General features: G+C 44.3%; 5 protein-coding genes across 7 annotated transcripts in view; 2 read left to right on the plus strand and 3 right to left on the minus strand.

Annotated features, from left to right (window-relative positions):
* Window positions 1-1,361: 1,361 nt before the first annotated feature.
* Window positions 1,362-30,448, minus strand: LOC307079533 (solute carrier family 2, facilitated glucose transporter member 11-like; the record flags this gene model as incomplete). The annotated part of the gene is made up of 12 exons (XM_079741938.1): window positions 1,362-1,574; window positions 2,274-2,401; window positions 3,204-3,279; window positions 3,924-4,025; window positions 4,573-4,683; window positions 6,944-7,131; window positions 19,948-20,096; window positions 25,876-26,005; window positions 26,283-26,407; window positions 29,714-29,874; window positions 30,101-30,199; window positions 30,425-30,448. 12 exons carry the CDS (start codon window positions 30,446-30,448, stop codon window positions 1,362-1,364), a joined length of 1,506 nt encoding a protein of 501 aa, XP_079598064.1.
* An 8,505-nt stretch (window positions 30,449-38,953) lies between these two features.
* tgfa (transforming growth factor, alpha) lies at window positions 38,954-43,433 on the plus strand (the record flags this gene model as incomplete). The annotated part of the gene is made up of 6 exons (XM_079741184.1): window positions 38,954-38,993; window positions 39,487-39,699; window positions 41,559-41,673; window positions 42,818-42,967; window positions 43,182-43,285; window positions 43,426-43,433. 6 exons carry the CDS (start codon window positions 38,954-38,956, stop codon window positions 43,431-43,433), a joined length of 630 nt encoding a protein of 209 aa, XP_079597310.1.
* A 9,398-nt stretch (window positions 43,434-52,831) lies between these two features.
* On the minus strand, window positions 52,832-57,720 carry hdhd3 (haloacid dehalogenase-like hydrolase domain containing 3). The gene is made up of 3 exons (XM_079741945.1): window positions 57,447-57,720; window positions 56,651-56,985; window positions 52,832-53,544 (listed from the first exon to the last, which is right to left on the minus strand). The coding sequence occupies exons 2-3, from the start codon at window positions 56,978-56,980 to the stop codon at window positions 53,149-53,151; spliced, it is 726 nt and encodes a 241-aa protein (XP_079598071.1). The 5' UTR covers window positions 56,981-56,985; window positions 57,447-57,720; the 3' UTR covers window positions 52,832-53,148.
* Window positions 56,995-60,966, plus strand: trub2 (TruB pseudouridine (psi) synthase family member 2). 2 transcript variants are annotated; one of them, XM_079741941.1, is made up of 8 exons: window positions 56,995-57,094; window positions 58,159-58,335; window positions 58,577-58,651; window positions 58,749-58,810; window positions 58,943-59,024; window positions 59,117-59,189; window positions 59,455-59,591; window positions 60,531-60,966. In XM_079741941.1, the coding sequence occupies exons 2-8, from the start codon at window positions 58,179-58,181 to the stop codon at window positions 60,770-60,772; spliced, it is 828 nt and encodes a 275-aa protein (XP_079598067.1). In that variant the 5' UTR covers window positions 56,995-57,094; window positions 58,159-58,178; the 3' UTR covers window positions 60,773-60,966. The 2 variants fall into 2 exon arrangements, with proteins under 2 accessions (XP_079598067.1, XP_079598066.1); XM_079741940.1 differs by lacking the exon at window positions 56,995-57,094 and adding an exon at window positions 57,851-58,030.
* Window positions 60,967-61,319: 353 nt separating this feature from the next.
* rab44 (RAB44, member RAS oncogene family) overlaps window positions 61,320-71,335 on the minus strand; it is a 10,840-nt gene continuing 824 nt past the window's right edge. Inside the window, exons 2-9 of one of the 2 annotated variants that reach the window (XM_079741905.1) lie at window positions 66,996-71,335; window positions 66,823-66,857; window positions 66,499-66,633; window positions 66,335-66,416; window positions 65,007-65,121; window positions 64,280-64,378; window positions 63,953-63,992; window positions 61,320-63,814 (exon numbers count right to left, since the gene is read on the minus strand). The exon at window positions 66,996-71,335 is cut by the window's right edge and continues 582 nt beyond it. In XM_079741905.1, coding sequence (XP_079598031.1) covers window positions 63,807-63,814; window positions 63,953-63,992; window positions 64,280-64,378; window positions 65,007-65,121; window positions 66,335-66,416; window positions 66,499-66,633; window positions 66,823-66,857; window positions 66,996-71,335 — 4,854 coding nt within the window. In that variant the 3' untranslated portion in view covers window positions 61,320-63,806. Of the gene's footprint in view, window positions 63,815-63,915; window positions 63,993-64,279; window positions 64,379-65,006; window positions 65,122-66,334; window positions 66,417-66,498; window positions 66,634-66,822; window positions 66,858-66,995 lie in introns of both variants that reach the window. The other variant, XM_079741904.1, reaches the window with a different exon arrangement.

Here is a 71,335-nt window from a genome sequence, read left to right on the forward strand (position 1 = left end):
CTGAGTGTTTAAAGTGTATCGTAGTCTAACTAGCTTGTGTTAATTTAATTTAGATAATAGACGTCATCGTTCAACGCGATCGTCCGTTGCCAGGCAGCGTTCGACGCGATCATCAGTTGCCAGGCAGGTTTGGAATTTTCGACGCAGGCGGTACAATTTTCGCCCCCGGTACAATTTTGGTGTGACAGCGCCGAAAACTAACTCGCTCGTTAACTGTAGGCGGGGCACTTTCAAAAATGCATATCTCACTCAAAAAATCATGTACAGACTTTTTTCAAAGTTTGCATGCGTGTTGGAGCACCAGGGACCCATAACAACGCCCCAAATCCCAGGAAAAGTGTTGTTTTCATAATATGTCCCCTTCAATATTTCCCCCTTGACATATGTTGACTTAAACCATCCCATTTTATAAATACACTAAAATCACATGGAAATGCAAGAGCTTAACTGTGGAAATAGTAAATTAACGTGCTCCAAGGAATAACCCAGTCATCGTTTTGTGGATATACATAACATGTAATACGAGACAGAACAACCAATATTTCCTGCTTTTTATTCGGATTTCAAACAGGTGGTCTGCACCTAAACTCACGCTCACAGCATAACACGTCATAAGGTCAACAGAGCCAGTCAGTAACAACTAGCTCACCTAGCATCACAACAGGCCATACCTGTCTGACCTGACCAGCAGCTGTATCACCAGTAGGCTCCATATGTCCTTACTGAGACATTTGTGTTTGGGCCGTTCATACAGCATTAACAATTATTTTCAAAAGGGTGCGATTAAGCTTAACCTACATAAGGCTATGAAGAGCAATGTATTACAGGAATTGTATTTTCCTTTGCACGAAAACATACTTTTTTTTCGATTGGTGATCATGGTTAGTGGTTACAAGTTAATTATTTTGCTCTCTTGTCATACTCGTGACATCCACATAACACAAAGATCAAAACATTGGTGTGTGTGCCCCACCGAATACTTTCCAGGATTTGTGCTTTCGAAAATATTAATAAATGTGTCAGTTCTCAACTAACCAAACACTACTGACTAGGTAGAAAAAACATTTGGTAAACTTCAGACAAAATGGCTCAGTCATCATGGCAACGTTCATCAACAACCAGGAGTGGGCTGACTAGATCTGTCAGTGCGAGTTTCCTTCATGGGTCAGAGGAAGGGGGGTGTTGTGACACCGGGCTCATTTGTTTATGTTTCGTACTGAGACTTCATTCAGACTGTTTGGGAGGTAAATGACAGATTAATTTCGAGCACCCCCTAGATCCATCCATGTACCCCCGGGGCACTCGTACCACTTCGACAACCGCTGATGTTTACAGAAGCTAGCAGACCAAAGAAAAGTGTTCTACAGAGAGGTGGAGAGGCCCACTTCCCCAAGCTGATACTGGGCAGGAGACAAACTCTTCTCCTGCTGGCCTTTGAAGTTGAGCTTGTTGAACTCACTGGTGATTTCTGAGAGGGTCTTGCCTTTGGTCTCAGGGAGAAAGAAACCAACAAACATGGCAGATAACAGGCAGACCCCAGCGAACGGCACAAAGCAATACTGGCCCAGGGAACTCTGCGGTAGGACAGACAGAAGATAAGTATATGTGTATATGTGCGCGTGTATATATGTGTGTGTATATGTGTTGATGTGTGTATGTGTATGTGTGCATGTGTTTGTGTATATGTATGTATCTGTGTGTGTATGTCTGTTTATGTTCGTGTGTATCTGTGTGTATGCTTCTGTATATATGTATGTATGCGTGTGTATGTGCATTTGTGTATATGTGTGTATGCGTGTGTGTTCATGTGTGTGGATGCTTCTGTGTATATGTCTATGCGTGTGTGTGTATGTGTGTGTGTGTTTGTGTGCGTATGTGTGTTTGAGTGTGCTTATGTGTGTGTTTGGGTGTATGTATATGTGTGCTTGTGCGTGTGTATATGGGTTAGTACTGTATGTGTGAGTGTGTATACGTGTTTTTGAGTTTGTGTATGTATATGTGTGCTTGTGCGTGTGTATACGTGTGCATATGTGTTTATGTGTGTATATATATGTGTGTATATATCTGTATGCGTGTGTGTGTGTGTTTATGTTTGTGTGTGTGCTTGTGTATACGTGTGTTTATATGTGTTTTTATGTGTATATGTGTGTGTGTATATTTGTATATTTGTGTGTATGAGTGTATGTGTGTGTTTATATTTGTGTGTATGTGTGTGTGTGTATGCGTGTGTATGTATGTGTGTATGTATGTGTGTGTATGCCAACAGACCGTACCACTAAGAAGGGGAAGAGCATCCCGACGATGAAGAGGTTGATCCACATCATGGAGCCGGCGATCATGTAGGCGGCGGGCCGGGCCGTCTGGCTAAAGAACTCCGTTGGCAGCACGCCCGTCACCCCCGCTGGGGGGCCACACACACACACACACATCAGCACCCCGTCACCCCCGCTGGGGGGCCACACACACACACACACACATCAGCACCCCGTCAACCCCGCTGGGGGGCCACACACACACACATCAGCACCCCGTCAACCCCGCTGGGGGGCCACACACACACATCAGCACCCCGTCACCCTCCGCTGGGGGGCCACACACACACACATCAGCACCCCTAGACCCAGCGTGGTCGGGTGTACCATGGTGACGCCATTGCGGATGTTTGCCGTCTTTACTCTGAATGTGTGTTCAGCGTTTTAGTCACACGTGAGCGGGTGTCTCTCATCACATCTTCAGGGGGACGTTTTAGTGGATTGTGCTAATCTATTTAGCAGTCTCTGACCCATTGGCTTTTGTGTTAACATATCAATAGTTAGTACACATAATAGTTTGGTGGGTTTATCCCTTTGGGGCTAAATCATAATGAGTGACCCTAACTCTAATCATAAAGAATTCAAATCATGTTCCTATTTATATGCAAACATATGATCCTAACCCTTATCATAAAGAAATCAAATCCTGTTCATATTTTCATGCCACACATTCTGGACTCGATAAGACTCGAGAACAGACACGTTTTGCTACATCGCATTTATTATTCATTTTCTAAATGACTCTTATTCCTGGAGATTCAGGGTGTATTAAAATAATGTAAATGTGATAATATAGGTCAGTTGGAGAGGTGAGGGTGAATGTCATGGGATACGTTGGAAAAAGTTTCCAAAGCTACAAACAGCTCAAATGAGTAGTGAGTGTGGACCGACCTGGGCCCATGCCAAAGCTCAGTATGTAGGTGAAGATGCAGGTCATGCTCAGGTAGGGCATCCAGAAGATCACATGCTATTGAGTTCAGACACAGGAATCACAGCTTTACAACATCTAATGAATAAACAAAGCCTTTCAATGAACATAGATATATCTATATCTTATCCTGGCTATTTTTGTTGTATAGGGGGAATGGGTTAACCTAGTGATTCTAAGTGCTTTGCACTTTGTTCTTTAAACATCCTTGCTGTACTGACAGCGATATATTGTTGTTTCTCCTTCTGACAAATGTATTTATTGTAAGTCGCTTTAGATAAAGGCATCCGCTAGATGCCCTAAATGTTAAGGTAAATGTATAAAACAAAACAATTTGTTTTAGATTAATGTAAACTTTGTTTATACTATAAACCTGATGTTTCAAATATTCCCTAAAGCAACCAAACCAGGCACTGTGATGAAATACCTAGGAAACCAGAAAAATATGTTTTATGCCTTCAACATATAAAATGCTTTCTTCTGACAAATGTACTTATTGTAAATCGCTTTGGATAAAAGCGTAATGCCCTAACCTAAATGTCGAAATGTAAAAATGCCTATTCCCTGTCCATTACAAATTGTCCATCAAAGAATCTTAGTAGTGATAGAAATATCCCTGATGCTCTTGGATTACATTCATTACAAACCCAGAGAAAGGCATTCAGAGTTGTGTTGGTGGTTACCTCAAAGGACAGGGCGATGGTGAAGACCACCGCCCAGCAGGCCATCAGGATGTAGCCCCCCATCAACATGAACCTGCGCCCTTTCAGCTCTATCAGAAGGTTCTGGAAGAAAATATCACAAAGTACTATTCTTTACAATCTTTTGTTAGAATTGTATGTTACATGATCAACCTTTCACCTTTAGCAGGTACTAATCAAATAATTTAGCAGGTACAAATTATTAATATTATTAATATTCCATTATTCAGAATTGAGGGTTTAAGTTGAGATGGATAACGAGTCTAGCTCACTACTTCTCGTGTACCCATTGAAGAATACTGACACACACTATAGAGAGACACATTATACTGACACACACTATAGGGAAACACAAAAGCTCTGACACACACAATAATGAAACAATATACTGACACACTATAGGGAAACACACTATACTGACACACACTATAGTGAAATACACTATACTGACACACACTATAGGGAAACATACTATACTGACACACACTATAGTGAAACACACTATACTCACAAATACTATACTCACACACAGAATACTTACACACACTATACTGTGACACACTATAATGTCACACAGAATAAGGACACACACTATAGTGTCACATTGAAAAAGGACAAACACTATACTTACACACAGAATACAGGCAGAGAATTCACATGCGCCAGTACCAATGGTAATGTACTGGATCTTCTCTACGGAAATCCCAGCCTCTTTAAACACGTATGATGCATATAAATAGATCTGGAGGGACAATAGGACAAGTGTTCTGCAATGGTTCATGAGTTGTTCTGTGTGCTTCAGCTCAAATAACTCACCTCTTATAAGCTCAGCTGAGCATTTTCTACATAGCCCATGTAATGAGCCCTAATTCACTGCATGAATCCCATTGTACCATGCATAGAAAAACACAGCGTTTTTTGTATTGGAAAGTACAATCCATTGCAAACATAAAACCCTACAGGCTTGAGCAATAGGTCTAACCCCTAACTGCTCAACGATAATGTATCCTGAAAATATATAATATCAATTATATTATCAATTGTATGTCACTTTGGATAAAAGCATCTTAAAGCTGCTTGATATTATTATTTATAGATATATGAGACACATTGCACGCATCAAAACACAGTATCAAATATAGATGGTGAAATATCACATTTCTAACTGGCCTGGGCGTAGACAGGTCAGCACGTCACGGTCTAAAACATGATTGTGCACCTGATACCTGCGTATATGAATTATAGAAACAAACAACGCAGTGCAGATCACCTGCTGCCAGCACAGAGTCAGAGGAACCAGCCACTAAGTCCCGGGGCTCAATTGATAACCTGATAGGTAATCCTCCACCGAGCTAGTCCCCTCGGATTACGTTTCTATCAAGACACGGCTGGCCCAGAAGGGCAGCAGCACAGCACATTACAAAATGGATAAAGCACCCAAAGAAAACAGCAATATAATGGCAGTAGGTCGGGTATTAGTTGTTGGTGTTTTACAATATGGGCAGAAAACATGAAGGTCTTCCTGCCCTGACCTAGGGCCCTAACCGTCTCTAGGACCCTCACCCTCTCTAGGGCCCTGACCCTCCCTAGGGACCTCACCCTCTCTAGGGCCCTAACCGTCTCTAGGGCCCTCACCCTCTCGGGCCCTAACCATCTCTAGGACCCTCACCCTCTCTAGGGCCCTGACCCTCCCTAGGGACCTCACCCTCTCTAGGGCCCTAACCGTCTCTAGGGCCCTCACCCTCTCTAGGGCCCTGACCCTCCCTAGGGACCTCACCCTCTCTAGGGCCCTAACCGTCTCTAGGGCCCTCACCCTCTCTAGGGCCCTGACCCTCCCTAGGGACCTCACCCTCTCTAGGGCCCTAACCGTCTCTAGGGCCCTCACCCTCTCTAGGGCCCTGACCCTCCCTAGGGACCTCACCCTCTCTAGGGCCCTAACCGTCTCTAGGGCCCTCACCCTCTCGGGCCCTAACCATCTCTAGGACCCTCACCCTCTCTAGGGCCCTGACCCTCCCTAGGGACCTCACCCTCTCTAGGGCCCTAACCGTCTCTAGGGCCCTCACCCTCTCTAGGGCCCTGACCCTCCCTAGGGACCTCACCCTCTCTAGGGCCCTAACCGTCTCTAGGGCCCTCACCCTCTCTAGGGCCCTGACCCTCCCTAGGGACCTCACCCTCTCTAGGGCCCTAACCGTCTCTAGGGCCCTCACCCTCTCGGGCCCTAACCATCTCTAGGGCCCTAACCCTCTCTAGGGCCCTAACCCTCCCTAGGGACCTCACCCTCACTAGGGCCCTAACCCTCTCTAGGGCCCTAACCGTCTCTAGGGCGCTAGCCCTCCCTAGGGACCTCACCCTCTCTAGGGCCCTAGCCCTCTCTAGGGCCCTCACCCTCTCTAGGGCCCTAACCGTCTCTAGGGCCTTAACTATCTCTAGGGCCCTAAACCTCTCTAGGGCCCTAACTGTCTCTAGGGCCCTAACCGTCTCTAGGGCCCTAACCCTCTCTAGGGCTCTCCCCCTCTCTAGGGCCCTAACCATCTTTAGGGCCCTAACCGTCGCTAGGGTCCTAACTGTCTCTAGGGTCCTAACCCTCTCTAGGGCCCTAACCGTCTCTAGGGCCCTAACCGTCTCTAGGGCCTAACCGTCTCTAGGGCCCTAACCGTCTCTAGGCCCCTAACCCTCTCTAGGGCCCTCACCCTCTCTAGGGCTCTAACCGTCTCTAGGGCCCTCACCCTCTCTAGGGCCCTCACCCTCTCTAGGGCCCTCACCCTCTCTAGGGCTCTAACTGTCTCTAGGGCCCTTACCGTCTCTAGAGCCCTAACCCTATCTAGGGCCCTAACCGTCTCTAGGCCCCTAACCCTCTCTAGGGCCCTCACCCTCTCTAGGGCTCTAACTGTCTCTAGGGCCCTTACCGTCTCTAGAGCCCTAACCCTATCTAGGGCCCTAACCGTCTCTAGGCCCCTAACCCTCTCTAGGGCCCTCACCCTCTGTCCCCCCTCCCCCCTCACCGAGTCGTTCCCACACAGCTGCATGGCGCTGCTGATGACCACGACGGAGAGCAGCTGCCAGCGATGGGCGCGGTCGGCCAGCAGCTCCCAGGGCCGGCTGGGCCGCACCCCGCTGCTCTGGGCCTGCTCCTGCAGCATCTCGTCCAGCTCGCCCGCCTGCACCTCACAGCCCCGCAGCCGCGTCAGGGCTGGGGGCAGAGAAACACATACATAGAGCATAACACACACAGGGCGGGCAGAGACACACACATAGAGCATTACACAAACAGGGCGGGCAGAGTCACACACGCATAGAGCATAACACACACAGGGCGGGCAGAGACACACACATAGAGCATTACACAAACAGGGCGGGCAGAGACACACACATAGAGCATTACACAAACAGGGCGGGCAGAGTCACACACGCATAGAGCATAACACACACAGGGCGGGCAGAGACACACACACATAGAGCATTACACACACAGGGATAGGCAGAGACACACACACATAGAACAACACACACACACAGGGGCAGGCGGAGACTTACACACATAGAACATAACACACACAGGGCGGGCAGAGACACACACATAGAGCATAACACACACAGGGCGGGCAGAGACACACACATAGAGCATAACACACACAGGGCGGGCAGAGACACACACATAGAGCATTACACAAACAGGGCGGGCAGAGTCACACACGCATAGAGCATAACACACACAGGGCGGGCAGAGTCACACACGCATAGAGCATAACACACACAGGGCGGGCAGAGAAACACATACATAGAGCATAACACACACAGGGCGGGCAGAGAAACACATACATAGAGCATAACACACACAGGGCGGGCAGAGACACACACATAGAGCATTACACAAACAGGGCGGGCAGAGTCACACACGCATAGAGCATAACACACACAGGGCGGGCAGAGACACACACACATAGAGCATTACACACACAGGGATAGGCAGAGACACACACACATAGAACAACACACACACACAGGGGCAGGCGGAGACTTACACACATAGAACATAACACACACAGGGGCAGGCAGAGACACACACACATAGAGCGTCAAACACATACACGCACATGCAGCGATACATACACAGAGCATCACACACACACACAGGCAAACACAGACACACACACAGGCACACACGCACACACAGTGCATATCACAGTCACACACACACATAGCGTCACACACACACATGCACACACACACACAAAGTCACACGGTCACACATTGTCACTGAGGAAGTTCTAGATGTATGCAGGCTGACAGTAGCCTGGTCCTACCAGACTCTCGTACTTCATTTCATTTGTACAGAGAGTCTGGACCTAGGCCCCGTTTCCCGAAAGCATCGTTAGCCTAAGTGTATCGTGAAGTGCGTCGTACGAGCATCGTACAGTTTTCGCACCGTTTCCCGAAAGCATTGTTGGTAACGAACGTCGTGAAAACGCTCGTAGCTAACGAGGACTCCAAGGGTACTCGTAGGATGCTAAGAGCATCGTTAGCCTACTATAGCCTTAGTGGCGTCACCAGTGGACATTCCGTGTATTGGATGCGTTTTATTAAAACACATCCAATACCACGGAATGCCCAGCTGGGGCAATTTCGCAACCAAAAACAGTGGTTACCGCCGATATATTGCTCATAGACTACTGTTAGATTTAAACAGCAAAGATAGAGACATGTTAGAAGTCAACAACATAATGTATTGCAGCAATTTAAAATTCCAAAAATACATGCGCAGCCGAAATGTACCGATCAAACGCCACAAGGCATATAATAAAATCAAATGATTCCATTGCTCTTGTGTGGGAGGTCGCTTTCGAGCTGCACTTGCTGTCTCCCTCTGATTTTAATTCAACCATCGTTGTTAAAATGTCCTCATATTGATCAATGACAGAAGACATAGGCTACTGTAGACCTGCATCATGCTGAGACCAGCGGGTGTCGGATAATTTCTGCAGGCGTTTTTTTTTGCGATTGTTTGCATTAAGCACTATAGGGTGCTTCGGTGAGGCTGTGATGAAGTTCACTATTTATTGGACCGTGTCTAGACAGTAACGAACATCCCTGACCAAAGTTAATCGCGTTTGTAGTCTACACTCATTATTGCATGCGGGTGTCTTCATTCATAAAAAAATTAAAACATTCGGTACGCAATTATGCAAATTATTCTAAAGAGGTCAGAGACTCCGTGCGCAGCCCCGCCTTCTCCAGTGAACCAAGAAAGCCCGCGCCGTGACAAACGGGGGATTTGACCCCCTCGGTTTTACACAGGAAACTTGAGATAAGAAGGTGAAATCGCTGGGCGTTCCAACTGCGACCAAACCGGCTTGGCAATGTAAAAGACCTATAGCCTACTTCATCCTGCCCAACAATATGGGGAGGATCGGGTCAGCAATAGCCGTGTGTCAATGCCTATCCTCTGCATTTGAATTATGGAACGTTGCATTTCTACAAATATTCTAGAGAGTGCGCGCCAATCAATGAAACCTTAAGCGGAACCCGATAAAGCCTGCTCTCTTTGCTGCGCAAAGCACGTTTCAGAAATCAGCACATTAAATGCTTTTTAACCCCAATCTCCTGCGACATTCCTGCGTCTCCCCCTCCTACGGATCCCATTTCAGCACCTTGTCAGTAGACAGTTACAATCCTACGAATGTCGTAAGTGCATTGAACACGTGTTCATGTTAAGAGGAGGTCCATTGTGAGAATGATCGTACGAGCGTGGATCCATCGTTATCGGGAAACGGGGCCCTATTCAATTGAAAAACGTTACCTCACTTGAAGGCGGGTGTCTGTTGAAGTTTAAAACTATTGGATCTGCCCAGCGCCACTCTGGATCTGCCATAACCAATCGCTAACGTTTGGCCGGGAATCACGTTGCACGCAGGCTGTAAACAAACCAATCACCGTGCGTGAAGATGTCCGTCAACGAGAGCTGACTTTAACGTCATTGATCTCAGCCACTCCCTCTGTTCGCTGATTGGACGCAGAAAATATAAACAGAGAAAACCCACTATCATACCGCAGACTAGAGATGGATTTATTGATTCGTTTCCGCGAACCAGTTCGCGTGATTCAGTTCGCCAAGGGGAGTCGTTCGCGAATCGTTCGTTCGTTCAGTCGAGTTTCCGGTAGCGGTGAATCGAATCATACACTGTTCTCTGAGTCAGTCAGACTCAGCCCCTCGTTCGTTAGTTAGTTCGTTCGTTCAGTCGAGTTTCTGGTTCAGTCGAGTTTCCGGTAGAATCATGGAATGAACGGCTCAGACTCAGCGCCTCCCTCGTTCTCATTCTCATACGTCAACATTACAACTTTAACCAAACGCAGCGGGATGGGGGGTGTAGTTGATTATTGGATGTTTGACATATCAGCAAAATAATAGACTTGATTTAGCAATGATGGTGGGTGTCCCGGGTGTTTTAGGCTCCCATAAACAGAACCCTGTGCAGCCAAAGACTAAATCTAGCTGCCAAAATTAACACTGCCTTCAAAACGAGAGCTGGTTAATTGTGAAAAATGCATTAAACTGTCATCAGACAACGCAGTTATACGCTATTGTAATGACCTCGCCGGTGACAAACCAGGTCACTGAAAACCCGTAACCAACGGCAAAAAGCCACACTAACAACAACCGGTTACCTGGGCAACCCCCCAACCCGGTCCTTTCAACGTGCAAGCCCCCACCCTCCTGTTCTCCCAAGGCCCTCCCCCAGCTGACCTGATGATTCCCCCCCCACACTGATTGACAAGAAGAACATCAAATGCATGCACAGAGAACAACTGGCATAACGGACAACGAAATACAATGCAACACATAACACACAAACTCTTTAAATGTCCCAGGGTCGCTACACTATAGACTCTAGAGTTTCTGGTATAAAGGCTGGGACGAATTTCAAATGATAAATATGTACACTTTATGTTGAAAGTATACTGTCGCGATTTCCATTGAAACGAATTGCGCGGTGAGTAGTCTTCACGAGAGCTGGTAGGTTGTGGTAAAAATGTGGTATAAAGGCTGGAACGAATTTCGAATTATAAATATGTACAATGCATCGTTTAAATAGGTCCATGCAACAGATGGCCAATGTGAATAATAGATAGCTCGCTCACGAAGCCCATTTTTTTTTTCCCCATTAAACCTGTTGATTTCTGTCTCTCATTGACTAAAATTCAACGAGAGCGTCCTAGACTCAGTCCTAGAACAGCATACGATTGGCTGGCTCTCGTGAGTCGTGACGTCTCTCAGTCGGTCCCTCCTCACCACTCACAGAGTGAGTGAACGAACTGTCAGCGAGTCAGCGACTAGTGGGTCTGGGAGGAGTCGACTCTGAGAACGAACGAGACGAACGAGACGAACGAGGCGAAAGAGACGAACGAGGCGAACGAGAGAGAGGAACCAGTTCAGTTCGTTCGTCTTAACGATTCGTTCATTCGAACTGATTCGTTCGCGAACGAGTCAACACTACCGCAGACCCAGGGCCCCGTTTCCCGATAACGATGGACCCATGCTCGTACGATCATTCTCACGATGGATCGCAAGATCCATCGTCAATTTCATTGGAGAGTTTCCTGAAACTCCTCTTAACATGAACGCGCGTTCCCTGCACTCACGACGTTCGTAGGATTACAACTGTCTACTGACACGGTGCTGAAATGGGATCCGTAGGAGGGGGAGACGCAGGAATGTCGCAGGAAAATGGGGTTAAAAAGCGTTAAAATATCTCCCATCAAGGCCAACAGCAGAGTAGCCTACGAAAAGAAGACTGCAATAATATGAATGCTAAAGATATTAAAACACAATTGATCAGGCCTAGGCCGACATATGTATCAGTCCTAATCCTGAAATAATTCCATATTCACAAAAATCAAAAATAGCTTGTGTGACAACTACATTTATCTTAATGTGCTGATTTCTGAAACGTGCTCTGCACAGCAAAGAGAGCCGACTTTATCTGATTCCGCATATGGTTTCATTGATTGGCGCGCACTCTCTAGAACAGGGGTTTTCAAAGTACGAGAGAGTGAGCCCCCCCTCAGAGAACAAATTTCAGCTGAGCCCGCCCCCCAATTGTTTTTCTAAATCCCTGTGTTTTGAAAGATCTTTTAATTATTTTACACATTTTAAACATCTCTGATCATATCTTAAACATCTCTGATCATATTTTACACATTTTAAAGATCTCTGATCCTATTTTTTTTAAACATTTTTGAAACATTTTAAACATATTTTTGAAACATTCTAAACACATTTCTTAACACATTTTAACATCTTTATCCAAACATGTTTTTGCTTAACGTTTTTAAAATACATTTGAACACCTTAATCTGTAAATTGCCAGTTTAGCCTCCTTTTTAGGACACCTCAACTTTAGTGGGAGCAATGAATTTGCGTAGCTGTGTTCGAAATCGTTCCCTATCACGGATATAGTGCACTATATAGGGTGTTCGCCATTTTTTAGTGGTGTTCAAATATTCAGTGGTAAATTTCATGCACTATATAGTGGACTTAAAATATCCAAAATTTGAGTGAACATACGATGTTCCGTACATGTTACTCCCGTATACCACAATGCAATGCGGTCGTGTTATCTGGAGGAGAAGAAGAAGCTGAATAACCGCGAAAATGAATAGAAATGTCAACAATTTATTTGGGATTTAACATAGAAAATGTAATATTCAAAATTAATTAGAAAATAACTTGATCAAGGGCAAGGGCCAGTTTTCCTCGTGGGTGCCTGGTTTGTTTACATGATGTGGGCGCAGCTGTCTGCGTCACACCCTATACCCTGCGCATTTACTGACGCAAATGACGTTTAGAAATGTTCAGCGTAGTGTCCGAATTCTCTTTTGTTTGTTCCCTATATAGTGCACTATATCATAAAAACTATATAGGGAATATTGAGTGAGTGAATAGGGAACGATTTCGAACACAGCGCGTCTTCGTCTTTGCGGTTTTTTTGCGTTACTTTTTCTGGTATATTTCTTTCTCACACCGCGCCCCCCCTGAAGAACTCTGGCGCCCCCCAGGGGAGGCTCGCCTCACAGTTTGAAAAACACTGCTCTAGAATATTTGAAGACATTAAAAATCAGCATGATGCATGTCTACAGTAGCCTATGTCTTATGTCATTGATCAATATGAGGACATTTTAACCACGATGGTTGAATTAAAATCAGAGAGAGACAGCAAGTGCAGCTCGAAAGTGACCTCCCACACAAGAGCAATGGAATCATTTGATTTTATTATAGGCCTTGTGACGTGGCCTTTGATCGGTACATTTCGGCTGCGCATGTATTTTTGGAATTTTAAATTGCTGCAATAAATTATGTTGTTGTTGACTTCTAACATGTCTCTATCTTTGCTGTTTAAATCTAACAGCAGTCTATGAGTAATATATCGGCGGTAACCACTGGTTTTGGTTTCGAAATTGCGCCAGTTGGGCATTCCGTGGTATTGGATGTGTTTTAATAAAACGCATCCAATACACGGAATGTCCGCTGGTGATGCCACTGAGGCTATAGTAGGCTAACGATGCTCTTAGCATCCTACAAGTACCCCTGGAGTCCTCGTTAGCTAAGAGCGTTTTCACGACGTTCGTTACCAACGATGCTTTCGGGAAACGGTGTGAAAACTGTACGATGCTCATACTTCACAACACTTCACGATACACTTAGGCTAACGATGCTTTCGGGAAACGGGGCCCTGGTGACAGTTAGGGGAGCCCATGGGAGCCACAACTGATATATAAATAAATATAAATGTCCACGGGTGTGTGTGTGTTTTTGTGTGTGTGTGTGTGTGTCACTCTTCCTCTCTCTCTCTCTCTCTCTCTCTCTCTCTCTCTCTCTCTCTCTCTCTCTCTCTCTCTCTTTGTATCGCTGATTCTTGAGAGTTGGGACAAAACACGTTTTCAAAAACATTTTTTTTAAACGCACACTATATTAATTAGAGTTATATGTTTCTGCAGAGAAAGGTCTTAGCTATTTAACCATGTAAAGGAACAGGTTCTGAATAAAAACACACTTTTAACAAATAAACATGTTTCCCTTCAGAACTGGATTTGTGTCAACTCCATCAGACACACTAAAAAGTATAAAATTTTAATTATTCCAATCCAACAAGAATCTAAAATTCTGAAGTATGTTGTAATAGTGTTTAGTTACTCTGATATGTAGTAAAATACAATATATAAACTTAAGTTGTGATTTCACACTATTCTGAAAACCCAGATTTCTAAATATTTGCATTTTCAAACTTTTTTTTTAATTTCAATATTGTAAAAACAAATTCCTTAAATAAATAAGACACAAGAGGATGTAGATCAGATGGTCCTTTATTACAAAAACAACATAAACTGAAGGAAGAATTTTTCTTTCACCAAAAAATTAACAAAAACATACATCTGACACTGTTGACGAAGATCTGATGGTGTTGACGAAAAATGTGTGTGCATTGCTGATTATTGAACAAATTTGCTTTTTAAACACTACTACTAAAACTACTCCTTGTTATTAGAGTATTGAACTTACTGTAAAGCAAATTATAATAAACATATTGCACATACACCGTTTCAACTATCAAAAAAACAATAAAGGGTACTTTGCTGTTGGACCATGGGGATGCAGAAACTCCACTTTCACATCGTGCTGCTCAGTATCCACAGCAATGGTCTTGGCTAGCCACCAGTGGCCATCATATACTACTGCTAGCCAGTCTCCATTAAGGCTGCTAACAGTCGTAACTGTCACAGTACCCTCGGGACCTTTCAGAAGCTCCTCATCCAACTCCTCCTCCATCACATCTTCCATTTCCAGATCCTCTTCCATCTCCCCTCCCATCTCTTTTTCCATGTCCTCCAACAACATGGCCAAAGGTCTTTTCTTCGCTGCCCTCCTTGTATCACTCTGCTGTTTCTCTGGGTAGCCATGAAAATAGAAGGTAGCTGGGCAGAAGCACTGGCAAACCAACATCTTGCTGCAAAAGCAGGATAGTTGTCTGTGGTGGATCATGTTATCATGTGGGATGACCTGATGTATTTGTCTTGTTGAGGGAACCTGTTTGAGAGGATGCATGAGAAGTGTATCGTACCTTTGCATGTCTTCTTCTGCAACGTGGTACAGCTGAACGCTCTTCAGACTGTTTGAGACCTTTTCAAAGAATGTGTGTCCATCTGTCACATCATTTCCTCTCAGGACCAGGTTGTCAGCTGTTCTTTTCACTGTTCCGCCAATGCCGTCTGGTGCGCCCTTACCATGGGAAGTGGGGAAGAAGTTCCATGTTGTTCTTTTAAACCCCAGTGTAGGGGGGATACAAGACAGAAGGAAAAAATTCTTCTTGTTCTTATACTGTTTACTTGGACCATCAGACCTAAAGTGCACGGTGGTAACCTGCGGATATCTCGTTATGATATCTTTTAGGACTGGATCCATGTGTGTCCAGATTGCTGCAGCATCCTGTCTCTTTGACTCTGAAAGTGTGCAAAACCCTGCCTTTCCACCCTTAATGTAATACATTCCGGTATGTAGCATTATCTGTGGCAGATTTTGTCCAAAATGGCAGGCCTGTACTTCAGATTGATACTTGCATCTCCAGGATTCTGAAAAGTCAACGTGAACAATTGCTGTATTTTCTTCACAAGTCTCAATTGTGTTTCTGTATGCTTTTGACTGGTTTTGCACTAAACACACATGTGTTGTGGTTTCATTTCTGAGTATTTGCTCATAGAGTTTGATGAGCTCTGAAAGACTGCCACTGTGTTGGACGAGTTTAGTGTTGATGTGGATTCCATTGACTGTGTCTTCTTGAACTCTCTCCCACTGCTTCCACTGAACATGGATTTTGTCTTGCTCTTGGGTTGTAACTGTACCTTTGTTTAGACATCGTGAGCAGGTGCGAAGAAGGCAGGCCTCACTTGCTGGAGAGCAACAAACTAATTGAAAACTGTCATCCAGTTTGTTTGACTTCACAACACCAGATATTCTAAGGACCTTGAGCATTAAGTATGCATTTTCATGCTTTTGACACAGACATGTCTTTCGATCAAATGCTTTTGGTGCTGTTATATAGAATGGCTTCAGAGTACAGAAAGAAGAATAGCTCAGCTTCACAGTGGGGTTCCTAATGAGGAAATCAGTGTGGAGGTTGATCATTGAGTCTGTCAGGATCATTCTCTGCTGCTTCATCTTATTCCTAGTGATGGTGTCAGTCTTATCAGTGGTCACATGTGCAGAGTTCAGGAAGAAATCCTTAACAGTCTCTGTTATACCCTTTAGGAATGTTGGCTTTTTCATGGTCTGTTTCTTTCCTCTCATTAACTTGTAGGTTATGCCAAACTGGTGGATTTGGTGAAGGAGACGATACTTTTTTAGAATCTTGCCTGATGACACACTTAGTGCTGGTTCCTGACGCCTTGGCCCAGGAGTTTGTTGGTTTTTCTTCAGCTCTCTTCTTAGGATGTTGTGGAATAGAAGGGCTTTCTTGATTTTTGGATTCCTAATTTTGCTTCCTGATAGCATCTTCTTTGTTTCTGTGCCTGGGGAGTCAAGTGGTGTTTTAATTGTAGCCTTTCTTCCTCGAGATATTATTTTTCTCAGTTTGCTTCGTTGCTTTGTTGCCTTCTTAAGCTTCTCTTTCAAAGTTTTTATTGCTCTTGAATGCCTTTTTCTCGATTTACTTCTCTCCTTTTCCTGTCTGAGAGACTGTCTGCTGTGTCTGGCATTGTATTCTTGAATATTCTGATCTTGCGGACTATCTGGAGGGGTGTGAGCCTCCAGCACTGCATCTTCATTGGATCTTTTCTGTCTGGACCTTTTCTGTGCCTCTCTCCAATACTTTCTCCAATTCCTCTTTGCCCTGTCTCCCATCTCGTCTATTTGTATTACTTTTTTGTCTGTAACTCTCTTCTTCCACCTTTGTCTTTCCTTCTCTTGCATAGCATGTTTGCTCTCTTGGTCACTGTTTAATTTTTCCCTTCTCTTTTGTTGGTACTCTATTTCTTCTCCTTTGCTCCTCAACTGACAATTTCTGTCTAGCCATGCTTTCCTGCAATACAAATTGAAATAATGAAAATTTTACTTAAATCAGATTTCTATTTACTTGACATGATTGATTGATTGATGGATGGATGTAAAATCCTCAAGGTGCGGGATGTAGTTTCATAACCAGATGTTATGAAAATCTACACACTGGCTTCTCATCTCTCTCTCTCTATCTCTACATATATATGTAGAGATATACATATACAGTGGGGCAAAAAAGTATTTAGTCAGCCACCAATTGTGCAAGTTCTCCCACTTAAAAAGACGAGAGAGGCCTGTAATTTTCATCATAGGTAAAGCTCAGCTATGAGAGACAAAATGAAAAAAAAAAATCCAGAAAATCACATTGTCTGATTTTTTAAGAATTTATTTGCAAATTATGGTGGAAAATAAGCATTTGGTCACCTACAAACCAGCAAGATTTCTGGCTGTCACAGACCTGTAACTTCTTCTTTAAGAGGCTCCTCTGTCCTCCACTTGTTACCTGTATTAATGGCACCTGTTTGAACTCCTTATCAGTATAAAATACACCTGTCCACAACCTCAAACAGTCACACTCCAAACTCCACTATGACCAAGACCAAAGAGCTGTCAAAAGACACCAGAAACACAATTGTAGACCTGCACCAGGCTGGGAAGTCTGAATCTGCAATAGGTAAGCAGCTTGGTGTGAAGAAATCAACTGTGGGAGCAATTATTAGGAAATGGAATACATACAAGACCACTGGTAATCCTCCTCGATCTGGGGCTCCACGCAAGATCTCACCCTGTGGGGTAAAAATGATCACAAGAACGGTGAACAAAAATCCCAGAACCACACGGGGGGACCTAGTGAATGACCTCCAGAGAGCTGGGACCAAAGTATCAAAGGCTACCATCACTAACACACTACGCCGCCAGGGACTCAAATCCTGCAGTGCCAGACGTGTCCCCCTGCTAAAGCCAGTGCATGTCCGGGCCCGTTTGAAGTTTGCTAGAGAGCATTTGGATGATCCAGAACAGGATTGGGAGAATGTCATATGGTCAGATGAAACCAAAATATAACTTTTTGGTAAAAACTCAACTCGTCGTGTTTGGAGGAGAAAGAATGCTGAGTTGCATCCAAAGAACACCATACCTACAGTGAAGCATGAGGGTGGAAACATCATGCTTTGGGGCTGTTTATCTGCCATGGGACCAGGACGTCTGATCCGTGTGACGGAAAGAATGAATGGGGCCATGTATCGTGAGATTTTGAGTGAAAACCTCCTTCCATCAGCAAGGGCACTGAAGATGAAACGTGGTTGGGTCTTTCAGCATGACAATGACTCCAAACACACCGCCCGGGCAACGAAGGAGTGGCTTCGTAAGAAGCATTTCAAGGTCCTGGAGTGGCCTAGCCAGTTTCCAGATCTCAACCCCATAGAAAATCTTTGGAGGGAGTTGAAAGTCTGTGTGGCCCAAAAACATCACTGCTCTAGAGGAGATCTGCATGGAGGAATGGGCCAAAATACCAGCAGCAGTGTGTGAAAACCTTGTAAAGACTTACAGAAAATGTTTGACCTCTGTCATTGCCAACAAAGGGCATGTAACAAAGAATTGAGATGACCTTTTGTTATTGACCAAATACTTATTTTCCACCATAATTTGCAAATGAATTCTTTAAAAATCAGACAATGTGATTTTCTAGATTTTTTTTTTTCATTTTGTCTCTCATAGCTGAGGTATACCTATGATGAAAATTACAGGCCTTTCTCATCTTTTTAAGTGGGAGAACTTGCACAATTGGAGGCTGCCTAAATACTTTTTTGCCCCACTGTATATGTATATGTGCTGGGAAAGTTACACGTTTTACAATAATAAGCAGACCACTGCCTGCCCCTTCTCTACAAGTCAGATGTGTATGGTTAAATAATGTAATGCATGCTATGTATGTACATTTATGTGTAAATGTAACCCTGAAATAACATTTTAACCCTTTACTATATTCACAAATGATATATTAGCACATTAAGAGGTTTTTGGTGGATTTGTCAACTCCGTCAGACATAAAACCTGACGGAGTTGACGTCTGACGTTGACGTAAGGGCATGTATTTTCCCGCCAAAACATGTATTGTACACTGCAGCTAGCTAGTTCTTCCTCAGTTGCTAAGTGTCCCAATAACCACACTAAAATGCTTAAATTCAATCCTCTATGGTTTTAAAAAAGTATCTTAACAGAAATATGGTATTGACATGGTCCAGCTGTGACCATAGCAATATTGACATTGATTGTCTAAAATATCAAAAAATGTAAAACGTACCAGAGCATTTGTGGTAGTGTTGCATTCACCACAGACAGGGAGATGATAAAGGGTCCTCAGGGATATAACTGACCGTGCTCTTTCCTGATTTATTGTGGTTTATGAGAAATTCTGACGGAGTTGACAGAAACTGAGGACACAACTTTGATAGGCAGATTTTTATGGAAAATATTGTTTGACTTTCACTTCATGCATTGTTTTTTATATTTATACCCCTTTTTTTATTTGATATATATGTTTTCGCAACTGTAGAGCTTTTTTAAAGTTTTTTGGGATGGTCAACATTTTGACCTCTTGCTGAGGACAAGTGCAATAACATTGACCTTCTAACCACTGACCATACATTTAAACAAATTTTCCCCAAAAAGATAAAAAAGTATATTCTAAAAATCACATAGGTATATACAATTCCTTTAGATTTAACTTTGTAAGTATGTCAATCATGATGAATTTCTTTATTTTTGATATAAATTAGACTTTTCTATGTAGGACATGTTTTGTCCCGACTCTCAAGAATCAGTGGTATATGCTACCCCCAAAAAAAGAAACTGTATATAACAGAAATGAAAGAAAACAGCATGGCATTCGCCACATTCACAGCGCTTGCAACATATATATATATGTCCATATATATCCATGTATATATCCATGTGTGCTACCTTTGATGCAGGCCTCCTTGTCGCCCCGGTCGATGAGCAGATACCTAGGGCTCTCGGGGAACCAGGGCAGGGTGAGCAGCTGGATGAAGCCAGGAATGGCGTTACTCGCAAGGAGGTAGTGCCAGTATGGTTCACTGCCTAAGATCTCCCTGCCAAGGAAACAATTTGAGACCAAGACCAATGAAACATGTCCCAAACACTGCTTATGGCAATGATTTTGTGTGTGAGTGTGTTTATACATATATATGTCATTCGATTTAAAAAAATATCTAATTCAGCTCATGATATCTGTGATTAATCAGATTATAAAAATATAAATCACAATGTCAAGCACCCAAATGAGGATATTTAAATTTAAAAGACATTTCAGATTAGTAAAGGATTGAAAAAAATGAATACCCTGGTAGAAAATGCTTAAAGGAACACTCCAACCATTTGCATTAAGCTTTGCATTGTTAGAAACCCAGTCATACTTTTGAATGGTCATGCAACACTATCTCATTTTCCCGAGACGGGAGAAATCCGTATTTACCTTCCTTCTGGCAATGACGCAAAAATCGTCATTTTGCGTCATTGCCAGAAGGAAATACAAGAGGGGGGATTTCTATTGAGACTACAAGCACAAGTCCCACTCTTTCAAACCTTCCCATAGGGGGTGGGACCTAATGCGCTAACAGACTTATCAAAGATCTGTGCCAGTGCGTTACGCCTGATTTCCACTGGGGACGTACGCGCCGCGGAACGGCTGCTCCGCGGAACGGCTGCAAACTCTGCCCTGCGTCAATTTCCACCGGGCGCGTAACGCCTCGTGCCCACTGCACCGTCAGTCAAAGGACGTCGGAAGGCGTGGTTGACGGATGGGGGAGCTTTCCAGGGTCGTCAGAGCCCGAGTAGTGTCACAGTGCTTAAATTTGCATACGCGATCTGATTGGATGACGGATCCGTCGCTGGCGAAAAAGTTGAACATTTTTCAACTTTTTGACGGAGCCGAAGGCTCCAACGGAGATCACAGATCCACAATGCATTGCGCGTCCGTCCCCATTCAAAGTCAATGGGGATCAGTCAACGGACGGATGCAGTGGGCACGAGGCGTAAGTGTTTTTTTTTTTTACTAACACATTGGCTACAATAGTTTTGAGGCCCGGGGAACGTGACAATGTAGCTATCCGAAAGTAGCCGATCTTATTGGCAGATCATAGGCTACGTTACGTTAGCTTGAAGTCCGTGTAATGCTGTATAGGCCACTCAAGGCATAATTTATCTTGCTTTGCTAATGTTGTTCTCTTTCTTTCTTAGACAGTATCGACTTCCTGTGTTGTCCAGGCCATCAGAGCTAATTACCCAGCAAAAGATGGGCAGTACCGGGGTTACCAGGAGACAGTAGATGCTCAAGATGAGCTGTGACTATTTTGACTAGCAAACGCACACTACACGTTTTATTTTTGTAAATAGTTCATATTTTTTCATGAATAAAACTTCAAATTCATGTTGGTTTTTGTGATTTGTTTACTAACCCAAGTGCTGTTATACTAAAGTAGGCCTACTGTATTCAAACACTTATTTCAACAGGGGAAAAAAGGTTGAGTACAAATACTTGATATGCTGAGCTACTGTAATTAGCAATTTTTTTTTCTTTTTTTTACAAAAGTTTTTATGCTGTACAGTAATATACAAATGATGCGTTTGAAAAAACTAGGGCAGAAGTCAAAACTAGTCAACGTCAATCACAGGGATATGTTTACACAAAGTTTGCTCGCGCTAAAACTCGCCCTAGGACCATGGGTCCTTCCCCCTCCATCATCTTTCCAATGAGGGTTTATTCATATTTAAGAGGTGAACATAAAGAGGTCAAAGTTATGGATTAGCAAGCAGACTACAGCGATATATTCCACTCAGACACACACACTCGGGGGAATAAATCGTTCGCCGTTCGGGATGTGTGCGGACAGTCCCAGCACGACCATGGCAGTAATAGCTGCCCTTTGGCCCTGACATTGGTTTGCATTTCAAACCCTTCCATTCCAGAGGTGACAGGCGACAAATAGCTGAATGAACTAATGTGTGTGATGGCCGTGAGGACGCCAACTTTGGTCCGCACAGGCTCGCTTAGTTTACATACAGCGACAATAAATGATAAGCCTTCCTCTGAACATGCCTAGGCTGAACATGCGACAGCATGATGCACACGCTGAGGGATGATATTTGTCTCCATTGCATATGGCCTCTACCCTGAGCCAGAGAAAGACGCTCTCTGTGTGGAGATTATTACCAACCCACTTGGTGACGTGGACACCTTCCAGAAGCTGCGGGAGGAGCGACCGCCCACGTGAGCCCGTGCTCATGAGTAAGCGCACAGGGTGCGGTGGAGCGTAGACCCCAGGGGCCTCCGGTGCACCAACATGTCGAGCAAGAACGTCTTCACTGAGGCTGGCCCCCACCTGGAGTGTTGAGCCCCACCATGAATAAAGGATACGGAAGGGGGAGCCATGCTAGCTTCATCAAACTTGAGGTCAGATGCCACCTCTGTGCTGGTGTAGGACATCTTCAGAAAAACTGCCCTCTACTTGACAGCGAAAGCAATGGCCCCAGAGGACCATTCCAGCGACGCTGGGGAGGATAACTACGAATAACAAATGTACAGTTGTACAATTCCGAACTCCGTTATTGCTGTAAGCGCTCTGAGGAGCGTTCTGCTCCTCTCTAACAGAGGCTGTTCCAATTATTGTGAGACCTCATTGCCACCATCCAAAGTGGAGGTTCTGCTAGGCATCGTCCGGGGACTGTAGCCGGTCTCTGGGAAGTGGACCTCCCCGTCCAGATTGGCAACAAAACGGTAAACGTGAAGTTTGTGATTACTGCTAAAAAACCTTCTCCAGTGGAGCTATGCAACTAAGCATAGCTTTACAGGCCTGACACCCAACATTACCATTGATCCGGTTGCTGGTTTTCCAACAAAGAACAGTGAAGCCAGGACACCTCCTCTCCATGTCATAAAGCCCAGAGAAGAGCTGGACCTTTCCAAGTTAAGCTCTGGGACAGTCTGTGGAAGGAGCTAAAACCCAGTATGACAAGAACATCTGCAGTATGCAGCACGAGGTCGGCGACACAGTTTGGCCCCTGGTGAAAGGCATTCAAAGAGTGAAATACAAGGTACAGAAATTCCTTCCTGCTTATGAGGGGCCATATTTATTGGTGGGTGTCCTAGATGATTTAGCCTACCTAATCCAGGGAGGACCGAGAGTGAAAGTGAAGGTGGCCAACAAGCTGAAGCCATATCACTCACAGGTACCGTTGGACAGCAGTTGTACCCCCTGTATTGCGGAGGGATGGGCCCCGGTGGAGGTGTCGCCACACCTTCTGAATCCAGACCCTCTTGACGTTGGCCTCCTCAACTTGTGGGACATCTCATCAGGGACTGACAGCCTTGTTCAATGCCCAATTTCGGAAGCTGCATCCCCTGCGGTGGGGTTACAACCAGGAGGGCAGTCCTAGTGGGCCCCACAAAGGGAGTGTTGGGCCCAAAGATCCTGGACTTGTTGGACTTCCATCGGGTAATGCAGCACCCTGAAGCCAGTCGACGAGGAACCGGAGGCCTCCTGATATGCTTGGTGACTGGTATTGTTATTGAACCAGAAGATGGATCACTGCGTTCTTTGTATAAGATGGACTACAAAAACAAAAAGAGTTCCTGTGTTGTGTCCTAATTGATGTAAAAACTGAAATAATGATGTTGATTGATCTTACTGTGGAGATACATCTTTTGTTCATGTGTTCTCAGATTAATGTGAATAACACCCTTTGCATTATCATCTACTCAATTCGAAATTATATATTTGTAAAAGAAAGGAAAGACAGAAAGCATTTGACAATTGTTTGACCAGAGAGAAGTTAAAGCCAAGTGCTATGTGTACAATGTATTTCACTTTATTTAGTTTTTCACTCATTCTACTAAAGTCTTCTTATTGCATATGGTCCCCGTAGACTGTCCTATAGCTTGTTATGACTGTTTTTCGCTTTTAAGCCGGGAATCTCACACTCAAGTAGGGGATCAGATCATGTGCCAGTGTTCTTTCTGAGGGTGTGTATTGTTTTTGTATGCTGGAGTAATGTTAAGGTTCAAAGGTAAGGTGCTACTTTAGCAGAAAGGTTACGGGAGGGCAGTAGATTCGTAGAAAGGCAGGACACGTGAGGCGGAAGAAGATAAGGTTATATTAGTAAGCATGTGGAGAGGAGTGAAAGGTTTAGCCACTGTCAGGAAAAGTATTGAAGTTGGGTTTTTTTGTCACATCAGCGAAATCCTGGAAGAAATGATTATGCCTTACATTGGGAGCCTGTATCATTTGTGTGGTCAAAGGAATACAGTTAAAGATGTTGTAACAAGCACAAGCTAAATACAGATATCATGATTACAGTTTAGTAATTTCCCCACAAGAGAGAAACAGAGCATCAATCAAACATCCAAAACACCAAGTGGAAGTTCAAGCCTGCGTTGAATATTCTTTTTTGCTTCGGAAGGTTACTAGAGGTTACTAATTGAGTGAAATGACCTGAAAGTAAGTGGCAGCCATGATAACAGCTAGCCTGGCTATACCCATGCTGCCTTGCGTGCGATTTCATTTCGTGCTGCTTGGCAGCCTGGATTCCATGGATCCGATTTTCGCCTGAGATATGGAACCAATCACAGAACGGGGAGGGGCGGCAAAACGATGACGATGTCAATGCGACACACCCATCGTCTTCTTCCTCATCGAATTTCTGTCGCTCTACATACATCATCTGGTATAATTGATACGATTGGCTATGAGCTACGTACAGACTCATATGATAGACATTCATAGCGCCCAATGAACGGCTCCGGGCAATCTTAAACCACGCAAATACGAGAAAATTAATTTGTGGTTCCCAGACCTCTTCTCAATGTAAATTGAGATGAGGTCTGGCGTTAGCCAGGCTAGATAACAGCTTTTGGAATTCTTTAAATGCTAAGGAAAGGTGCTTCAAGGGATCCCTTCCTTTAACATAGGGTACTCTGGGGTATTCCAAATAAATAACATCCTATGTCCTTTCCTAATCTATTTTCCTTGACGGGAAACGTCATGAGGTGAATGAGAAGTCAAGGACGTATCTGAGATACTTTACCCTGCGCGTTCTTACAATTACAATTAGGGCATTTAGCAGACGCTTTTATCCAAACTTACATCGGTTAATATACACATTGACACACCGACGGCAGAGTCAACCATGCAAGGCGACAGCCAGCTCGTCAGGAGCAGTTAGGGTTAAGTGTCTTGCTCAGGGACACATCAAAAATCAGCTAGGAGGGGCTGGGAATCGAACTAGCGACCATTCGGTTACAAGGCAACTGCTCTACCTCCTGAGCTAAGCCGACCCCCTTCTTACTGTGTTGTTTCATGCAGGCTGTATAAACGTGGATAACCCGGTGAAAAATGCTGCCTCATTACAGAAGTTCAAATTCAAAAAAATAAAGAAAATAAAAGCTCCCTGTCACAAAAGGGAAACAAGGGAAATAGTTGTCACATTGATAATGGTTGCTAACAGTGAACCTGTCCACTCATATTTATGACATAGAACCCAATTCCTAGGATTGTAGAAAATAATTGTCGGTCACGATTGTTTCTGTGAACAGCCGAATGGTGCAGCGCTTTAAGTGTCCCTGCTGCAAGGAATTGTGGGATGTAATTTCTCCTTTTCTTTGGTAAAGGATGGCCCAGTGTGCCCTATCTTGACTTGTAATTGTTAGTCATAGTTTCATTCTCAGTAGTTTACCGGTGTTTGAACCACTTGTTAAACAAATCCTTGGTTTGAGGGCCCATGATGGCCACTTAAAAAGGCCTTTGTGTAACACCTGATTACATACATATTATCTGTTTGAAATATATATGTACTGATTATATCTGGTCTACCTACCTGAGCCCCACCACCTGCCCCAGCACCACGCCGAAAGCCGTGAAGACGGCACAGGACAGCGACACCGCCCCCCGGAGGTGCTTGGGAGCACTCTCCCCAAAGTACATGGGCTGCACGTTCATGCTGATACCTGCAGAGGGACGGTTGCCATACTTCAAAATAAGTAAACAAAGCAAGTAAGTAAAATGACAGGTACAATTATTGATTGTAAAATTGAAATTCTTATTGGGAACTGAATTTGCATCAAGCTTGAATCCAAAACATTTCACAATAATATTATGTTAAAAAAAATTACATGAACATTGTTTTTGAGGCTTTCCTCAATCTCAAAGACGTAACTCTATTTTATCATTGAGATGTGTGATGAAGGTATAAAACATGATGTGAACTTTGACCTTTGGACATACCAGCGTTTATTCCAACCAGAACACGTGAAATGATGATCATCTCAAAGGACCTGGCAGCTCGGCTTGTCAGAGCCAGCAGGGCTGCTGACATCAGGAACACGTTGTTCAGCAGCATGCACTTCTTCCTTAGGGATGGACAGGGGAACACCACAGATGACTCAGCGCTTTAATATCTCATGAGTATAGTATGGTTAGATATGGAACAAAGATTCTGCAAGACAGATATAGGTCTCATTTTTCTTGTCAGATGAGTATCAGATAGTACTATCTGATGTCCCTGAACCTTAACTTATAATGTACAGTATCTTGAGGTAACTGCTGACTGTAACTTCTTGTGTTTTGAAGTGGTATTGATGAGGTTTATATTTAAGTCCTGGCATCCATGCATCAGAAAATTGCTTTCGTTGCTAGTTTGCAACTGGCGCAGAGCGTTCTTTTCCCTCCAACGCCACGCGCCTGTAAATTAGGGAATGATCTTGCGCCCCAAGGGGCGGTTCGGCGAAAGGAGGAGACATGTTCTGGCCCAACGTTTCCTGGTGCTATTTTGCAGTTTCAGAAAACAATTGTGCCACAAACCAGGAAATACCTGGTTTAAAGTCAGTGGCGCGTTGTTCAGATGCTACTTTAAGGGCATATGCATAATGTTGCATGTGCACCTCACGCATACCCTTTGCTTCTCTCATCTACCTAGCCACACATTCTTGGTAAATTATTTGGGAAAGAACAGCTGATACAGCGGTAATGAATTGTAATTTTAAATCAATGCATCTGCAAACACCGTACAGCAAACACATATTTTCTTGACACAGACATTGTGTACAAGCCCATAACTTTTAGGATTGATGAGTATTTGATTGTGAGAAAACATTGTTTTACAGTGAGTGAGTGTTAAAAAGAATGAATGAATGCGGGCGCGCGTGTGTGCATGTGTAAAAGAATTAATGAAAGTGGGCGCATGTGCGTGCGTCCATCTGTTCAAACATACGCAACTAAACACGCAACGCATAATACAGTCCATGGCAATGGACGATAATGCATTCAATACTGGTAAGAAACAATGTTTGTTAATGTATTGCATATATCATTAAATAGAACCACAGTTACCGCATATCATATGTGTGTTCTCTCTCACCCTCTCTCCCCTCCCCCCCTCCTCCTCCCCCCTCCCCTCTCTCCCCTCCCCCCTCCTCCTCCCCCCTCCCCTCTCTCTCACCCTCTCTCCCCTCCCCCCCTCCTCCTCCCCCCTCCCCTCTCTCCCCTCCCCCTCCTCCTCCCCCCTCCCCTCTCTCTCACCCTCTCTCCCCTCCCCCCTCCCCTCTCTCTCACCCTCTCTCCCCTCCCCCCTCCTCCTCCCCCCTCCCCTCTCTCTCACCCTCTCTCCCCTCCCCCCTCCTCCTCCCCCCTCCCCTCTCTCTCACCCTCTCTCCCCTCCCCCCTCCTCCTCCCCCCTCCCCTCTCTCTCACCCTCTCTCCCGTCCCCCCTCTCCCCTCCCCCCTCCCTCAGTCCTCACTATTTGAGGACTCAGTGTTTCTGAAGTTGTGGAAGAAAACGCTATTCCATGTGTGAATTAGGCCATATTATTTGGCTATAAACTGAGCCATTTGAAGTTTGAAATTCACGTGGTCATGCATCTGTCTCATCGGAGACTGCAAACGCGCTGTCAAAATATCAACTCGTCAGATTCAAATGCGCTCATGGCTCTTAAAGGGGATGGGAGATGGCACTCTCATTGGTTTATTGCACGTTACGCCCAAAACACACCTACGGGTAATTAGGCTACTTCAGACCAATCCTTTTTAGATTTGCGCCAGGCGCAAGAGTTATTTATGCACTGGTAAAACAGCAACATCGCCATAGAACAGCCCACAAAGCTACTTGCGCTTGGTGCTTCTCACTTGCGTTTCAGACCATTAAAATAGGGCCCATAATGAGGTTTTCTAACATTAATTTGAGTTCTCCTAGATTGCCTGTCGTCCCCCAGTGGCTAAAACTTGCGTTTGGTGTTAAATGAGCACTATGTATCCTGCTCTCCTTTGAAAAAATGGAAGCTCAGGCGCGCTGATTTGGAATGTGGCCCCATATGTCGTCATAAGGGGCCAAGTTACCTCCCCTTTCTCTGCCTTGCCCGCCCAGAGAATTTGGCCCGCCAATGAGACAATAAGCTACGACCGTGCGAGTGCCACATGTGTGTGTGTGTGATTACACACACTGTAACGTAAGTGTTGTACACTTCTTTGTTATTTAGATAACCGTTCTGCTGTTGGTGTTATGGCGCATAACACGTTGGACTCTCGTCTCTGGTATTTCCCCAACGAGACTCGTAGTGGGGGTTATCGCAGCCATGGTTGAGAAGGAATTGGGGGAAAAGAACTTTGGCATTGACTCCCTGAACGACATGGAGGAGAAAGGGATTGTTGCTCGCAATTGTCTCCCGCTTCCCGCTGCCCGCTGCAGAGGGACCACCGCCTCGGCGCTGCCCACTGCCCACTGCAGGAGGCGGTGGTGCCTAAGCACTGACCGCTGCCCGCGGTCAGCGCGGTGGTCCCTCGGCAGGGAAGCTCTGGCGGGAGACAATCGCGGTCAACAATCATTGCCAACAATCCCTTTCTCATCCATGTCGTGGTTCAGTCTACTTCAGATTGATATGGACGTGGAAGAACCAGAGACGTCGGAGAACCCGACGCAGTCATTTGAGATTCATAATATCGTCTGGAGGCGGACACAGCTTTTGGCCGTGATAATATATATTATATGATATAGATATATAGTATAATATGATATTATTTAGAAATAGAGTTCCATGACTCCCGCCGGAGCACCCAGAGTGTTCTAGAATATTTACAGAACACGGCCAAAGGCTGTGTGCGCCTCGCCATTGCGATACATCCACTGTAAACAGAGCGCATGGTACCGTGGCCGCAAGCTGCCCAGGGCCACACCCCCACCCTCCTTCTTGACCCTCCTCCCTCCTCCTCATTTGCATTAAAGTTACAAATACCGAAACAGCGCATTTGGGGAAAGCTCAATGTGCGACTGGCTCATAGTGGCTGTAATTCTGCACCACGGCTGAATTTCAGGAACATCTTCAAATACTGTGTTAGGGTTACTAATATCTAGTTTAAAGCATCCATAAAGTAGCATGCCATGGGACCTTTAATAATAATAATAATAATAACTTATGACAGTTTTATTAAACACAAACTTTGTTGGACTAATGTTTTTCCCTTTCAATAAAGGGTCTACATGAGGGTTTGTTTCTTTCTGGTCGTTCAAGGGAGTCAGAAAAGTAAACATTTAACAGATGGAGTTTACACATTGATACGTATATTGTACCAATTGTTTTAAAGGTTTGAATCTAATCCAAGTTTTGAAGGTGCGTGTGCAGACATAATATCATGTTAATCTATGTCGTGGGAACATCGTATGTTACCTCCCAAAGTGGATGGTCATTGGTCCGGCGATAAGAGCGCCTGCAAGGCCACCCAGTGAGAACATGGAAACTATGATGGTCCAGACCAGCGTCACCTGATACTCCTCTAGCTGGACGTCCCAGCGCTCCCTGCATGTATCATTCACAAACCCCTGAATGAACTGGAACACACAAGTTTAGTCAATGTTGTTTCAGTCCCCGCACACACGCACGCACACTCACGCACACACATGCATGCACGCACACACACACACACGCACACACACACACACACACACACACACACACACACAAACCCACACACACACACTCACACATTCACACACACACACACACACACACTACCACACACAAAATGTGCAGAAGGATTAGATACACAAAACATACATTTGTTGGTGAATTTATGATAGCAAGGTTGTATCCATACTGGAGGGTACCCCCAATGGCAGTTGAAGTCACCATCAATGCCAACGTCCAGGAATGCCCCTGTTGGTTTGATTTTGAGGATGATTATCATTATTATTATTATTATTATTATTATTACCATTACATGATTCACTGAAAATATCTGGCAGTAAATGCATTCCTTGGAAAAATACTTTTATTACTACTACTACTATTATATCAATCAATCTAATCTAATCTAACAAAAGTGTAACAATTATTATATAGTTGTAAAACTGTAATCTACAGACAAAAGAGTTACTTTACCATCTGCTTGCCCTGATCGGCCATGGTACCTTACACAACAACGGATAAACAAAGGACCAGGGTTGAATAAGCTCCGAAATACTGTTCAGGAATTCACTGTAACACAATACATAAAACCTCGAAACAACTCCCTTTCTAAACGCTCATACAAATTGTAAGTGCAAGCTGCATGTGGAGAGAAGGAGAGGGAGAAAGAGAGAGACAGAAAAAGAGAAGGTGGGAGGAAACCAATACAGGTATAGTGTGTGTGTGTGTGGGGGGGGGGGGGTAACCAGTAAACCAATGATTTACTCTGGATTTGCTTGTGCTAAATCCTGAAAACGTGTGCTCAGTGCTTGTAGAATACAATTGAATAATAATAGTAATTCTGTGTTAATTAAAATGAATACATCATGGAAAGTTTGACCAGAGTGAAAGGCTGTACCGTGTGTTACCAACGTTACACCCCGCACATAGGGGATGTAATGTGTCCAGCAGATGGCGCTGTCATAACGTGATGAGCGACTGAGACAGGACCAGGCTGATGGTATGGGCGAAAATGACGGTTTAAAGGAACTATGAGTAACATCTTGTCTACATGTCGGGAACCGGTGTGGAAACAAGGCAGAGTCAACTAAGGGCCCTATTCCAAGGGAATAAGTCTTTATTACACCTCCCGATAGCCCTCTGAAAGGAACCCCTTATATTTTGTTCAGATCAGAGCTGGACCTAGGGTGACCGGTGACCACTGAAGGAGGATATGTGCATGTTTAGTTAATGGGGAACTGGGATGGGGAAACAGAAGTGTCAAAGGTCTAGGCCCGATGCACATAGTGTTGTGATTGGTCAATGCATGTAGGGGGAAGCCACACCCTGCATTGTAAACCCAAATTTTGCTTGTTTGTTGTCTTAACAATTGTTTTCTTGTCAATATGACATGGGTGTGTGTAGAAAGTTAATTTAACTTCAAATAATTAATTGACAACGTCTCAACTACATGGAAGTTAACCAAATTGAAAATCAATGTTATGTTAGCTAGATATTCCAAGCTGAGTTAAAAAACTAGGCTAATTGTGCTTCATCACGTGGTAGGTTTTGCGTGCCTGCGTGACTTTGAATCCACTTTGAAGGCGCTTGCGGCCATTTTTCGGCGCGCAGTTGAAAGGAGAAACGAGGGGGACTGATTTACTTGAAAAAGGTGAGCGTGAATTCTTAAACATTTAATGTGTTTGGCCGTCCGTGATACTTGTTTATTGTAAACTTAACTGAAAAATGTTGAGAGAATCTCATTGAGTGAATGAGTTATTTTGGAAGAAACTGTCCATTGCCCTGTATCTACAGTGACTGTCATCTAGTTTTCCGTTCACAGCAATCCCTAACACTTAAGACAACATAATGTTTCACAGCATGAACCTATTGGACATTTAAACTTTAAAATTAACTGTCAGTTATGCGATTTCATTGAACCAGTGACTATAAAACAGTATTTCTCTCATCTTGGGAAGCATCTTAAAAGCAAAGAGACTGTTACTTGCCCCTTTAATCATTGTTCTTTCAAATCAAGTGTTTACTCTACCTTTACCTCACACAAAAGTCGATTTCATAACAATGTCACACTGCAAGACTTGAAATCTGAGCTTGTTATTCAAACAAATGTAAATGAGGAGCACCTGGTTGATCAAGTGCAGTCAGATATCAGTGATGCTGAATTTTCTGGGGTTGAGAATATGACCAAGCATGAAGTGAACACTGATCTGGCGTCAGTGATTCTGGAGAACGCTTGTCGAAATCAGTGAATATTTCAATATCACAAATCCAGTGGTAATGATCGCCACTACCAATCCAGTGGTAATGATCGCTTGTGCACAGTTTTGCTGCCAAAATAGACAAAATTTAAAACCTATTTTCAGTAGTACAATGGGGTTAAATAAGACATTCAAATTATAATCTGGCAGAACAAAAATCCAACACTTTACAGTGCACTCTTCTACTGCGAAGGTGCAATTTGAAAATTTGATTTCAATTTGAAGTAACTCGTATGATATGCATAGGCGTACCTATAATATTTGTATTTTTTCTTTTTTTTATTAGTTGGGATTCACCATGTTGCTGCGTGTCATCCTTAGCCAAGATGACATCCGGAGGATAACCATTGACAACATGCCAGAGACTGTTATTGGCCTTCACTTGATGCTAAAAAACAAGCTTGGACTGGAAGGTGACTTGGTGGTGCAGTTCCAAGATGCAGAGTTTGATAATGAGCTTTGCAACTTGAGTTGCATGTCAGAGCTGCCTATGGACAAAGTGACTTTGAAAGTCTACAGCAAGAATCTTGAATCCTATCACACAGACTCAACCTTGGACACGGCAAGCCTAACCACATCCTCTGAGGAAAGCCACAGCCCCTCTGCCAGTCTTCCTCGTCAGCTGCCACAGCCATTTAACATCCCTACTTTTTCATTTGATTTGGAACTTAAGTTGAGGCACGGAAATGAAGCCTTCCATAAAGATTGAACCCTTCTCGACGTCTCCAAAGCCACAAAATCTGACATTTTGGATAAAATAGCAGAAGCCATCTATGTCCACAACCCATACCCGACACGTGAGGAATATGATTTGGTGTCACAAGCTCTCGTCAAAAAACATCTATGTCTGAGGGAACCGGGGTCGTCTGTGGTTGGTACTGTTGGAAATTTAGTTTGAAGTTTAAAATGGGTAACTTCGGACAGAAGCTACGATTGGCTGGACACCTGGGAAAGGAAAACTTAAAAGGGCCAGAAAATCTGAAGTCAATTTCTTGCCAGACATCCCTGAGGGAAAAACGCAACGTTCCCTGGAAGAGGAAAGAACAGAGATGGTCACCGAAATAAAGAAGAAGAGGAAAATTGATTGGCAGCAAATAAAAAAAATGATGACCAGCACCTTTTCTTTATGGAGAAAACAAATTGTGGAGGATGAGCCACCTGTGGCCGACGTAAGAGCAAGATGGCCAGCACTGTTCTCTGAACGTCAGGTAAAAGTATTTTTCTATTTTAGGTGAGGTTATGAGGATCAGATTTGAAACTGATTAAGATTTGTTAGATAATTTATTCAAGAATAGTTATCAGTCATGAATAATTTGGTATACTGACTAAAGCATACATTGATTAAAAAAAAAAAAAAATTCATGCAACAGTGATGTCATTGAATTAACAGCCAATCGCTTGTGTTCCTTGTTTTCTACCAGATTGAAGCAGAGTTTGCTCGCCTTACGTCTGTTGGCCTGAAAGGCTCTCTCTTCGCTGGCCTTGACAAGTATCTGCTGAGGTTCCTTGAGGTGTACAGAGCCAGGAGTGGGCTGGTGGAGCTGAACAGCCTTTTGAGTACTCTGGATAAAGATGTACGTGTGTTGATATAAGTCTGTTTTACACAATCCAATTAAATCGACCTAATTTTTCTTACTATCTATATCAACGCACGCACACGCACAGCTGGGCAATACATTTGACCTTTTACATTTCTGCATTTTTAGCAATGCTTTGCGCTTTTCATTCAGCTGTCACTTTATTTGTTTCCAACCATTTACTTTTTCTTAAATGGTGTGCATGTTTACGTTGTTTACTCCATTTAGACTTTTGAACTTTTGTTTTGTCACTTCATTTAAGCCATGTAACGTTTCTTTATGTCTTAATCTATGTGGCTTTATTAAAAAATATTTTCAACCTCACTTTGTACTATAGCACTCACCACATTTTCTGCAGGAAATGCATTTTCTAGTTCTAGTCCAATATCCATCTTTTCTGAACATATTGATTATTTCTGAACTCAAACAAGTATGCATACAATATAGAATATAACAGCACTTGGAATTGTATTCTGATTTCTGGCCTAATATATCCCATTTGTTAATTGTCTTATTTTTACAGAGTTCCAACCAAAGTCAAAGGGCAGTTGTTTTGATGGGGCTCCCCTACTATCTAAAAGATGTGGCCAAACTTTACAAGAAAGTACAGGTATGTTTTGCAATATTTTCTAAATGCTTTCTGTTGTAAAAATAATAATAAATTAATATGTACATTTAAACTATATTCATGTGAGCATGCATTGCGGTAAGAACAATGCTTAAAAGGCTGTCATATAAAACATTTTTATGATAAAACAAAGTAAGCTAAAGGGACCACCCCAGATAAAACAGCACCACACATTCTAGTGGGGCAGAAGTGAACATTGAAAAGGATTATTTATGTGTGACTCTTTCAAAATGACGTTTCAAAATGTCCATCATGATCAATTAAAGAAAAGTTCCTCCACCAATTTTTTTTTTAAAGTAAAAGTATTCCAAAACAGTAATATTGAACCTATCCTGTGTTTCATGCTTACTGCTGTTGCTGCTATGACACCTGAATTCCCCCATGGATATCAATAAAGGTTCATATTTTTTGACATATTTGTCCACATTGTGTAGGTCACAGATGCAGAGGAGGACTGGACAAAGGGAATGGCAGTCGGTATCCTTATGGTGGAACAGATTAATGATCGGGTCTGTTTCGCAGTGGTCCTCGAGAAAGAAATCGTCTTTCCAAGCCTCAGTGATTTTCCAACTGCTGTGGCACTGCTGACGGGTCTGCTCTTTGCCCTCAACATCGACTACTCCAGAGGCCTTAGGTACACTTTTGAGGTAATTCAGAAGGTGCTTATGGACATTGGTGGAGGGCAATGCTCTGCATTGGTTCATGGCTATAAAAACCGACTCTTGAGGAAGAAAAACTAAGCTTAAAAGGCAGAGTCTACGCTGCTTTTTACATCGTTGATGTTCGTTTTGATGCACTTTTTGTAAATGCACATTGTTTTGTTTTGTTGCGTTTACGTTTTGTTACACTATTTGTTACATTAGCTGGCATTCAACAATTTACAGGTTTTTTTTGTGAAGATTTCATTGAGAGAGGGAGAGAGCGGTAGCTAGGTTGGTAGGTAGATGGAGAGAGCGGTAGCTAGGTTGGTAGGTAGCAGGAGAGAGGGGTCGCTAGGTTGGGAGAGAGAGAGAGAGAGAGCGCGATCGATCTCTAAACTATTTGTATTCCGTGTGGGTGTCCATCAACCTTATCTTTGTTTACGGTACATTTTGAAAACAGCGCATGACATTTCTTTTGAGAGGTGAAGTATGAACTTCAGGTGTGAAGTTGAAACTTTGTTTGATTTTCACTTGATTCAGAGATGAAGTTGAGCTAATTACTGTGTGTGTTCCTGAATGTGTCAGTTTGTGGGGAATATTCGCTCATAAATATGAGGGTACTGTGGATGTGATCTGTATGACATCGCCTGATTTCCCCATAAGCTCAGCCAAGGTATATACAAGGCTATTCTATGTCTCCTTCTTTGTTGCGTTTTGTTGCAATACATTTCTTTACAATAAAACTGTTGGTCAGTGACTGCCAAAATGTCTGGTGTAAAGGTAGTCATTCTTTTGAAAAAAATCCTGAGCAAGTATATAATGTGATGTGTGCAGATATATGTAGTGAGCATGCAATGTTTTTACAGGTTAAAAATAAAGCAAATCCACTATAAAATGTAAGTTGCGTTACAATTATTAAGTGCAAATAACTAGTATATAATTTAAATCGACTCATACATTTAAGTAATCTTGATTGTGCTTTATTTTCATCAGTTAATAAATGTAAGTACAACTCACTAGCAGTGTTGGGCAAGTTACTTCAAAAGCGTAATGCATTATTTATTACTTGTTACTGTCATTTCAAAGTAATTAGTTACATTACAATATTACTGTCTTTGAATTGTAAGGCATTACACTACTTTCACATTACTTTTGCATTACTTTCACCAAAATAACAGGAAATATGGATTTGGTGTTCTCAATAGATCTTCTTGTGTTCAATGCAGCTCATTACACAGCAGGAGGTGATGAGGTTGGCATAATGACTGAGCTAGGGTGGTCCTGCATTGAGTTTAACTAACTCTAACGAATAAATGGTCCAGTTTTAAGTTTCATAGAAAATGTATTTATACATCCCCAGCAGGGCATGTTAAATAAGTGCATGCCCCGCCACTCGTAACACATGGGTTATTTCACATCGTCGAAACCAGAATTTGGAATTAATCAAATAAATAATACTGAAATGGATACTTTTTGGTTGAACACATTTGAACGAAATATTTACGATCCCCGAATGTTGACCTGAAGTTGGCGCCACTGATTGGAAGACTGTCGGAATGGCAGTGGGCCTAATAAAAGCTAACGTGTACCGTGTGGACTGAGTCTATAGCCCAGTTGCACTAATCTGTTAAGGCATTGATAATAGAAGCTTACCTTGTCGTTGCTTGCCTGGACAGGGATCTTGCTCACAATGTTTCTAAAAGAAGGTGACTCCACTGTTGAAAGTGGCAGCATATCTTCGACAACATACTCTGCCACGAGTCTCCTCACTTCTCGAGGTTCAAGCATCGCAGAATGGGAGAATGTTAGTTTTTGCTGTTTAGCAGTTTTTTCTCCACTCTCATCCTCCGTTTCCTTTCTTTTTTTGTTTACTAGCTTGATGTTGGCGTGGCACCGCGCTAGATGTTTCGTTAGATTACTTGTGCTATTTCGTGAGGTCGAGAGATCTTTTGGTTTCACACACAAAGTGCACTTAACTATAAGGTTCTTCATATCCTTGTCTCTGACGAATTGAAAATAATGAGCGTATGCCCATCTTGCAAATGTAGAGTCCGACTCTGCTGCTGCTGCTGTCATCTTCTCCTCTAGCAGTAAGACGAAGTAAACATTTGCGCGGGTATTTTCTCCTCTGAGAATCTCGCGGTGTTGGCGAATTTGTATAAAAACAACACACCAGTTAATTTCGGGTTTAAAATGCATTGTAACGCGCGTTACTGAGATTTGTACCGAGTAAAATATTACTATTTTTTTTTGTAATGCCTTACATTACCGCGTTACAGCAAAAAGTAATACATTACAGTAATCACATTACTTTTGTAACGCGTTACTCCCAACACTGCTCACTAGTATATCAGTTAAATCAACTTATAAATTTAAGTACTCTTGATTGCGGTTTATAATCTACCAGTTCATAAATGTAAGTACAACTCACTAGTTTTGTAGTTGCATCAACAAAAAAATGAATGTTACTTATAATGCTATTTAAGTTTAAACAACTATTGAATTTATGTAGTGTTGACTTGAGGTTATGTTATGTCACCTAACGGTTTCAAGTAATATGGACTGAAGATGGAGTTGAGTCAAATAGTAATATCTATTTAAGTTAACTTGTCTTAGTTGTCTTGACATACAATTTCAAGGCAGCATGGACACTCAAATTTTCAAGTTGAAACAACAAGTTCGGGTTTACAGTGTGTGGGAATATAACGTGACGCCTGATGCCAGATCAGGAGTTCTTTGCAAACCAACTCAGTTTTTGTTACTACTTCTGTGCAAGTGATTATGAAGTCTTAATCGTTCAAACCATGTCCTTCTTGACCTCTGGTATTTTGTCAAAGTGTTAAAGCGTGGGTTTCTATCAGTTTTCTAACAGTGGGAGACAGGGCAGAGTGTGGAGCAATGAAGCTATTGATCAAATCCGTCAGCAAAGCAAGTCCTTGTGTATTCCAGGGGTGGAGGGAGCTAAGCCAGTCACGCAAGGCCCTCCAGAAGCAAACGGAGCCTGGGCAGTGAGGTTCTGTGAGGGTCCTCTAGGGCAGCAGGGCTGGGTTCTGGGAGTGTCATAGAGGAGATGGAGAGTTGTCTCGTGGCCCTACGAACTTCAATGGGGGTTTCAGTCCGTCTGTACACGGCACCTTCTAAACAAGCAGGTGCGCCTGCAGCCATAGGGGGCGCCAATATGCCAATTCCCCACAAAATGTTATGATACATCATAGAAAACCGCTTCAGCGCAGATTATTATTTATTTATTTAACTGGTCGTGGCGCCCCCCACGTATAATGAAAGAAAGGCGCCCCTGGCCCGGTTCGCCCGTGCCTAAAACCGTCACTGAATGCACGCTTCAAATATATGTAATATATCTACAGATCACATATCATATATCTACAGTCACACAAACATACTCGCTACATTCCATTGAAAATAATCCTCGGGATCTTCCGACCATACACCCGTCTGCGCTTTGCCCACCCTCTCCTCCTCCTCCCCTCCCCTCCTCCTCCCCCCTCCCCTCTCTCTCACCCTCTCTCCCACTCCCCCTCTATCTCCTCCCCTCTCCCCTCCCCCCTCCCTCACTCCTCCCCCCACCCCTCCTCATGTTAATTAGCCTCTCAGTGCGCGCCGCTCACTCCAGTGATGCGGGCACGAAACGTGCGCGTTGCCGGTGTCAGAGCTGATTGAAGTGTAAAGCGCGTGGAATAACAAGGAAGTCTTCGTTTTTCTTAAAAACTCCTTATCAATTCAAATTTGACCACTACCTTGGTGGCAATGTTTGTGCTTGACATCGGCTGAGTCAGTGTCGGGATCGGATTAATGGGCTGGGCGCTGAACGCCGTCACCCTAAATTGTGGATCCAAGCTCAGCCTGAGGTCATCACCTCGTTGTACCTACAAGTCGTCAGGATGAATCGGATCCTCTGGGATGCAGTGTTTCTCCTGACTGGTGAGTTATCTGAAGAGAAACCCCTAAGCCATCTTGACCAAATGAGGCATCACTGTCCCCACGATACAACACGCAGCCTACCGAGCTGGCGTTTGTTAACTGCGCTGTAAAACGTAAAAGTAGTGTTTCAATCTGTTGAATCATCCGATACAAACGTGTTTCATCTATCGATTAAAAACTACTTTGTGTAGTTCATAGAGTCTAGTGTTTGTATGCCACACTAAACGCGAGCTGTTGGTGGTGGTCGTTTGTGGTATGCTTTGATGAACGACTACTTGACCTTTCGGTGGGCCCCATAAGATCCCATCGAAGTGGATGCACTGAGGCCTCGTGGCTGGAGGGAGGGTGACGCATCTCTCACAACGTGAGAGCTGTGGATACAACACATTTCTGATGGGTTTGTTCACTTTTCACCTGCCTCACAATGTCTTCGGATCGGATCATATTTTGAGTGATGCTGGCGATTAACAACCGCTCTTCTTTCCACTGATAGGTTCCCTGTTTACACTGGGAGCATCACAGGGGGGTTCAGTGATGGATGCCAGCCCCTCCATCCCCATCATCTCCACTGGTGCCCCCAACACCACCAACACCTCCTCCGCCTCCGCTGCCTCCGCCTCAACCCTGGTCAGCACTGCCGCCAGCAGTACAACAACCTCCTCCACCACGACCATCGCTACACCCAAAACCATCCCTCCAGTTAAAAGTAAGCGCTAAAAGACTGGTGCAAACTCGCACAAAAACTATAATCATAGGCTACATTTTCCACTTCTTGTCCATAGCTGCTGTTTATGGGAAATAATCCCAGAGACAGAGCTGTCAGAAAGACAACTTAATGGGATTGAGGCAACCTGCTACACAGTATGGATGGCACAGTAAACGATTGAAAGTCTGGTAGTTTTGGACGTGCAGCATTGGAACCAAGCCTTTATGTAGTGTTGTGTATCCAGAGATGTTCACATCACTACATGTAATCAATATCTGGGAGGCATTTCCTAGCTCTCATCTGGATGTTATTCTGTCTGGGAGCGCAGGTCTCGTGAAAAGAAAGCGAGAGGGGCTGTTAGTCAGACGCCTGCAGGAAAGTGTGTGTGTGTGTGTGTGTGTGTGTGTGTGTGTGTGTGTGTGTGTGTGTGTGTGTGTGTGTGTGTGTGTGTGTGTGTGTGTGTGTGTGTGTGTGTGTGTGGCAGCTATCTGTGTGCCTGTGCATTCTCCTCCTTCCTGAATGGCACATTGTGACATCTGATTTGGGAGCCTGAGGACTCCAACGCCAGCCTTTTGTTGGGTCCAGTTGCAGAGGGTTTTTTGTGTTCCTGAACTGATATAGCATTTTCTTTGTGAGTGTTATTTGGACGTTTGTCATCACTTTCTCCATCCGGACCGTTAGAAGGTGTGAAATGATCTGCAGAGAAATAAACAAGGTTCCTGTAAAGGAGGAGCTAGTCTTTCCACAATGTCTTTTGAGAATATTTAATGGGGATCCAATCTTACAGGGCACAACCGTGATTCCTGAAATACAAAACCTGTAAACTATACATTTACCTTCCTGCCAGGGACAATGGAAGAGTATAGTGCTTATTGTGGAGACCACCTCTCTTTGTGGTGTGGGTGTGAGTTTGGCCTGAAGTGACCTCAAAATCATGTTGCTTTTGCCTTATTTGTTCTTTGTATCCTGTATTACAATTCGGGTTGCAAATTTGTTATGAAACATTAATTTAAGAAGCACAAACTATTTACACAACCCGAATAAATAAACAAGACTCTCACTCCAAACGACTGTTCCTGTCAGCCTGTCCTTATATTTAGCAAATGCTGGCGCCAAACCAAACCATGTCAATTGGGGCCCAACTACTGCCATGTCTAGACTAACAACGCAGGCCAAGACCCCTTTATTAAGAAATGGTACACAAAACATACATTGTCACTGAATATATTTGAATGGTTAATCTTTAACATCCCTAACGTCAGTAGGTAATGAGGTTTGTCAATGGCTGTGGAAACATTCAAATAGCATTCAATTTGTATTAGATTGAGTTACAAATTAAATTAGCCAAATCATCACCATGAGTTAAGATAGAAATCTCTCTATGGCCCCCTTGGGTAAGCGTCTCTAGTGATCTATGGTCCCCTTAGATAAGGGCAATTTATCTAACATCCCCTTAGGTAAGGGTCTCAAGTGGTCTAGCGTCCCCTTAGGTAAGGGCCTCTATTGATGTACGGTCCCCTTAGGTAAAGGCCTCTAGGGATCTATGGTCCCCTTAGGTAAGGTCAAGTTATCTATGATCCCCTTAAGTAAGGGTCTCTAGTCATGTACGTTCCCCTTAGGTTAGGGCCTCTAGTGATCTAGTGTCCCCTTAGGTAAGGGCCTCTAGTGATGTACAGACCCTTAGGTTAGGGTCGCTAGTGAACTGGCGTCCCCTTAGGTAAGGGTCTCTAGTGATCCGCTGTCCCCTTAGGTAAGGGTCTCTAGTGATCCACTTTCCCCTTAGCTAAGGGCCTCTAGTGATCTACGGTCCCTTTTAGCTAACTAGCTGATCTAGTGATCGGCTGTCCTGTGTTCCTCAGAGTTTGTGGCGGCTGTGGTTCGGTTCCACTTTGACGACTGTCCGGACTCACACCGACACTTCTGTTTCCATGGCACCTGTCGCTTCCTAATCCTGGAGGAAACGCCTGCCTGTGTGTAAGTGCAACACAACAATGTCTGATGAATCAATCATCACTTGAATACATGTGGAAAAGAGTAAAGGGGGGACTGTGAACCATTGACTGTGTAATTCTGAATATGAAAACAAGTGGAAAAACCTTGTTTTCTTTCTTAGAACTTAAAGATTTGTTAAAAATAAAAAATGATTGAATGTGGTCCTATTTCAAAATGAGTTGGGAGAGATTACGGGACTGGATCCATGCACCATCTGACATCGCCGTGTCTGTGCTCTTAGGATCCATGCTTCATGTTTTTTCTGGTCTTTTCCCCCAGTCGCAAAACTATGAATTCACAACAACGTGATTGGTCAGCTAGAGATGGCCCTGGAGCAACAAACAAGTTATTTAAAAACGGCAGGGTTTAACCTACTGGCCAAATACTTGGCCCTTAGGTAATGTTTTAGGATGGTGTTCCTACATGATGTTGTAGGAACAGCACAGACACAGCTGTGATGTATGCAGTGATGTCCGCTATACCCTCTGCTCTCTGACGGGAGCATACTCTCTTACTAATTACATTATATCATTCACCTCAATCACGAGTCGCATTCTTCCAGAGAGGAAGTTGAAACCAACAGAAGTTTTACTTGTGAAATGTTGCTTTTAAATACATAAAATGAAATCCTAAAATCAAGACAATCCTGCATTTTTTTCTATTTCCAGGCGACTGAAACTTGAACAGTTATTTTCATACAAATCAGTTGGATTGTTTCCAAGACGTATTTGTCTCGTAATATTCCTATTTTACCCAATGGATAAAAATAGAATATAAAGGCGTAAAGTGATTAGGCAGGTAAGCAAATTTCACATGTTTTAATAGAGGAAGACTTGTAAGAATTGATTTATCTCTGGTCATCTTGCCAAGGTAAACATTTGAAATAGTTTTAAATTGACGTGATCTGGTGTGATTGCAGTAATGTCAGGGAATTCCCTCTCCTGGGATAACGGGAACGCCGATTTGATTGGCTTATTCGTTCTGGGACTCCATGAGTCTTTAACTCCATTACTCACTATTTAGATTTATGTTCAGACGATGAGTGTTAGAATTGTTTAAGCCCACCAGAGAATCGAAGGTGTGTCCTCTCTGTGTGTATCAGAAGGTGTGTGCTCTTCCCGTGCAGGTGTCCCTCGGGCTTTGTGGGGATGAGGTGTGAGCATGCAGATCTCCTGGCTGTGGTGGCCACCAACCACCGAGGGCAGACCGTGGCCACGGTGCTTGTGCTGTGTGTCATGGGCTGTGCCCTGACCATGCTGTTCTGCACACTTTTACAGTAAGTGCCATTGTTTAAGTCTGTATCTTCATGACTTCGGGGTCGGGGAGGGGCAATCACATAGTACGGTTTCTCTTTTATTATTACTTATTATGAATCAAAGCAATAATACTCATAATGAAATGTCAGATTTCTCTACCAGATAAAATAAAATGAAATTCTTTTATTATCAATATTTTTGTGTTTGGCCTGATGAATACGTTTGTGTTCTCAGCTGTTGGTGGAGGCGGGATTATGAGAGACGGAGGAGGGCTTTTCACAAGGAAAAGACCAGAGAAATGCTGAAGAGCGGGCCATCGTTCTGTCCGTCTGAAAGTGGTACTGGACATTTCTTGATTTGGCCCCCACCACATGCTAATTAACGTTGCTTGATTTTACACGGGTTTTACTGTTTTTAAATTGACGAAATGGCAAAAAGCTGTAAAAAAGGGTGATATATTTCCCTTGTTTCTCTGCAGTGGTGTGAGGAGTGGACGTGGATCAGATTATGGGGTACTAGGTCTGCTACTCCCCTTTACTGGTCCAGTGTTCCCTGAACCACTCGGCATCTTCCTCATGGAGTGGGAAACCATCTCCAGTGATTGTTTTCTTTGTTTTTGTGTTTTGTACTTTTGAACAGCGATAATCAAGGAAGAACTCGTCTGCCTGTACTTTAAAGGAAGTGGACACTAGCGAAGGCTAAGGTAGCCTCTTGTGGACGACCAGAGGAACGCGGGCAGCTGTTGGATGCTGTAGGCACCCCTCTGCGTGTTGTGTTGTCATTTGTGTAGGATTCCAGGATGGTCTACGAGCACAGACTACGAGGTTTTTTTATCTCAAGCCGCAGACGCATCTGTTTTGATTTCTCACGTCGGAGGACCGGCCCATTCTTGTCTTTTTAAAATTGCATGCACATAATTTACATCAGATGTTTGATCAAGCACTACTTTAGATGCTTGAAGTTATGATGGGGGAAACCAATGCTTGGAAATAGTTGTATCGGTTTTTTGAGCAAGGGATTTGAACTCACTTCACTTGACAAAATGGGTCACTGTTTCGAAAACGACTTGTTATCTTTAATGAAAACATTGAGTCGATAACACATATAGGCTTCTCAAATTGATATTTGTTTCTAGGGATCCTATGTTGGTGGGAAAAAAAGGAAATATTAAAGTTTCCGAATGTTTGTTTATAGAGGAGCAGGAATTTTAGGGAACAGGAATAAGTGATTCATATTTCCGACTACTAATTCAGGCTGTAATGTCATTCTTATTTTTTTAATTCCTTTACTTAAAAACATGTATATATATATATACATTTATTAGGGGGACTGTGATCCCCAAGCTATCTATGTGGCAACGGACTACAAGCTTACCCCTTCTTAAAACTGGTATGAAATGCATGGGTACACTTAATTCCTACTATAAACAAGCACTTAAGGGAAGAGGCACATTTCACTGTTTATACTACTTGTACATAGACACTTATGCATACTTACACTTTAGTCACTGCTAATGTTTTAATTGTTTTTTAAAACATTAACAGATTATTACAGTTACATGCCCTAATTTGGCATACACTTCATGCTTTTCGTCCAAGGGGTATCTTCAATGAGTTTCCTCAGATTGCCTTTGAGTTCAACATTTCTGTATTGAAAACCGTTGATGTCAAAGAAACAAATCAAGCCTTGTCAGAAATGTCGAAACAACGAGTGAAGGAAAATAAATATTGATGAATTTAAATCTCAAGAGTATCTTTTGGGAAATATTTGAGCGTAAGTAAGAAATTGTGCAACAATGGTCCACATACTGCTTCTTCCTACCTTCTGCTATCATTCCCATGCCCCAAAGTACTGTCTAAGAGGAATACTGCACTAAACAAATTACCTTTTCATGTTTACAGTTTGTCATCATCGTTAAAAATGTCATGTCTGACAGCATATGTTTACATAAAAAATGCTGTAGGTATAATGTATTGTAAGATGTAATGCTTCATATTCTTTCAAACCTTTTAAATTGCCAGATGCATGCTTCAGTTTGTCAGACCTGTATTCCATGAAATTCGCTTTTCAATGAATATTAAAATTTGCAAACAGTGTTGTTGGTATTTTTTTACTTGGCTACACATTATCTTCACCCTCTTCCTTTGACCTCATCATTGTGGGTTCTATGCACGTTTCCCATATTTCTTATAGCTGAGGCTCTCCATGTTTCCCATCCACTGATTCTATTCCAAACACGGAATAGACCCCTGAACCTGGGGCCAAACCCACAAAGAGCCTCACTCTGGAGGGCTTTGGCGCTAAAGGAAAGGTATCAATAATTTCAACTCTATTTCTCCTAGTTGGATTTGGGCAGTTTGTGTGCCTGTTCCTGTCACTGTGACCTTTTATTGTCTTCTCGTCTTCACATGATTTTCTCGTGTTCATGTGAAAACTGGTTTTAAGATTCTGACATCCTGGTCGTTTCCCATGGCTCCATCGCTAGGATGGTGTTGTATTCTTCCGCATTACCTACTGTATCTCTTCTGCTCTTCCTTTCACAGTCTCCAAAATTAGGCTGGCTTTTGTTTCGCCAATCCTATTATGTTTGCAATTGGATTGCTGTGGAGCCCTTTTAGAGCGCTTCTGGCTGAGCTACTAAAGCAGCTTTGAAATAAGCAGCTCTTCTGTGTGGCTCTCTGAAGATGCACAATAGGCTTAGGCATGGGAAGGAGAGTGCTGGAAACAGAACCATGGTTTACTATTACTGGATGGTTCAATTCAGCAGAATGTCCAGTTTGGGAACTGTTTCATGCTCTTTTCTCTGGGGTTGGTTTTCCTGGTAGCACACATTTCTTTTGTCTTCTTCTACTTATTCTTAGCCCAACATTCCCAGTATCTGTGTATGACCAGATAGGTTTTACATAAGAGTATTAAGGGTTTGGCAGTTGCTGTCAATGTTATTCTCCTCTATCAAATAACATCTCATGGTAATGTAATTTGAACCTTTGTCATAGGTGGTATGAGTCATTGTCTGCAACTTCCTTTCTCTGACTTTACTTTCTCTGGATGCTTATCTAAAAGGACGTGTGATTCATTTCCACGAATGTGATGGCAGTCCATTGACGTCAACAATGAAGTCTGTTTCTCCATGAGATGGAGTAACCAACGGTATGTTGTTGTGCAACAACTATGTAGAACTTCTCAGATTATGTGAATGGATAGAGCTATTCAGTTCAATTGCTGTCTGGTCTTGGTATTGGCACCTTTTCCGGTGCTTGGCACAGCCGCCCCTATGGCAGGGTTTACCGTTCAGACATCATGTGCGCGCAGCCAACGGGCAATAAGCCCTTTGGTTGCCATAAACTTCAGCAGTGATTTATCAATGTATTGTGTATTGCCAGCCCCAGGAGTGTCTCTCTCACTCAGGAAATCACCATACGCCAAGGTCCGCTCAAAGCCCAATAAGGCGTTTATTCATTGAACAACGGAAAACCGCGTGGGTCTGTGCCCAACAAGGGGAAACCAAAATCATACTAATGACTGATGTGAAACACGGTAGAGTCCAGGTGATTGTCTCTCCGGCCGGGCCGGTCTCGTCCCTGGAGAGGGAGGTCGCTCCTGTCGGTAGCGCTGTTCCAGCGGTGCGTACCGTGTCGGCGTATGTCGTGCGGGGTCCCTCAGGACCACTGGGGAAAGGTCCGCTAGATCCACCCGTCTACCCGTCCGTATCGGGTCCTGGTGGTTCCCTGCTCCGCTCGGACTCCCAATTCTCTCCCTAAGAGAACATGTCACAGCTTTTTGAAGGGGTACCTTGTATTCCGCGTCCTCCGCCGCAGGTGTTCTTCATTGCGCTGATTAGGGTGACACAATGGACGCTCTCTGGCTCCGACTGGTGGATATCGGCTGCCTGGCCCGAGGTGTTGGGACCGGTTTGCCACACTCCTCCACCGCTGGTTTAAGCCTCGGGTTGTCTTTGACTGACCAGAGACAGGTATCTCTGCGGGACAGAGCGTCGGCGTTGGCTTGTTCCCTGCCCGGCCTGTGGTCCACCTGGAACCTGAAATCCTGGAGGGCGAGGAACCACCTCGTCACCCGTGCGTTTGAGTCCTTCGCACTGGCCATCCACTCCCGGCCCAGGAGATAGTACCTCAGCTTGTCCAGGGCCCACTTGATGGCCAGGGCCTCCTTCTCCACAGTAGAATAGTTATTCTCATTGGGGAGGAGCTTTCTGCTGATGTAGGTCACTGGGTGTTCCTCTCCCACCCGGACCTGGGAGAGTACTGCTCCCAGACCCACTTTAGACGCGTTGGTGTGGACTATCAGGGGCAGAGAGAAATCAGGGGTTATCAGGACGGGCTCCGAGCAGAGGGCTCGTCTGAGGTCACCAAATGCTCTCTCGGCTGCCTCCGACCTGGTTACCTGGTCTGGCAGGGCCTTCCGGGTCAGGTCATTTAGGGGACTGGGCAGAGTGGCGAAGCCAGGGATAAACCTCTGGTAGTACCCTACCAGACCAAAAAACGATTTCACCTGTTTTTTGGAGGTGGGGCGGGGCCAGTCCCTGATGGCTGCGACCTTGCTCTCCTGGGGTCGGACGTTCCCCCGTCCGACTTGGTACCCCAGGTAGGACGTCTCCTCCAGTCCCAGGCAGCACTTGGCGGGGTTGGCTGTGAGTCTGGCCCTCCTCAACTCCCACAGGACCGCCCGCAACTGTCGGAGGTGGACATCCCAGCTGGCGCTGTGGATGATAATGTCATCTATATAGTCTGCTGCATAAGCCTGGTGAGGCCGAAGGAGCTGGTCCATCATCCTCTGGAACGTGGCGGTTGCGCCGTTGACGCCGAACGGGAGGACCGTATACTGGTATAGACCCCCCAGGGTCGCAAACGCCATCTTCTCCCGAGCGGTTCTGGTGAGCGGCACCTGCCAGTACCCCTTGGTGAGGTCCAGGGTGGGGAGATAAAGGGCGGGACCAAGTCGCTCAATCAGTTTGTCGACCCTGGGCATGGGGTAGGCGTCAAAGTCCGAGACCTCATTGAGTATCCGGAAGTCGTCGCAGAATCTAAATGTCCCATCGGGTTTGGGGACCAGGACGACAGGGCTAGACCAGGCGCTGCGTGACTCCTCGATGACTCGGAGCTGGAGCATTCTGGCGACCTCCTCCCGGATCGCGTTCCTACAGGCTTCTGGGACCCGGTATGGGGGGGACGCGCACCGTGACGCCTGGCGCCGTCTTAATGTGGTGTTGGGCGACCGTGGTCCTCCCGGGTACTTCTGAGAAGACATCATGTAGCTGTAAGATGACTTCCTCGAGGTCTTGCTTCTGGGCTGGGCTGAGGCCTTCTCCCAAGGGAACCACCGGTATGTCGCGTCGGGCGGCCAGAACCAGGGGTGCCGGTGCCGGTGGGTTAACTCCAGTCCGCCACTGCTTCAGCAGGTTGATGTGGTAGAGTGGGGTGGGATTATGTCTCCCAGGCTGCCATACCCTGTAGTTCACCTCCCCCACCCTGTCGACCACCTCGTAGGGCCCCTGCCACTTGGCCAAGAATTTGCACTCTGCCGTTGGTATGAGTACCAGGACCAGGTCGCCGGGCCAAAATATGCGCAGCTGGGCTCCCCGGTTGTAGAATCGGGCTTGAGCTTGCTGGGCCTGTTGGAGATGGTCCCGGACGATGGGCCAGACCAGCGCCATGCGGTCCCGCACCTGCTCCACGTGGTCCACCATAGTGCAATGAAGGGATGGCCGACTCTCCCACACCTCCTTGGCGAGGTCGAGGAGTCCCCTTGGTCTTCTCCCGTACAGCAGCTCGAAGGGGGAGAAACCCGTGGAGGCTTGGGGCACTACACAGACTGCGAACAGGACGTGGGGCAGGAGCTGGTCCCAATTTTTCCCATCAGTGTCCATGGCCTTCTTCAGCAGTTGTTTAGTGTCTTGTTAAAACATTCCATGAGCCCGTCTGTCAGGGGGATCCCTGGTCTGTGAGTACCTCCCTGGCTATCCCTACCCGACTGAACAGGAGCATCAGCTCCTTAGCGATCGCCTTGGCAGTGGCGGCGCTGGTGTGGTAGGGCTTCCGGAAACCTGGTAATGTAGTCCACTAACACTAGAATGTACCTATGTCCCCGGCTGGTCTTCGCGAGAGGCCCGACAATGTCCAGAGCTAACCGGTCGAATGGTACTTGGGCATGGGGATTAAAGGGTTCCGACTTCTGTCCGTCTGACAGTATTGGACAATGTCTCTTTTCATCCCGGGCCAATAAAAACGGTCTAAAATCCGGTCTCTGGTTTTGTCCATGCCTAGGTGTGCTCCTAACAGATGGGAGTACATTTACATTTTACATTTAGGGCATTTAGCAGACGCTTTTATCCAAAGCGACTTACAATAAGTGCATTTGTTACAATAAGTACATTTGTCATAAGAAGTGAAACAATATATCGCTGTCGGTACAGTAAAGATGTTCATAGAACCAAGTGCAAGTATTACAATCGCTAGGCTAACCCATTCACCGTGTAAAGGTAAACAATGATAGCAGCTACTGTAGATGCTACACAATTAAGTACCTTGAATAAGTGCATGTACAAGTGTATGTATAAGTGCCAGGACGTACAACATTCAATGGTGGCTGTGCATTGGTTTCTGTGCAGAGTCGAGGTGAACTCTGAACAGGGAGTGTGCCATAAAGCAGTACTTTGCTGACATAAGGTCGGGGTACCACCAGTTGTTCGGTCACCACCCCCCCCCCCCCCGCTCTACTACCCGATACAGCAGATCCCCCCTGGTGCTGAAGTGAGTGTGTGGCAGGCAACTCACCGACTCTATCGCTTGGCCGTCGTGGGCGAGGACGTGACTCCAGGCGTGCTTCAGGACGTCATCCTGCAGCTGGGCACTGGCGAACTGTCCGGGTCGATCCGTTGCTCCCCCCCCAGTCGGAAAAAAATCGGAGAACTTGGTGAGAGGGGAGCTCTCGGCTTCTTCTGGTGGGCCGGTCTGCTCGGTGGCCGTCAGGGTATCCGGAGTGTCCAGGGGTGGTCCCGTTGGTCCCGCTCGGGGGGTTCCTCCCATTGAGTGGCCTGGGGTGCCCGGTGGGGTGGGGCCATCTCCCCCGGGTCCGCCGTCCTCTGTAGCAGTTCTGCTGGGGTTGAGTGGACCACCCTAGCCCCATAAGCGGGCCTGCCGGTTCATCCGTGCCGTCGTGGCGGATCCCGCAGTGGTCGGTAACCCGGTTTGGGGTTCCACAGTCTGGGGAATATGGGGCAGTCTCTCCCAATTAATAGGGGTACAGGGTGGTGGGGCATGATCCTGGCCCGTGCCTTATACATCCCTCGGGGGGTCTGCACTGCCACATGCACACGCAGGTCTCGTATGTGTGGTTGTCCCTGTGCACACAGGCGACCTCTATGGGCTCCCCTCGCCGTCCCCCAGCTAGGTCGGGGTGTAGGAGGGTCACGACACTGCCGGCATCCAAAAGGGCCTGAGTGTCCTTATTCCCTACCCGCACTGGGAGGGTTGGGGCCCCGGGCTTCTGATGCGCACAACAGGTGGTCAGGAGACACGGCCCTGACCGTCCCTCGTCGGTGCAGGCCGACGGCATGGATACGTCCCGGTTCCGGGACACTGTCAGGCTAGGTGTCTGGTCCGTTCGCAGCTGAAGCACCATCTATCCTCTCGGGGCTCCTGGGAGAGGGTCGGCGGTCTTGGTGTGGGTGCTCGTGGCAAGGGATTCGGTCCTCATCGGTCCCGGTGCATCTCGGTGGGCCGCGAGGGGTTCCGGATGCTGAAACTCAGCTGTTGAGCCACCTGCCAGTTCTCCAATTGCTGGACCAGCTCGTCTACCGTGTCGGGGTGGTTGGTGGCAAGGGTTCTCCGGGCGTCTGGCGGGAGCTGATGGACGGTATTGTCTATTAAAACCCTGTCCAGGAGGCTGGGTCCTTCGCCGCCTGCAAGCCATCTCCGGATCAGCCACCCGTGTTGGGAGATTTGAGTCCGCACGGCGCCTCGGATGTCAAATCACCATTCGTGGAAGCGCTGGGCCCTGGGCGAGGCTATGTCCATAGTATGCCAATATCGCCTGTTTCAACGCCCTGTACTGACTGGCGTGCTCCGTTGCCAGGTCAGGCTTGCCTACTGTGCGGGTCCGGTGAGGAAGGGGGACAGGATGTGGGCCCACTGGTCCTCCGGCCAGCTCTCCCGACGTGCTGTCCTCTCGAAGACCTCCAAGAAGGCCTCCACGTCGTCATCCGGGCCGAGTTTGGTGAGGCAGCTGGTCGGCGCGGAGGTCGGGTCACGAACTGCCTGTTCTCCCTGCCTCTCTCCCTAAGAGAACATGTCACAGCCTTTTGAAGGGGTACCTGGTCTTCCGCGTCCTCCGCCGTAAGTGTTCTCCATTGCGCCGATTAGGGTGACACAATGGACGCTCTCTGGCTCCGACTGGTGGATATCGGCTGTATATGCCATCAACCACCTCTTCCCTGGGCCGCCTGGCCCGAGGTGTTGAGACCGGGTTGCCACAGTATGAACGGCATTGTTTTGCATTTTGTCTGATTTATCATTATGATGTGACGATAAATTGCTATTTCCAGAGGTGAATGTGTTTGTTTTTCTTTATTTTGCATATTAATGTAACATATTGTTGGTTTTAGTTTCATCATAATATCACTGACTAGAAGACATCTGACTGCATAAATAAATGAAAGAATTGGCCCTCCTGAATTTCTAAGAAAGGTTAGAAGGCTTGCTTAACTGAGTTACTAAAAACATTAGGATTTATTAACTGGGCTTTCATGGTAAATTTGTTCATTATTGAACCTGACTGTCAGCTTAATTTATTTTCAATTCATTTAAACTATTTTAATTATTATTAAAATGATCTCTAGGTCTTTAAAATTAATGATTATATTCCTAATGGCATCACATAAATTTGAAGCATTATACACCGATTTATGGGAAGGAATAGTTCACCCTAATCGGGAAACTTTACCAGATCCTGTTATTCCTAAACTTGACAGCGTCCGTCAAAATGGCCAACTTTTGTAATGCACTAAATGGGATATTGTAGCCTACAACCAGGTGTATCTACTGAAGAAAATCGACGTGCTTTCAATCCTAATATTACGACTGAAAAATGCTCTTTAAAGAGCTATCTGTCTTAGATCCATCCAGTCTTTATATCGAAGGGAACAACCCCATGCTCTGTGAAAACATTTATACCCTACCTTTTGGCAGTTAATGGCAGAAAGCATCATTGCCATCTTTTCAGGGACATTCTGACCCTCTTTACAGAGAAGGAAATGCATACAAGTCAGCAAAATATATTAAATGTTACAATTGTTCCCACTGTCTAGACTTGTACGGTGTGGGTTTTGACAAATATATATACATATTTGTGGGGTAGGGTAAATTATATAATTAAAATGAGTCACAGACATAATTCAAATTATTTGGGCTGTAGGGCTGATGAAATGGCCAACATGGTGTCATTTATTCTTCATCTCATTCAATATTTCGTTCTTTACCAAAATGTTATATGGTTGTTTTTTTTTACTTTGCTCTGGATTAGTGATGAGCTTTCATTGTAATTTATCTTTTTCTTTATTCTGAGTAACGTCAGTGTTTCCCAAGCAAACCGGTCATATGCAGGCAGCCAATCAAGAGACCACTGATCTCTAGACTACTGCAGGACAACCCAAAGTATCACGACCCTCTGAACCCCTTGGTAATGAAGATAATCCAAAGGATGAAGGAAGTATGTTCATGATTGACTCGTCATATTTAGGTGACTAAATTCAAGATCGTTGCTTCCACAGTAGTTCCACATTTTTGTAGAATTAAAGAGTGATGCTATTAACATTGGTCTTAACAATATACACTGCTAAAATGCTTAGAATTAAGAAAAAGTGAGCAGACTGAATATAAATGATTTTTATTCAGATTATTGCATATACATATGATTTATATCGTTATACAGTATTGCTAAGGTGCATTAAATGTGATTATATATTTGGATTGCTGAAATGCAGGATTCTCCACTGTTACTCAGCCTCAAGTAAGAACAACTTTCCCCCAAAAAGAATTACATCAATCTGTCATGGTGTGTTTAAAGTGCCCCAAGCACCCTATACATCTGTTACGGTCAGCCTCGGGGTGCATGTGAGGGGGATCGAGAGCTCGACCCACGGCTTGACCCGGTGGACCCACTGGATCCAGTGTCGGGGGCCCGGGGCTTAGTCCATGAAGTGCTGCAGCCGCAGAGGCAGCTCATCCAGCGAGCCGATGCGGTGCTCCGAGGGGATGTCCGAGTTTGTGTACTTGTTCTGGCGGTCCAGCAGGTAGCCATGGATCCCCAGGGAGCGGGAGCTGAGGTAGTCCATTAGGTAGTGGTCCCCGATGTGGGCGGTGTTGGACGCCGCCACGCCGCACCTCTGCAGTGCCTGCTCGAAGATGGCGGGGTCAGGCTTGGCAACGCCCGCCTCCTCGGAGGTCACCAGGAAGCTGAAGTGGGTCAGCAGGCCGCACGCCTGTAGGATGCCCTCCAGGCGCCGGTCGAAGTTGGAGACCACACCAAGCGTCAGGCCCAGAGAGGAGCAGCTCTCCAGAGCCTTCTGGCAGTCGGGGAACACCTGGGGTCAAACCAAACGGCATCACGTCACAACAGATGTGTTTAAATTATATATTACAATGGCCAAAGTAGTTTAAATTTCATTATTTTCTAGGTGTAATAAGTATGAACTTCAGTTTTGATCCCCTTTAAACTATGCTGATAAAGCATTTACTGTCGTCCGATACTGGATTAACCGATACAATGCCTTGAAAAATATAGATTCTCATTAACCTTAATTACTAGGCCTGTTTCTGAATTTTCTTCTGAAAATAACCTACCCAAAGTAAATAGAGTATATCTCCACAACTGCAAAGGGCTGTTATGTTATCTTGGTACCAAAAGAAAGATTATTGTGCAAGTGAAATATTCAATGTGGATATGACTTGGTAGAGTGAATAAAGCTAGAAAACGGCATAAGTGGAAGATTACATTTCACCTTAAATAAATGTTATATTTAAGAGTGAATACCACCTCGTTCATTATCAGTTGTTAGCCCTATAGTTATATAGGGCCATAGCACAACATTTGATGATTACCTGGCACAGGTAATCATCAATAGAGGTTTTAGTAGTTGGAGGTTCAGGAGAAATCTCAATCAATAAATCGAATCCAAATTTAACAATACAACCTTTATGAGACACAAACGGAGTGTTGAGAACACATTGTACAATGTTATCACTTGACCCCTCTATTGAAAGGTCAGGGCAGATATTGCAATTGCACCATACGGCCACCAGCTTGCGATGAAGGATCTCTGTTCTTATTGAAGGCAATTTACCCATTTCCTCAGAAACCCTCTCCTAGCCATTGATTGTAAACACCAAGCTTAGTTGCAAAACTGGATTATCTGTGAATGTGCCGAACAACTGCAGTAAGGGAGTTCCCTGCATATCCCACTTTGAGATCCATCTCAAACAACGGCTCAAGGTACACCACAATTGTGATAAATTGAACACAAGTTGTAGAACATATTTTGTCTTTTGTTTCTTGAGTATTTCAATACTGGATACTGTAATGTCTGTTTTTGTCACCTGCCTAAGGCCAACAGAAGTCTAGTCATTGTTGCTAACTGTCATGTTTACTTGATTTTTATTAATGTGCTCGTCCCTATTTAAATAAATAAAATTAAAATGATATTGATTTTGATATATAGATATTTGGTACAAGGAATGAACTATTATAGAAAGACAACTTCTTCCTACTTTCAAAGTCTTCCTCATTCTACCGGTTTACGAGCACTGGACATAGCACCAGTATGTTGTGTATGACGTTACATTAGGACGCACTGGGACCAGCTGATCAGTCTCACTTGGACCAGCTGATCAGCCCCACTGGGACCAGCTGATCAGCCCCACTGGGACCAGCTGATCAGTCTCACTTGGACCAGCTGATCAGCCCCACTGGGACTGGTCCACGGTTTGATTACAAACCTTCCTTTTCTTTTGGGAGCCCGTGGATTTAGAGGAACCATACTATCGGTACGGATTTGTCTTTAACGACACTTAGTTGACCCAACGATTACAAGTACCAGGACGGGCCTTGAGACATCGGCCACACATCTCCCTGACCTCTCCCCAGGGTGGGCCACTGCAAACATGGATATATGGAATGGGTGATAATCATGCCACATCACTGATTGAATGGAGCAGACGAACCATACGAGCTGACCCAGGTTCACTGGAGCCCGGTGAGAGAGCTGGACCAATAAACGCTTTCCAGCGCTCTTTATCTCCTAACGCCCCCTCCTCACGTCAAACAGGACTAGCATACCGATGCGGACTCTCACCCTGGGGTTAGTGTGTAATACTTTGTATACAGGTATACATCTTACACCCTAAGTGTTTACATCCTAATTCATGCTTTTGAAGCATAGATGTCCCATGCTTACCTAAGGCCCACTTACGTTGATGAATTACGTCACCCACTTTGAAAACATAAACAATATCCTCTTAAAATAACTAATGGTGTGTTCCTGAATCCTCAGGCGCCAGCCTTCCGAGTTGCACTTTTGACGTCATTTCCAGTCTCGGAGCATTTATAGCATTCCTGTTTGTTTTTGTGGTTGTAGACACAAGTGGGCGTGTCCACCTAGATGTGTGTTGGATAGATCAGTCTACCAGCCTACCCAGTGGACTGTAGCGAACATTACTCATCTATCCGTCACACATCTAGGGGGACACGCCTACCGGTGCTGTCATAAGGGGCAGATTTCCAAAACGGCTTGTAACGGCAAATCACACCACACCTAGTGGCATGTCATGGGACCTTTAAAATGAACGTGGTACAAATACAAAGAAAATAAATCTCTTTACGGGCGCAGCCATTTTTGTTGAGCGTCATCACTGCCCTCGGTCCAGTGGTGTCATTACGCTATTTTATTCGGGGCTAAAGCCCCGGATATTATTTAATTAGCGCCGAATATAATTTTTTGGTAAGAATAATAAAATTATTCAATATTTATTGGTATATTTACTGGTGAATATGGAATGCATTAATTCAATTCAGTCTAGAATTGATTCGAGTCACTAATGGTAGTTAGTTATTTAGAAAGAAACATGGGGATTCCAGGAGCATCTGAAAAAAAAAGCAGCCTGGTCCTTCTAGATAGTCCTTCTGGCAAGAGAAAAAACAGGTTAAAAACATAACCAGACTGTTTACCACCTCAAATGAATGACCTATCTTATCCCAAGTCATATATATATTTATGTAAGGTTTGCCTCACTTGTATTAATTTTACTAAGAAATAACTTAAATTGAACTTTAGATGTTTGGGGATAAGCAGCACAGGAGTCAGGTAGCTCTTAAAAGCCATAATAAACTGCACATTTTGTATATTTATGGAAAGCATTATGAAAAAATGTCCATGCACAATAAAGCATTAGAAAAAAATGACCGCGCGCTACACGCACATTTTTCTTTTCCCTCTGGGCTAAGCCCCTGATGTTTCAGAAACCTAGAAACGCCCCTGTCTCGGTCTACTCTCAGAATTCCGAGGGATGAAGACAAAGGGGGGCGGCCTACGAAATATGCCGCAAGAAAGCTGGGAGATATCCGACTTCTGACTCGGAAGGCTGGCATCCGAGGATTCAGGAACACACCATAAGACCACAAACAAGCTTATTTACCTCCCAGTTCTCTGGATTGCAGAAGTCATTGTAGAGGTTCAGAGCCATGGTGTTCAACAGGGTGGGGTCTTGAACCTTGCACCGTGAGAAGGTATCCCGCACAACCTTCATCCACCAGGACTGCCCATCCATGCCTTGTGTGATGCCGTAGTTGGGGTAGCGGCGGGAGCAGTGCTGATAGGCCTGCCGGAAGGCCACGTCCACCTCGGATGTTTTCAGGTCCAGGCCCGCTCTGCGAGCCTCCATGCAGTACTGCTGACCCACCGACATGCGCACCTTGAGCAGCGTGTCTTTCACGTCCCACAACACGCACTGCAAAGGGCCGCGCATTGTATCTGAACACAGGGACACACAAGGACATGGTTAGGGCACATCTGGCTTGGCCAAGTGTATCGCAATTCGATTCCCTACCAAAATGACATGGCTATGGGTAGATCTACTTACGTAAGTAGATTTTTTTTCTTTTACGCAAAATGTAGCTTAAACTAGAAGGCATTCTTACAAATTGTAAGTATGGTTGAAAACAAACACATCTGAGAAATAAAGCCAGAGAAGCTGAGCTTCATGCCTTTGTATTGGCCCCTCAAAGTATTCAATCACGGCCTGTTGTTTGGACGCCTGAGCCACAACAGCACTTCAATATTAGTAATGAATTGGTTATACTTCGTGTTCAGTAGGGTTAAAGGAACATGGTTACGGTGCGACTTGATTCGGTTTGAAACAGATTCAACGATATAACCGCTACGTGTCGCTACGCTGCTGTTCGCGGCGGAGCGGGGCTTGTACCGGGGTTTACCTCAGGCTTGGGCTCTTCCTCCGGGTTCTCCTAGGGCTGGGCTCGGCGGTCTGGGTCGAAGGCCCTGGATCTGTTGTTCACCGAGCGTAGAGGGGGACGTCCAGCTGTGACGGCGGCCGACTGTTCCCTGTACTCTCTAATAGTCTAAAAGCTCTGACAACGGAGGTCCCGCTCAGCTCGTCGGCGTGTTATAACGGCACACTTAAACAAACTTTGGTGTGGAAAAATAGCGTCTGTGCTTCCCAGTTCCGCTTGTGCTAAACAACAATGTTTACTAAAGCGCCCCTCCGGACCAGCAGGGGGCAGCAGAGAATACCAACTGGGTCCCTAGCACGCATGCGCCCCTCCTCACGTGTGTGGAGAACAACATGACAGCGGCTGCAGCCTCTGAATAAAGTGTTCTACCACGGGTTTATGAGATGTAATTAATCCGACAATTAGCTTGCATTTCTGACGGACAACAGCGATGGCAATTCGAGCTATACGGAAGTTTCGTGCGGTAGAGGGGTTGTTCTGTGTGTACAAACCCCCCGGCGTCCATTGGAAGCTCGTCCGAGACAGGATAGAGACTTGTATTCTTGAAGGTTATTAACATTTACACACTTGTTAACACTTACTGGGATTGTTAACATTCAATACAAACTAGAATAATTTTACAACGAATTTACCATAGATGTGGAATTTACATTATTCCTGCACATTTCGTTACCAGGTGTGAATGGCACCCCTTCCATGGCCACCGGGGTCGGGCTATTGGGATCAGGCGGAGGTCCCACTGACCTGACGCTCTCTGCGGGCTCCCTACCCCCTGGGGTCAGGCTGTTGGGACCAGGCAGAGGTCCCACTGACCTGACCCTCTCTGCAGGTTCCCTGGCCGCTCATCCTCTGGGTGCGTCCGACTTCCTCCATAACAGTGCTGTGCTACGGAGGAAAGATTCAGTGCATCATGCATTTTTGAACACCATTGGTCGCAAATTGGACTCCAATGGAATCTGCTTGTATATGATGTAAAATGAAATATTTTGTCCAGTGCATGTCTTCTATTGTTTGTTGTAGCACGATGGAAACTCATTATATAAAGTTACTTTCGGCTGCCTGAATATAACACCCCACTTTCTTTACCGTTGCAGTCCGTGGACCTGAGGTCAGACGGATCAAAGTGGGAGTCGGACATCGTCTGGACGCTGCGTCCTCCGGAGTGCTGGGTGAGGCGGCTGTTTTAAGGATCAGGGATATGAATGGAAGAGGTTTCATATCTTCAGATGTTTCACTATTGACCGTTTATGTTCACTTGACTCCTAGTTATTGGAGTTGGACGTGGAAACAAACCACTGAATGATCTTTACCAAATGTGCTGTACAAGGGTAAGATTATTGTTCTGTTTACATCTGCTGATGTTTTAATGTTCACAGTGGTATTTTGTTTACCTCTGCTGTTATTTAAATGTTCACCATTGTATTTTGTTTAAAGGATTTCATTTTGATTGTGTTTTCCAGGATTATACTCTGGAGGGTGAATTTGGATTTGCAACGGACAATTTCTCTCGCACGGGCAGGATTGTTGAAAGATCCACATATGGTGTGTATAACTTTGCCCCTCGTCTACGGTTATGTTTTGAATGAGTATTAGGCCTGTATAATTCTGTTGGTGAATCTTCTTGGTGTGTGCAGATCACGTCACACGGGACAAGCTGGAGAAAGTCCTGGCCATGTTGCAGGGGGCCAATCAGAAGGCCTTGCTCATGTAAACCTCATCCCGCTTTAAGAACCCATTTAACAGATTTGTACAACCTAACCTGGAAAAATAAGAAGTGATATAAAGGACATATTAATGATTGTAAAGTTTCTGTTAAACAGGATTTAAATACCAGAAGTTAGAAACAGAAAAATGTCAATGAAACCACATACTTTCAATTTGCACTGATGCTTCACCCCACCACTAGAATGCTAATCCTGTAGGAACCCTTGTGTTGTCGCTGAGGGACTAACGACTGTCCGGTTCTCCTCAGTCACTCCAACGTGGACATGCGCTCACAGGAAGCCTATGAGATGGCTGTGACAGGGGAACTCGGTCCACAGGGGAAGTCACCCCCCATCCTAACCGGCCTCCGGGTCACAGGCTTCCAGCCTCCGTTCTTCACTTTGGGTGAATATCTACCATTAAATGATGTTCTTAGAATTAAAGGGACGCTATTCAAAAGTTGGCGTAACCTGTATATGTTTATGTTAGAGTTTTGCTTGTATTGTATTTTTGGTTTTCACTTTGACATCGCCTGTTTTATACATATGGTACATTTAGTTGATTTATTCAATTTATAAATGTACAGTTTACAGAATGGTGCCTCCTAATGTTGAGAGGGGATGGCAGAGGTCATTCTGGGTAATGCAGAAAAATAACACACAAGAACAGATCGTGTGACATAACTGCCAAAGGGCAAATAATAATATGTGTTTATATATATAAATAGAAACAACAACTAATGAATAGGTAATCTATGACGTTTTTATAACATGGCTGTTCTTCTTTAAAATAATTACGTTAACGTTAGCCTGGCACCCTTACCGTAGCCTGGCATCCTTAACCTTAGCCTGGCGCCCTTACCTTAGCCTGGCACCCTAACGTTAGCCTGGCACCCTAACGTTAGCCTGGCACCCTTACCTTAGCCTGGCACCCTTACCTTAGCCTGGCAGCCTTACCTTAGCCTGGCACCCTTACCTTAGCCGGGCACCCCTAACTTTAGCCTGGCACCCTTACCTTAGCCTGGCACCCCTAACGTTAGCCTGGCACCCTTACCTTAGCCTGGCACCCTAACCTTAGCCTGGCACCCTAACCTTAGCCTGGCAGCCTAACCTTAGCCTGGCACCCTTACGTTACCCTGGCACCCTTACGTTAGCCTGGCACCCCTAACGTTAGCCTGGCACCCCTACCGTGGGCCTGGCACCCCTAACGTTGGCCTGGCACCCTTACGTTAGTCGCGTCCGATCTCATTGAGGCTAACTTACGTTCAGCCAGGGGTGAATCCCAGAACACTATAGCAGGTTTAGAATGAGAATCAGCGGTATCTGCTCTGTCCTCTGGTTCCAGAGCTGCAGTGTCTGAATGAAACCCAGCGGTATCTGCGTAAGGTGGTGCACGAGATCGGTCTGGAGCTGCGCAGCACAGCTTCCTGCACGGCGGTGCGGAGAACACGAGATGGACCCTTCACAATTGACCAGGCCCTGACCCGGGGTCAGTGGACCACCGCCCAAGTGGCTCTGACCATCCAGCACTACTACAACAACTCCAAAAGACAAAGCAGACCGCTGCCCGCCGCGGCAGCGCTGTGATCTGTCTGCCCAGAGTCCTGCAGTTGGCAGGGAAGACAGACAGACTCGCAATGAAGACTTTCTGGATCATTACTGAACTTGTTTGGTTTAACAACTTTCCTGGGTTAGATTACCTACATTTACATAATTCACTGGAGATAATTACTTTCTTGACCTGATCTTAAAGTGAAGTATTTTGCTTTTCCTAATTAAAGGGCCCCTATTTTACACCCAGGTGTGAGTGTGATGAACCACTCCAAGCGGTATCAAAATCTGCCCTGTGACTTGGTGACGTCACAATAAGCCTGTAGTTGCTACAGTCCACCGGGCAGGCTGGTACATTGATCTGTTCAGGCTACTCCTGGGTATTCCAGATATCACGGCATGGCAGGACTTTTGAAGGAACCCTATTGGGGTTCCTTCAAAAGTCCTGCCATGTTAAAAACAAAACGACTTTATTCTCCTATCCTGCCCTCATGCCCAGATGGGTTCTCACTTCGCCCATTTTACCAAGGATGTATCGAGGGGACCTGTGGGGACTTGGGACAGCGAGGTATTCCAGAATGCAACTCAGAACATGGTATTGGGGCATGTGGCAGTATGAACAGGGGCTGGTAGAGCTGATTTCACATTGATTAGGGATCATTTCCATTAAATGATCCGTACAATGTAATTTTCCCTGGAACATTTGCATATTTATTTATATTCAGCAGTGGGTTAAATTCATGCATACATTGTCATAACTGCTATAATGAAGCATTCTACATTAATGGACTAATGTCTAAAACCAATCCAAATGCGTGGAGACCTTGGACACGGGTTCAACCTAAAGTTGGAAATAAAGGATTCAAAAAAAGTAAATCCAAGAGAATAACTAGATTAAGACTATTGATGTATGACATTCCAAACTGGGAGGCTCTGATTATCTAGCACAACACTGGATAGTGATTTAACTCATTGCTGCCATCTAGTTGAGAGCTGGCCTTGTTACAACTCAAAAGGAGAAGTCAGGTTCTATTGTCTATTAAGGGAAGCGGTTAACATGCTAGATGGAAATGAAATGAACACTTTGCTAGATTGTAGACTGTTCCTCAATTACATTCTCCATTTGCACGATGTAGAATTGCATTCTCAGGTTATGGGCTACAACAGTATGAATGTCTCATTTGCAGCCAATTGCAATGGCAAGCCAAAAAAGAAAACTCAAGCTGCAAGCAGCATTTTACAGGTGCCAAGCCTAAAGCTGACCAATAAGACCCTGTCAGACCATTAAGACCCTGACGCAGACAATTAATACCCTTTTTGTTTGCATACGGTTGACAACACTGGAATAGCCTCAGCTTGGATCAGTTGATGGGTGAACAAAATTTCATGACCGTACTTCAAATGGCTGAGGATGATTCTGAATGGATGATTCTTTAAAGTTTTCAATTAATCGCTTTAGCGCCCCCTATATTCCTATTTTGATGAACTTTAGCCCGCTTAACCTTGACCTACGCTGCTTTAAATACACCAAGTTTGGTGACGATTGACTCAAGTTAACCCCGCCTTTAGTCAGCTATCATTGATCGGGCTAATTTGGACGTCCAGCCGCCATTTTAATACAGGTTCTGGGTATCCTAGGAACATCTGCTCAACATGAGATACAAATGTCTAGAGGATTTCATGACTGTAGAAGAAAAAGGTCAAAATATGTCAGGCATTTTCAGTTAAATGATATAGCTCCCCCTATCGCCCGATCTGGGTACAATTTGGAGAGGTTGCATTTTCAGTTAATTGTTTTGCCGCTCCCTATATCCCGATATGGATACAATTTAGGTTCATCTTGACCCATGTTCCTTTGACTACACCATGTTTGATGATGATTGGTTTAAGTTAACCTTGCCTTTTGGCTTTACGTTTATTTTGGACGATTTTGAGCCTCTGGCGGCCATGTTGCTTTGTCAATCAACTTCATTTTACTTGAGCAGTTGCAACTTTGGTCCCCAACAGCCACTAAGTTGGTTCCGCTCAAAGCAAACATTCCGTCTATTAACTGTTCTGATTTAAGTCACAGGCCACGCCCATTTAGATGCCACGCCCTAATTGAAAATATGTGGACTTGATCTTGTTAAGAATTTGATTCTAAACAACTTTGGTATTGGACTTAAGATCATAAGAGACCATTTTGATGTTGATATAAGCATGATATAAGTCTTTACACATTTTAAAACACACCCTTTTTAGAAGTCAATAACTTCTGTGTGCCTTAATCTTTATTGTACAGACTTTACTTTATGTCAGATTGAAGACATCGGTCCGTAGATGATATCATCTACGGACGGTGCTAAAGGATGTTTGTTTAAGTGAAAAAACCTAGGATCCTTAGGGAATTTAGTGTTTTTAACAAAGTTTAAGATAGTCGTAAATCTATCCAAATAAAGTCATAGTTTCTTGAGGCATATTTGTTCAACATGAGGGTATGCATGTGTGAACAAAGTTTCATGACTCTAAGTTAAAGCGGTTATGAGATATGTTTGTTCAATGTTTGCATTTTTGGACTGTTGCTATAGTGCCAATCAGTGTAATATTTGCTCTCTGTTAATCTTGACTCAGCCTCTACAGCTGTAGTAAATTTCATAAAAAGCGTGCGAGCGGTTTAGGCTGTTTAAGTCAAACATGGCGGAATAATAATAATAAAACTAACAATTACAATAGGTTGCCTTTGCACTTTGTGCTTGGCACCCTAATACTGTAATTATGTTCTCCCTAACATCCCTCTTCATTTTCCCTTAAAGTGATTATATGAAACAAATTAAAATACAACTGTAGGCTACACATATTGAGCTCAATGCATGTCCCACATAAGGCCATTTTAAACATGTATAAGAGGAAAGATTACCATTACATGTATATTACTTGTTAGTTTAGGACTGTATGTTCAAACTATAGTCCAGAAATAGGGTTATACATGTCACAACAGCACGATGCTTATCATGGCTTCCTCAGCAGCATCTCTTTTTCGGTTGTTGTTGTTGCAAAACAACGTCTTCCTCTATTTTGTGGTAGTTCTCAGTCAGCTTCCTTGCATTCCCAGAAAAGAACAAAACTATTAGTTACAGCCCAAAAAAGGATGTCTGAAATGTTAGCCTTGGGGTTAATCTGAACGACAAAAAAAACTTTACCTTGCTAGGGATTCAATGCTGGAAACAATGTGCTCACCTGTGGCAACACTGCACTCATTGAAATCAATATTATATTCCTGTAAGGAAAAGGAACATGTTAACATGGTATTAGTATAATGCAATGGAATAGAACCATCCTAAAGAAGATGAACAGTGATAGACACGGGCTGGTTCACATTATTGTAGATGATTTAGCTATTGATGCAATTCAATTGCACCAATGCGTGTTTGAAAAATCAAACTCTGACATGAATCTTTGAGACAAATCTGATTTCAAGGAAGGCATAACGTACAACAGGGTAAACACATTCAATGTCTGTTTACACGTTGAAGGTTTATGCAGATGGCTGTTCCTATACTGTACCTTAGCAAGGAGTTTTCCCTCAGGCGGAGTGACCTGGCGTCCTGCACAATCACTTTTGTTACCAAGCAGCAACATTATGACCTCTTCTCCAGCACTCTCCTGCAAAGGGCAGAATTTATTTAAGATTTTGCCATCCATTCGACTTATCCGAACAATAAAAGGAATGTATTTTCTATGAATGATCTGCCCTTTATAAAGCATTATGCAATTTGATTTGAATGTTACTCATTATGCCCGCTGTCTTCATACAGCTGATTAAGATGGGACAGCCTCAGCTAAGGTCAGGTCATACAAGTTTGAATGACCTCAGGTCAAAGGGGTCAGCATTTGTTAGAGGTAGGAACTCTGGTCATTTATGTCACAAGCAATGCCGTTTTAATGCGCCCCAATTGAAAATAACCTGAATTAAGTGTTTAATTCTTTACGTGTTTTTAAGGCACATGTTTTATCTGCTTCAATCAGTGTACTTTTTTTTTCCTGGGCCATCTTTTGTCCCCTTCCACCACGGGGGAAACTTTCACACAGAGTGAGTGGGTGGTTATGGCTTGTTAGGTGTTTCTGGCAGAATGATAATATTAAAACAAACAATAACAACAGGATGCAGGATTGGGCCCCTTCTGAAGCAAACAATTACAATAGGTGCCTGCACATACGGTGCTTGACACAAAATCACACTATAGAAATCTTTGTCTCTGAAGCAGTATGGCTAAAGCCTTGAGAGTCATACCTGTATACAGCTGATCCAGTATCTGACGTCAGTGAAACTCACGGAGGAAGTGATGTCATACATCAACAGGAACGCTTGTCCTTTATGGAAGATCTGTTTTGAGATGCTATGAAACCTTTTAAGGACGACAAATAGTGTGTCAGTATTTTAAAGTACACTCTAGTCCAATTTCTTTAATAATCATTAACATTTTTTAATGTTCACATTATGAAAAAAACTCATTTTTTAAAGGAGACATACTATGGTGTTTTCCCAATCATAGTATTTGAGTTCCAGAAAACATTTTTTTGAAGCTGTTTGCTTAAAATAGCTTTTAGGAAAAAAAATCTCGCCTATATTCCCCTGTTTCAGTCCCTTCAGAATGCGCTGTTTTTGGTGTCTGTAGCTTTAATGCAAATGAGCTGCTGCCCATTGACCAATGAGCTGTCAGACTGAAACACAGCATGGAGGAGAAGGGATTGTTGTGGTTTGCGGACTCCTGGAGCTCTACATCTATATCATATAATATAATATAATAATAATAATTTATATAATATATCTAATAACACGGCCAAAAGCTATGTGCGCCTCAGTTGATATTATGAATCATAAAGACGGCGTCTGACGTCTCTGGCACTTCCACAACAAGTAAAGACTCGTAGTGGGGGATATCTCGGCAATGGTTGAGAGGAATTGGGGCAAAGGAACTTTGGCCTTGACTCTCTGAAGTCCATGAACCGGGACATGGAGGAGAAAGGGATTGTACTCTGGGAGCTGAGCTGCCGGACTGCCGCCGAGACCTACCCCCGCCGGTCCTGCCAGTTTCAGTTGCAGTTCAGCTCCCGGAGTACACCCGCCGGAGCTGCCGGAAAGCTTTGGCTGCAGTGCAGCTCCCGGAGTACACCGCCGGAGCTGCCGGACTGCCGCCGAAGCTTCGGCGGCTGATTGGAGGGGAGTGGGGAAGTGGGAGTTAATATTCAACTGTGCCCCCTTCCTACGTAGGAGGGGGCGCCGAAACTGACTTGCTCGTTTGGTAACAGTAGGCGGGGTACTTTCAGAAATGCATATCTCACTCAAAAAATCATGTACAGACTTTTTTCAAAGTTTGTGTGCGTGTGGGAGCACCAGAGACCCAAAACAACAACCCAAATCCCAGGAAAAGTGTTGTTTTCATAATATGTCCCCTTTAATAAAACGGCAAGACTGTTTATTAAGTGAATTTGCCTCTGGCTATAATCCAGTTAGACACTTGAGGCAAGACCCACTTTAGTTTAGCACTATTTTTGTCTATGTGAATGGAATAGCAAATTTCTATGAAGTGAGAGTTTGGCGGTTCCAGATTGATATACCGTTCCTGTCCTGCTGTATCCCATATCTGCAGCATCACTTCCCTCCCATCCACTGGTAATGCATGAATGCACGTATCAATGCCTAAAAGGAAAAAAAGAAAACGTACATGAGTACTGTTGTATCATCATGGTAGTAGTTATAACACACGGAACGTCAAGCTTACCAATTGAGGCACTAAAATCTGGAGAAAACAACCCGCTTTGAATCCTTTTCATGAATGAGGTCTTGCCAACATTGCTACTCCCAACCATCACCACATTGAAGCAGTTGGCTCTGCGATCACACTTATTCAAGGTATCTGTAGAAAAGGGACACACTCATTCAATTGTATGATGGGACTCCAGAATAAAAATAGATTTATTTTTGTTATGGTTTATAATTTCAGGCTTAACAATACCACTATGTTCATGTCATTGAGGGGTTAATGTATTTTAGATGTATGTATAGCTTTAATATTGCAGCCATTCAATATTTAAGTTTTACATACCAAAGGTAAGGGTTGCATCACCACTTATCTGCCGACTGAAAACGACAACAGCAGAATGTAATCATTCTGTTATTCTATTCTGAGTCTGTATCTCTTTTTAAGTATTGTAATAAAATATTGACAAAGAGCAATATGCATAAACATACAAAGATATACAGCATGACGCGACTTGCCTTAGTGGTTCTGTAGGTGGCGGGTGATCTCCAAAGTTCAAGGCTCCATGGTCTTTACTCTCAGGTGGATAGTCATGGTGGTGCTGTCCCCTTGACTTCCTTTGAGAACCTAATTTCCTTCTTCTACCCTCAACGTATAAGTCATTGGATAATTCGATAGGGAGAGCACTTAAGGTTGTGTTCACTGGTTTTACATTGGTCTCAGAACCTCTTTCTCCATTTTGCTCTGTGTCATTATCTTTGTTTACTTTCATTTTGAGCTCATCGTTCCTATCTTCTGAGCCCTTACTCTCAACCTCCTTCTTCTCCTTTGTGTTCTCTTGTATTGGTGTCATTCTGCCGGTCATATTATTGGAGCCCAGCTTCCTCCTCACAATTTTAGGAGCTTCACTCATTGACTGGTGCGTATCACCACCTATCTGGTTTGGTTCCTCCTCAGCAGTCAAAACCTTCTCAGATCCTTTGTTATCTTTAAGAATCAGTTTTTGGGGATCCCCTTCAGAAATGGTCTCCGATAACACTGCATCTTTTTCTATCTCTTTGTCCTCTGTTGTATGTGCTTTTTTTGAACCTTTTTGTGACCCTGTTGCACTTCCTTTAGTCCAGCGAGATGAACCCATCTTTCTTCTCCTCAAAATATGGTTGTCATCGTCTTTAACATGTGGGAGGGACCCTTGATTCCCTTGGCCACTAATTTGATCTACATTTGATGAAAGTGCAGTTTGATGTTGGCCGACAGTGTCCATCTTGTCATCATTATCCCTGATATCAGAAACTGGAGCAAAGAGGATTGAGCTGTTAATGTCCAGGCTGTGAGGAGCATTCTCCTTTGACAAAGAGTTCTGGACAAGCATGAGGAAATCCACACCTGGTGACCTGATGTCTTTGTCCTGTGGATCAGATTCATCCTCTTTTCTTTTATCTACGTCATGATGGGAAATTTCTGGGGGCAAGGGAATATTACCCCCTGTATATATTTCTCTGCGTGCTCTTTCTATTATGTCCTCATTACCCCTTTCCTTGATCTCTGATTGAGGTGGTATTAACAAAAGACAATCAACTTTGTCTGTGGAAGTTCCAAGTGTTCCCCCCTCAAGTGACTCTGAATCACATTTCATCTCAACTTTCAACTCTGTTTCAAAATCATTATTAGTCTTGTAAAGATCTGTAGAAAAGTCTGATTCTACTATTTCTCCTGAGTGATGTCCACCTCCCCCTTTGCCCTGATTACCAATCCTGCGACTGGAACCCATCCTTCTCTTCTTCCTGGAGGATTTCATATCTAAATCCCTGACCTGATCTTGGTTGGAGACCACCTCAGTCTGTTTTACATCGTTATCTAAACCTGAAGCATCTACTGCTGTACCATCACTGTTCTGTGGTAAATCATTCTCTACCCCGGGCATCTCTACAGGGTTTTCGTTTTCGTTTTCAAGATAACTCTTATTTAAGCCCAGTTCCGTTATTCCTAATGAATGTGATAACCCTGTGCTAGTTTCCGCTCCAACTTGTTCACTATCGTCCTGTAGTTGTGATGAAGTGGGGGCAAACATTTCTACTGAGTAGCATTGATCCCCTCCAGACGAGGGAACATGTTGAGGAACTGTGGCCAAAGGATTTATTTCTCTCATGTTAGTCGATAGACAGCTCTCTACGGCCAAGTCATCAATACTGTGACTATCACTTAGTGTGACATTGGTTGAAATAGGCTCAACATCCTCAGACTGTGGGTTGAACTCAGTTGTTATATTGGAGTCATTATTGTATCCATGTTTCAATTCTATTTTTGAATCCAGAGTGACATTTTTTTCATTTGCACTTTGATTCTTCTCTGGTTCCATTAATTGTGTAATTGGTAGTTTTGTGGGGTTATCAACTGTCCCATCGTTGAAGGATATAGTCCCACTTCTAGTTGGAAATGTGAGATCATACTCATCACCGGCAGAAGCTGAGGAGTATTCTGACTGCAGAGCCCCAATTTTTATAGGGTGCCCTTCTCCTTCCTCTCGTGCATTGTCTTCAATTAGTTCCCATGGCTTATTGTTTACGTGGCCTTCAGATTCACATTCTTGGCTGCAGGTTTTTTCTTTTACGTCGTGTTCTAGCTCACTCAAATCAAATACTGCACCTGGTGGGCTGATGTCTTTCTCCTGTGGCTCAGTAGCCGCCCTGCAAAAGTTTTCCTCATGGTATGGACTTGACAATTTTTCAGTGATTTCCTGGTTGTTTTCTTCTGCCAATGTTTTGGACAGCGGGATTTTAATCACTTCCATCTTTTCTAAAATGTCACTTTTTTCTTCAGATTCAACCTCTTTTCTTTCATCTACATCACCAAGGGAAATATCTGGGGACAAGGGAATATGACCCCCTGTATATGTTTCTTTTCGTAGTCTATCTATTATGTCCTCACTACCTCTTTCCTTGATCTCAGATTGAGGTGGTATTAACAAAAGACAATCGTCTTTGTCTGTGGAAGTTCCAAGTGTTCCCCCATCAAGTGACTCTGAATCACATTTCATCTCAACTTTCAACTCTGTTTCAAAATCATTATTAGTCTTGTAAAGATCTGTAGAAAAGTCTGATTCTACTATTTCTCCTGAGTGATGTCCACCTCCCCCTTTGCCCTGATTACCAATCCTGCGACTGGAACCCATCCTTCTCTTCTTCCTGGAGGATTTCATATCTAAGTCCCCGTCCTGCTCTGGGTTGGATGCCACCTCAGTCTGTTTGACATCGTTATCTAAACCTGAAGCATCTACTGCTGTACAATCACTGTTCTGTGGTAAATCATTCTCTACCTCAGGCATCTCTACAGGGTTTTCGTTTTCATTTTCAAGATAACTCTTATTTAAGTCCAGTTCCGTTATTCCTAATGAATGTGATAACCCTGTGCTCGTTTGCGCTCCAACTTGTTCACTATCGTCCTGTAGTTGTGATGAAGTGGGGGCAAACATTTCTACTGAGTAGCATTGATCCTCTCCAGATGAGGGAACATGTTGAGGAACTGTGGCCAAAGGATTAATTTCAATTAGTTCCCATGGCTTATTGTTTAAGTGGCCTTCAGATTCACATTCTTGGCTGCAGGTTTTTTCTTTTGCATCGTGTTCTAGCTCACTCAAATCAAATACTGCACCTGGTGGGCTGATGTCTTTCTCCTGTGGCTCAGTAGCCGCCCTGCAGAGGTTTTCCTCATGGTATGGACTTGACAATTTTTCAGTGATTTCCTGGTTGTTTTCTTCTGCCAATGTTTTGGACAGCGGGATTTTAATCACTTCCATCTTTTCTAAAATTTCACTTTTTTCTTCAGATTCAACCTCTTTTCTTTCATCTACATCACCAAGGGAAATATCTGGGGACAAGGGAATATGACCCCCTGTATATGTTTCTTTTCGTGCTCTATCTATTATGTCCTCACTACCTCTTTCCTTGATCTCAGATTGAGGTGGTATTAACAAAAGACAATTGTCTTTGTCTGTGGAAGTTCCAAGTGTTTCCCCATCAAGTGACTCACATTTCATCTCAACTTTCAACTCTGTTTCAAAATACTTGCCGGTCTTGTTGAGATCTGTAGACAAGTCTGATTCTACTATTTCTCCTGAGTGATCTCCACCTCCCCCTTTGCCCTGATTACCAATCCTGCGACTGGAACCCATCCTTCTCTTCTTCCTGGAGGATTTCATGTCTAAATCCCCGTCCTGCTCTTGGTTGGATGCCACCTCAGTCTGTTTGACATCGTTATCTAAACCTAAAGCATCTACTGCTGTACCATCACTGTTCTGTTCAGAGTCACATACTTGGCTGAAGGATTTTTCTTTCATGTTGTGACCTAGCTCACTCAAATCAAATATGTGATCACGTTTTGTGTTTTCTAGATTATCTTGTACGGTCTGGTTGTTGCCGGGGTTTAAAGTGTATTGCATGGTTAGAAGGGGCTGGCTTTCAACAACTATTACAGAATTGCTGGTAGAATCATGTGAATCGGGTGTGGTATAAGTAACCTGCTCTTGTTCAGCCTCTTCTTGGTTGGGTACTTCAATAAGTAGCGGACACACCACAGATTGTGTTGGATGTTCAGACTGTTTTAACAATGGGTTCACGTCATTGCTCACCTCATGCTCTTTCTTCATTAGAGATGGCACATCACCACAAATACCTTCAACCTGCAATAAGTATTCCTGACCTTCAGAAATAGTTCCTGTTAAGGAGACCGCCAAATTATTGGAATCCTCTTTTCTAAATTCCCTTTCAACTTCTTTATGTATAATACTGTCTGATGATTGCTTTGTACTATTAGACAGGTCGTCTGTGAGGGGCTGACAAGGAGATGAATACAAAGACCT

The sequence above is a fragment of the Pollachius pollachius genome (genome assembly GCF_949987615.1).
Source record: "Pollachius pollachius genome assembly, chromosome: 8".
NCBI classification, from domain to species: domain Eukaryota; kingdom Metazoa; phylum Chordata; class Actinopteri; order Gadiformes; family Gadidae; genus Pollachius; species Pollachius pollachius.

What these genes read in the sequence shown, in the direction of transcription:
- trub2 (XM_079741940.1), top strand. Translation starts at nt 57,913, where the DNA reads ATGGCAATTCGAGCTATACGGAAGTTTCGTGCGGTAGAGGGGTTGTTC. An exon ending in CCTGGCCGCTCATCCTCTGG is followed by an intron (nt 58,336 to 58,576) that starts GTGCGTCCGACT and finishes TTACCGTTGCAG; the next exon opens with TCCGTGGACCTGAGGTCAGA. An exon ending in TGTTGAAAGATCCACATATG is followed by an intron (nt 59,025 to 59,116) that starts GTGTGTATAACT and finishes TGGTGTGTGCAG; the next exon opens with ATCACGTCACACGGGACAAG.
- hdhd3 (XM_079741945.1), bottom strand. Translation starts at nt 56,980, where the DNA reads ATGCGCGGCCCTTTGCAGTGCGTGTTGTGGGACGTGAAAGACACGCTG. An exon ending in GCAATCCAGAGAACTGGGAG is followed by an intron (nt 53,545 to 56,650) that starts GTAAATAAGCTT and finishes GTTTGACCCCAG; the next exon opens with GTGTTCCCCGACTGCCAGAA.